The sequence below is a fragment of the Protopterus annectens genome, chromosome 3.part1 (assembly GCF_019279795.1).
Source record: "Protopterus annectens isolate FY-2018-M chromosome 3.part1, PAN1.0, whole genome shotgun sequence".
NCBI lineage: Eukaryota > Metazoa > Chordata > Ceratodontiformes > Protopteridae > Protopterus > Protopterus annectens.
Window position 1 is genome coordinate 1,233,570,997 of NC_056732.1, and position 72,089 is coordinate 1,233,643,085.

The 72,089-nt window shown below is 37.4% G+C and overlaps 1 protein-coding gene across 1 annotated transcript; it reads right to left on the bottom strand.

Moving 5' to 3' along the window:
* Positions 1-11,068: 11,068 nt before the first annotated feature.
* On the bottom strand, positions 11,069-34,579 carry LOC122798880 (spexin-like). Its single transcript, XM_044067985.1, has 5 exons — positions 33,987-34,579; positions 33,783-33,860; positions 33,602-33,659; positions 14,165-14,242; positions 11,069-11,802 (listed from the first exon to the last, which is right to left on the bottom strand). Exons 1-5 carry the CDS (start codon positions 33,987-33,989, stop codon positions 11,723-11,725), a joined length of 297 nt encoding a protein of 98 aa, XP_043923920.1. The 5' UTR covers positions 33,990-34,579; the 3' UTR covers positions 11,069-11,722.
* Positions 34,580-72,089: the final 37,510 nt, after the last annotated feature.

A 72,089-nucleotide genomic window follows, 5' to 3' on the forward strand; every position in this document is an offset into this window, starting at 1 on the left:
TGCTTTCTTTTTGATTGCAAATACCAGGATGGCTTCAGAAAGAGTGCAAAATGTGTCTAATACTTTGCAACACAAATATAAAGTACATATAGGAACAGGTCTGTTTTGATGATGTGTGTGCAATAAACAACTAGTAACAGGCTTCAAATGTGCACTTACCATTCTAGAACTACATAAAATACTCAGTCACTGCTTACACATTAAATGCATGACACTTTTGAAGACGTTGTGGAAAACACATTACCGAGGCCCACCGAAAGCTGCATGGGAAAGTTACGGTGCATTTCTCACAGCTTTACACTTTGTAATTTAAGAATGGAAGATAAAATGAAAAAGAGTGACCCCAAACATGGCCAGCATTAAAATATTGTTTTTCGGTTAGTTTCTGGAAATATTAAACCTGACTTTTACTTCTGAAGAGTGAGAAATCTGTATAGTCTATTCCATAGTTTAGTAAACACGGTGGTGTGGTGTATTACTCATTTTAAGATAAATAACTAAAATTTTGAAGGAAAATAAGGGGTAAACCACTTGTCAAAAAGCATGCTTGTTGCACACCATACACCTCTGATTTGTAGAAATGAATTGCTTACCGACAGTTACCAAACCACCACACACACACACACACACACACGTACGTTTGTAGCCTCCGTTAAGTAAAAATTTAAAATAAAAGACGCTGCTGTTATGTAAAAGTACTCACATGAAAGTTAAGCTAAGCCCACAGCTATTAAGGAAGTAAATAAATAAAATAGCCTGCTGACTGTTTATCTTGTAGGTTTAGTTTATATTTTTTTACCTGGTGGAGGAGGAGCCAAGCCAGAAAAGAAAAATGTGCCAGGTACACACACACAGACCGGTCTGCAGAAGCTGACATCATGCATGCCCTGCATGTGATGACATCAGGAGTAAATAAAAAAAAAATAGGAAATTCAGAAATTAAAGGGGCCATGCGGGAATTCATGGCACCCCAATATTTTGCCCTCAAAATCGGTATTTACTGAGGAATTTGGTACAGTTGAGAGGTATGTATGTATGCCATCAAAAGCAGTGAGATAAGATATAAAGAATATTATGTGAGATATTACAGCTTTTCATCAAGGATGTTTGTCACTAGTTGGAGAAGAAACACTATATAAAATAAGGAAGATGTCTCTGGAGGACCAAGATATCATAGGATACTGTCTGAGGGCCGATACACAGAGAAATGCATGCATCTATTTGGGTTTATTTAAGTAATGATTGGCACAGCAGTTAGCACTCTTGCCTTAGGTACTGGAAGAAAAGAAGTCTGTGGGTTGTATTCCCACTTCAGATGATTGAATTGCTGACACTCCAGTGCAGAATTAGGTGATGCTTCACTCTTGAATATGTCATCTTTTGAATGAGATGTTGAAAAAAGGTTAGGGTGGGAGGTTGGTATAATGGTTAAGGTATTTACCTTGCAAACACAAGGTGCAGGATTTGATTCTCACATGGGGTAATTGGCTATGCTTAAAATGGCCCACAAGGGCAGTTATCCTAGTACTATTCTATGAACCTTTGAACCTATCTGCTTGAGTTAGTGGTAGCTCAGGTGAATGTAAAAGATTCCATGGCACCTATCAAAAAGAGTAGTGGAAAGTTCCCCAATACCCTAGCCAAATTGCCCCTAGTAATATAAGTGCCCCTTGGATCTCCCCTATAAAGAAGTCACTAGTCCAATGGGGACTAACCCAGTCCACAAAGGATAAAAAATAACGAGAGTCCAATGGGAAAAACTAATACTGATAAAGCAACAGGATGGTTTGGGACTTCTAGATTTAGAATCATATGTAGTCTATGCAAGTTAGATTAATATATTTAATTCAGGACATGGGATATATGCCCATTTGGAAGTACATGATAATGCCTGACTTGATGATAGGATCACATGTGGGCATTTAGGCAGATCTGTTAAAGGAATATAAATAGCATTATGAAAAGCTTATATGCAAAAATTATTACAAGTCATTATGCTGAAAGAAGTTAGACCTTGGAAAAAAAAGAATAATACCAATAGGTTATACTAGTATAGTAGTAAGAAAGATATTAAAGAAAATGTAATGGATGTTTATAAAAAAAAAAAAAGGAACAAAGAACTGCAATTTTGGGAGTAGATGATAAAAGGAGATTAGGTAATAAAATGTGATGAAACTAGACAAATATTTGGGTTATCAAACTCAGATCAACTTGTATATACAGGTCTCATGTCAGAGTTCAACAGTGATATGTGGAGGTTGGTAGTGATGTAGTTAAACCACAAGTAGTACATTTTATAAATGAGGCCAAAACAGAAAATGAGTAATAGGTACAGCATATAAGGCAAAATTAGATTTGAGGAGAGAATGCAGTATAAAGGCATGAAGTGAACAATTTAAATAAAGGTATTGCAGATGATCAGTGGAGAAAATGTGTCTTAACTCTAGATATGCAACTTAACTGAGGAAAAAATTAATTTTTGCGTGAAAATATTTGGACAGAATACTTCTATACCTCTATGAGACTTGTAAAATATTCCCACAAACAAGTGTTATAAGCTGGAGATGTGATGTTTCAATAAGCGGTTCTTGAGACAATACATTTTGGGAATGTATGGAGTTGCTTCAGTACAAAAATTACTTGAATAATATGTTATGTCTTAAACTTTGAAGATGATTTAACTTTATTATAGAGATGTTTTATTTAGTGGGTATAAAATAACATGTACTAAAGTGGTGAATGTGTTGTTCCCATTAGTGTTGATAATGGCTAAGAAAATGTAATTACAAAATGGAAAACTAAATACAAACAGAGATGAAAGAGATTATTACAGAGATTAAAAATATGGAACTGAGAACTATTAGAGCTCAAAATCAAAATTTCACAATAAAAACATGGCCTGTATGGAATTCTGTAATGGAAATTGAGCTTGAAGAGGATATTGATGTGGAACAAAGTAGTTAATATGTGCATCTATTTAATAAACTAAACTACAAAACAAGATGTGAAGTCACTGCTCCAATTATTAAGATTTGTAATACAGTAAAAATAAAACAATATAGTTACTAGTTAATTTCAGATCCTCGAATTTTATTGTAAATAATTACCATGTGTTTAAATGTTTTTGTTTAAGGAGAAATATTAAATCAAATCTGTGATAAAAGCTAGGGGGAATACTTGATTGTGATATTTGGATTTACATGCTTAATGACAGGTTAACAGGTTTATTTAAGCACTGATTGTCTGATATGAGGCTTATTTATTTATATTGTATAAACATATAACTTTAAACTGGTTGTATGAGGATTGGAAAGTATACAAAAATTTTAAAAAATCCACATGGTTAAAAAAGTTATAACCCTGCAAAGCAATCAGTTAGTTAAAATGGTCAGAGAACCTATTTTAGATTAAAATATACTACAAAATGCATGGTTGCCATATATAAAATACTAAATGTAAAATCTATGTACGTTTGTGTCTACTTCAAAACATCAAAAGCCCACAATATTGAAGACCAAATCATTGAGACAAAATCATCGATACCTAGTTTCAGCGAATGACCAGATCATTGAATCCATTCCCAGGGTAAGTAACCACTCATGCCAAAACCAATGAAAATGAAACTGTACCATTTGCGACTCACCCAGCTGGGGAGGGGCTGCACCCAACCTTCCCCCACTAAATATACCAGCTCAGAGATTGCACTACAGTTGGGAAAAGAGAAAATTCTAACTTGTTGGCCAACAGGCGAATGGATTCGACAATCCAGTCATTCACTTGAAACATCACAGCCCCGATCATCGAATGGCACTTTGCCAAAATGAAAATGGAGAAAACTTAAAAACTCGAATGGCCTACTTTTCCTAGGGTAAGTAAACACTTTCCCTAACTTATATTAAACATGAACCAAAGTAAATAAAACCCACCTAGGTGGAGGGCTATGCCCCCCCACCTCTCCAGATTGTATATACCAACTCTGGGACTGCACTACACTGGAGGAAAGCACATGTTAGGCAAGTGTTTACTTACTCTAGGAAAATATCGCCGTTCGGGTTTTTAAGTTTTTGTGATGTTCGTCTTGAGTAAATGCCATTCAATGATACGATCTGCTATGTTTCAAAGTAAACCCATAGATAGATAGATATATATATATATATATATATATATATATATATATATATATATATATATATATATATATGTAGATGCCCAGTTTATATGTGCAATAAGGCACTTGACGGTGTCTTACAGTCCCTCGGTATATGATATCTGTACCATGCACACCCCTTGATATCTTCAATATGTGTGTTTGTTTGTGTGTGTATGTGTATGTATCTGTGTATATATATCGATCTACTTCTAAAGCTCAAAGTTTCAAAACTTCAAACTTCAAATGGCTGAGACCAGAAGATCAAAGTTTTGGAACTTCGAAAGTTCCCCTGCACCCCCCACACTCCCTGCTAAATAAATATCCCAACTTTGAGATTGCAATTGCACTAGAGTGAGGAAAATGGTAAATATGCTGTTTTGTGCTGTACAGCGATTCCCCATTCAAAACATTTAAAGTTTCAAAACTTCAATCTACTTGTCTTGGCCATTGAAAGTTCGAAATTTTGAAACTTCGAGCTTCTGAAGGGGGATCCGTATGTATGTACACACACATATATATATATATATATATATAGAACTTTGAGTGAAGAAATTTGTGAGACTGGTTTTGCCCCTTTTACTGAGGTGCAGTGACTTCAGGGGTAGTCTGTATAGAAGTAGGGTGTGTGAGTGCTTGTGTGTGTGCATGTCTGCATGTGTGTATATGTGTGCGTGGATGAAGCTACTATCTGGAGGAGTTTGAAAATTACCTTTTTTCAGTTTAATTGGTTAAATTCTGGAGTCCTTGGCATATATGTATGTGTAGATATATATATATATATATATATATATATATATATATATATATATATATAGAGAGAGAGAGAGAAATATATAGATAAAGATATAGAGAGATATATGTAATTTCCAGTCAGTGGATCAAAGACACAGCTCACTGAATGTTTTCAGTTGTGTCCTGATCTGTTGAATGTATCACATGTGGAACGTGTTGCACTACTTGCACAGCTGATCAAAGTGTGCTAGCTGTTACTTAGCCAACATATAGGAACAACAGATGTTAGGAATGTGCTCTTTCCCTGCTATTTTGCAGTTTCAGAGTTGGTGTATATAAGGTGGCAGTGGTATGGAGATGTAGAGTGTTAATCCATTGGAAAAATGGTGGTTTTGGTTTACTTTTTGTGATTATGTTTGTGGTGCAGTGGTGTCTGAGTGAATGAGTGAGTGTGCATGTGTGCGATTGTATTTTTACTGAGTGTGCGTGTGTGTGTGTGTGTGTGTGTGTGTGTGTGTGTCTGTGTGTGTGTACGATAGGTGTAATTAGCGATCATTCTTTTGATTGCCTGCATTGTGGTCATTGTTTGAGTAGATTATTCATTACAGACTTATATAAGTGTACATATCTTTGTAAACAGTCATTTGATGAGAACCTGTGCTTTTTAACAGAACACAGTGGACAGTGGCTGCACTGCATCATGGGAACAGAGTGAAATAGTGGTCAGAGACAAAACAGTCACCCTACATAATGTTTGTGTTTCAGAAATAAGCTTTATAGTTTTTTTTAATGTTGCTTTATTTTGAGTCAGTACAGTCTCAAAGCAGTTATAATTCTGACTCACAGAGCATGGTTCTTAGCTGGGTGCCTCCTGCACAGAGTCTCCATGTCCTTCCTTTATTAGCATATAGTTTTGCAAGGTACTCTGGCTTCCTCTTTTATCCCAAAGGCCTGCCATTGGTGAGTTGGCTTTCCTCCAAACTGCCCATAGGTTTGTAAGTGTACGTTGTGTGATAGTGAGTAAAAGTGTGTGTCCTTCAATGGGTTGGTATCCCATTTAGTATTAATTTTTCTGCCTTACAGCCTTTGATTCCTAGGACAGACTCTTGTTGCCCTGCAATCATGAATCATATTAGTGGGTAATAAAATAATTAATGTGTGAATATTGCATTTATTAGGACCCAAGCTGAAAAGATGAGAAGATATTTTGAAGTCCCTAAAACAGTATGTGGTCATAAGTAGAAATCCAAGGTAAGTCTAAGTATTCACAAACTGCTGATCCATTTCTCAACACCATCACTTCTGTCATCATACCTGTCAACAAGTTTCTTGCTCTCTGCTCTGTTAGATGTTTCTGTTTGCACTTATGTAGTGTATAGGATTAAAAGATGACCATCTTGTATTCCTGTGAATGCTGAATTTGCAGTAGCTTCCTTTAAATGATCCCAAGATTTTGGCTGAACTTTACCTGCTGTAGATATAAAACTCTATAGGAGCTGCTTCATATTGGATGGCTATGTAGTAAACAAATGGTTTAGATAACATTAACAAAATAATTGATGCAAGTAAAGGGGGTGACATTGCCAGTCAAAAGTAAGATGTTATTGCCCTGTTACACAGCTACTGAGATGTGGTCTGGAGCCATGTATTAAGTTATGGATTATAAGTTATTATTCATATAAACCTTCAGGCAATTTCAAATGTGGCAGGTGTTCAACTTGTAGGTACCTGTTAAACACTGGAACAAACGTGATAGTAAATAGACACAACATTAAGATCAATCACAACATCAATTGTTTTTCTACTAATGTTGTGTACATTGCAACATGTCAACAATGCGAAGGTTTTTATGTAGGCAAAACTAGCAGGCATTTGAGAGATCGTATTAGAGAGCATTTACTAGATATCAAAAATAAAAAATTAACAAATGCATTAGCTAGACATGTTAATCAATATGCAGAACATAGTTTTAAGTTTTTTGGTGTGTCACACCAACCTTTTGACCCTCAAGGAAAGATAACAAAATATAATTTAGAGGTCCTAGAATTGCGGATGCAAATAATGTTAAATGCTCATCAACACCCTGGTCTCAATGAATTTATTAGTATTAAGCCTATTCTCAGGATGAAAAATATCAAAGGGTGTTGATGTTATATACAATATATATTATTATTATTTATATATATATGCTGTGTGTATATATATATACATATATATATTTTTTATTATCAATTTTGACATATTTAAAATAAGTATTGTCTTTTAACAATATTTATTATTATTGTATATGGTTATTTATTTATTTATTTATCCATGTATTAATATGAGTATGTATTGTTAATAATTTATATATGTACAGAAGTCAAATCAAGTCTAGGCAGTTTTATAATAAGTTTTAAACCAGTTTTTAATATTCATAATATTTATAATATTTATAAATTTCACATATACATATATTTTTTGTAAAGTCTCACACGTATTATATTTAAAAATTAATTACAGGCCTTTTGGGTATGTATTGGGTTTTTAGTGTTCAACAACAACCTGAAAAAATCACCAAGTCCACATATTTTTGATTTCATTATGCATATATATATATATATTTTTTTTAGAATACATACATATACATATATATTCTCAGTACATGTATTTATAATGCATTTGTCATATTCATTATATATATATATATATTATACATTTTTTATTTTTCATATGTATCAACATATATCATTTGTAAATTTAATATTCAAGTAAGGCAAACATTTATAAGTATAGGGTATATGGGCATTGTATCGGATTATGTGCTGCCTCAAATTTGTTTTTTAAAAATTTGTTTTTAAGGTTTTTTAAGTTCATTTAGAGTATGCTTAACAAATTGATGGAATAATAGGCATCAATTAGGGTTGGGCGTTTACGTATATAATGAAGTTTTGCAGTTCAGTAAGTTGTTCTGAAGAAGTTCATTTCATGAACGAAACCTAGGTCGACGTTGTGTATTGTGATTTCAATAAATCGTTTTTGGTATACGTTTATAGACCTTGGATTATTCGTTTGTTGGTGATTTGGCAGCACAGTTTGAGTGTACATCAATCCTTGGCTGGTGACCCTTCTACACTCTATTTTCAATTTCATTGTTAAGTTATGGAGACCTGTGACTTCTTAAAAAGAATGGATTGAAATGGAGACAGCTAATTGAAAAACTGGATTGGGATTTGGCATAATGGTTAAGGTACTTAACTTATAGACACAAGGTACAGAGTTTGATTTTCACCTTTGAAGCAAAATTGGCTAGGCTTAAAAGGGCCCATACCTCTCAACCATATCAAATTCCTCTGAATTTACCGGTTTTAAAGCCAAAATAATGGGGTACCACAAATTTCCAAGTGGCCCGTTCATTTCCCTATTTTTTGTTATTTTAAGTTGTTTTTCAAATTTGAATGGAGTGGTTATTGGTTATTAAGTAAATCCACTCCGGGAGCACTGTGCATATACTAGGAGGAATAACAACCTTCGAAAGCAAAGGATTTCCAACTATGAGATATGCAGCAGTTCCAAAGAACACCTCCATGATTGGCACCAATAATTTGCAATATATTTCTCTCCCATTTCTTTTTGGTCCGCTACCCTTCTTGCATGAACTGCTGAACACAAAAACTTATTCAGCAAGTTGTCAGTCTCCACTCTGCAGTCGGTTTTCCTTATAAATTATTTATATTTGGTCTAGCCCATTAGCTGGTTTTATTTTCCAACCATTTTATTCGGCCATCAAAAGAATAACAGATTAGCTCATCATCGTCCCCCATTGAGAACATGATGCTGCTCGACAGGCTGAACTGTGTACGGGATCTGGTTGTCATTTTTTGGGCTCCCACCAGTGCAAGATTTTACTGTAGACCCTACGGTCCTCTTCTCCTTGAAATGAAATTGGCAAAGGGAGAGAAAGTGAGAAATGGAAGTGGCTGGGTGATCTGTTAATCATGTACTCTGTTACCTTGATGGCAGGTAGCATCTCGTGTGTAGTGACGGCAGCTGCGGCTGCATTACAAATAGACTGGAGGATCTGTTAATCATGTACTCTGTTACCTTGATGGCAGGTAGCATCTCGTGTGTAGTGACGGCAGCTGCGGCTGCATTACAAATAGACTGGATGATCTGTTAATCATGTACTCTGTTACCTTGATGGCAGGTAGCATCTCGTGTGTAGTGACGGCAGCTGCGGCTGCATTACAAATAGACTGGATGATCTGTTAATCATGTACTCTCAGTTACTTTGATGGTAGGTAGCATCTTGTGTGTAGTAACGGCATCTGTGGCTGCATTTCAAATAGCAGCTCTAAGTTGTTCAAATACTATAACATAAAACACAATAGGGAGATGAGGGCTGTCTGATTTGACTGTCTGTGTAACCAGAAACAGTAGTTTGGCGATACGTGGGCAACTTGGGTGAATGCTTATTGACTTTTAATAAGACAATGTAATATATTTAGTACTGGGTATCAAAGGGTTTTAACAGGTTTAATGGGAAAGTCATCAAGCTATAAAGATGTATGTTTATGCTATACAGATTTTGCATCAGTATAACAGAAAGGACAATTAGCCAAGTGCCCAGTGTCCAAAGTCCAGTCACTTAAAAGTGTTTTGTGCTTTTTTTTTTCGCATTGTGGGCTTGCTCCTAGTATGTGCATGTATAGTATGCAGTTGCGCTATCAGCTCGAGGTGCAGAATGCATGGACATTTGTACCTTTGTGTCTGCTGTATTTAAGACATGTACACATGTTTAACTCTCCACTTATTGGTAGTACAGCATTTGGCATGGCATAGGAACATTTGCAAGTATTTGGAGCTTTTCTGGCTACATATAATAGTGCAAAATATGTAATAAGTTTTACTACATTTCAATCTGGATGAAACAGAAGTGGTAGTTTGAGAAAAATTAAACTGAACTAATCGGAGAACTTCACCTGTCTGGATAGTGATACTTTTGATGAATGTTATTTGATTTCCAAGGAACTTGTATATACACCCTCAGCAAACAATACGGGATATCAAACCAACTTATGAAGTTCTCCATCAGTGTAACAAATAAGTACAGAAGAAATACAGGTTTTATGGTGGACTCGGCAGGTACAACTCAGCTTTATAATCATCAAATAAAGATGTCTGTTGGAGAGTATGGCAGACTGAAGGTAATTTTCAAATGTTTTAAATAATATTTTAACAAGAACTAATTAAGTATTGACATTGCTATTACGCTACCTTTCAAACCATCACTTTTGGTCAATATATTCTTGATTTTAGTACTGGTATTTTGAAATTGCCTTTAACCAACAAAGGCAGCAGTTCTAAAAATGTGATAGTCAAAGTAATCGTTAAATGAAAAAAAAAAAAAAGAAGAAGAAATAACAACTTAATAAAATGGTGATGGGCCCTTTCAGCTTTAAATGTAAGTTTTTATACTGCATTTGGAGTATGCATGTTTGTTGACTTGTCATTGTGCAGAAAGTGTATACGTTTTTATAACTGTTTATTTATGAAATCAACCCAAAACAGTGGAGGAAGAAACTATCGGCTTGCGCTTGCATAAATACATTGCTGCAAAATGTTGTATTTTATAGGCTAGAGTCTTGTTTGACAAAAATACTACTACTAGTGTAGGTGATGTGGTGTGGTTTGTTTGTTTATTATATGAGGCTTGCTACAATGAATTGGTATTGGTAATTGGTATAATGTGAATACACATGATGTTGCCAGTGTACTGATAGGCTGTCACCTGTCAGGTAGAAAACATTGAGTAGAACTTGCTTGAGTCAAGTAATTTATACTTTAGTTCACTTTATTATTGATAAAACATATTAGTGATTAGTCAAATCAAATATGTGTGTATTATTTATTTGTACACTCAGTACCATACCTCTACAAAGTCAAAATAATGGTGGGACAAAGGCCCAAAATAGGTACAGATAATGCTCCTGTTAACTCAAGTAGTTGCTAGAATAACAGATTTTGCATTATTATGTGTTTTCTGAGGGACATGAAGTCTGAAATTCAAATATCTGCCAATCTTTTATTATTATTTACTGACTTCAGTCTTCATGCTGGTATCCCACAGTTCCATCGGGGTGGGTGGGGTTACATAATTTAATATGCAAATTTTATGTTAATCAGCATACAGATTTGTACCTATTTTTCATGGGCCTTTGTCCAGATTTTTTTTGTTTCTGGGTTGAGAGGTATGAAAGGGCCTGCAATGGCAGCTAGCTTATGGCTTGTCTATGAACTAATAAAATGATACAGGGCCTATACCAAAACTTAGACAAAGCATACTAAAGGACCTTACTATGGTTATTGTACGTAAAAGAAGAAGAATTGCTCAGTCTGTGAGAAAAAAGAAAACATGCTAGCACTTGCATTGATCAGTGCAGCAACATGCTGTATGTTTCAGAAAAAGCAGGAATTAAGAGCAAGTTATCATACTCTGAATACTGAGAAAAGACACAACTGGGGTTATGTAGGGAAGTATTTTTTCATAGAGCAGTAGATGACTGGTATAACCTACTTATCTAGTAGATGTTTTGACTACAAAATCAATATTTTTAATCAGTATGCAAGGAACAAAACACAAAGCAGTTCTAGTGACAATAGAATGTATTGTATTGCTTATATGGAATTAGCAAAGTATCCAGCAGGCAGTGGCTTGGACATATTAGGTGGGATAAACAATCTTCATTTACAGTCAAGCATGTGGTCTGCACAGCTTACAGGCATTATGATTTTTCTAATGCTGTTTCTCTTCAAGTGCCATGTGCATATTAATGCTTCGACTCTTGGAGATAGAACTCTTCAGTATTCAAAGCATTGCACTCTTTTCGGAATCCTGCTTCTCTTTATTGGAATTTGATGCTTCAGATCCAGGTTCCCACCTAAAACATTTAAGAAAGAATAGCTTATTATGAGCAACAAGTAAATAATTAGTATGGAATATCTGAAGATATCTGTTACAGTAAAAATAAATCTTATAACATCAAATAAAAAAGAATAAATGAGATAAATAGCAAAATATATGAAGAACAAGAAGACTATTGTTTTTTCTATGGCAACTTGACACTTTCTTCCTCAGGATACTCTGAAAGTAAAGGTTTAGCATATTTAAAAAATAAGTATAATGTAGACATATGTGTAATAACAATAAAGTAATCTACAAATTATAATGCTTAATATTTATGTCATATACTTTAGACCTTATTCCTGTTTGGGCACTTAAGATAGGAGTCCTAATACAAGACTGGACATAGCATAAAACATTGGTTAATTTATTAAACCATAATGATAGGAACTTGGGATTAAATCTTATTAACCCCTCAAAAGATGTATCTCATTTGGCTCTAAACAGCCTACCTTACTCCATCTCATTTGAGAAATAAGGACATGTAATGTATTTGAACCAGTTTATCTGTCATTATAGGTGATGTACAACTTATGCAAATATGTCTCCTCTGGGTGTAGCACATCTAGAGCTATATAAACGTGGTACCATTATAGACAAGAAGACATGCATGGATGAGTTTTGAAAGTAGGTGTCCTACTCTGCTTTACAGAAGAAAGTTTGAGTCTGGATGAGAAGGGCCACAGTGGCATTCTGAGCACTTTCATTTTTACAGTGCAATTATGAGGAGCTGTATGTATACCTGGAATAGGCAGCCATTTAGGATGCTTTCTGTTAGGGGTACCATTCTGCTGTTTATTTATTTATTTACCTTTTTTAAATTCAGAGAAATGACAGCAGTCCTGCATGAGAGATGATATATATCTGAGCAATCAGTTTGCAGGCCTTTCTGCTCCTTGCCATCCCATGATGTACCTGACACATGAGATGGGAAAGAGTATCAATCCTGCATGTATTTAGAAGGAAAGTGCTGTCACTGAGTAAAAGAATAACTGATGATATCATGAGATATATTTTTAATCCTGACATGCAAGCAGATATGCGCAAAGGACAGCCTTTCAGGATAACTGAGTGGCCCTTATTTTATTTATATATGTATATGTATATATATATATATATATATATATATATATATATATATATATATATATATATATAATTGCCATATATCTGATGTGCATATACACATCAAAGAATTGCTGGGCTTTCTATAGAAGAAAACAACTGACTGCTGCTGTTTTCTTATTATTTTGGCTTTGTAAGACTAATGTGATTTATGTGAAGTAGCTTGGATTACTTTACTACGTGGGTGCTGCTGTTTGTATGGAACAGAGTTTCTTCATTCAGTAGATTGTGTTACTAGTATCCTGTCAAGTGTGTAGATATTTAATTTTGACTGGGATGGCCTGAAAATTATCTATTTGGATAAATGCTTGTGTGTGTGTGTGTGTGTGTGTGTGTGTGTGTGTGTGTGTGTGTGTGTGTGTGTGTGTGTGTGTGTGTGTGTGTGTGTGTGTGTGCATAGATATATATATATATATATATATATATATATATATATATATATATATATATATATATATATATATATATATATATATCTATATATATCTATATATATCTATATCTATATATATATATATATATATATATATATATATATGGGTTCCCTTCACATGGTCGACATTTCAGAATGTCGACATTCATATGGCCGTAACCATATGATCGACATTTGAAATGTCAACCATGCGGAACCGGCATCTCAATACAGTGCGGAATGGAAAGATTTCCATCTTCCACACTGTAGTGCCATCTTGGAGTTGGTATATTTAAGTTCCAGGGGGTGTAGGGGGTGGAGTAGTGTGAAGGTAAGATTTTTTGTGTTTTTTATTTTTTCTTCTATGGTCGACATTTCGAATGTCGATCATATGGTCTCGACCATATGAATGTAGACACTCTGAAATATTGACTATATGAAGTAGATCCATATATATAAATATATATATATATATACATACATACATACACACACACACACACACCTTTTTTATGTGTTTTAAAACAGAACCAGCCTCTATCAAAGTTACTGAAATAATTGCAATCTTTTCCGAAATTGTGTAGTTATTCTCACATTAGAATTCATTGTGATGTTTATGGCAAAGGCCATGTGCTATAGATCCACTAAAATAAACATTGATCACATAATGCTATTAATTTCTTATACAAGCATTGCTCCTTTTGATTACTTCTTCATTAAGTTTATAAAAAGGACATGAGAACATAGCCTGTTGTATGTTTTACATAGGTAATTGAAATTATTAGACTGAAATGAAACATACTTTTAAGAAAAAAATTCCAGTCTGCCAAGTCAATTTTATAAACTGCGTCATCAGTTTCAGCTGCATATCTTCTGCCATCTGCAAACAAATAAAAAAAAAAAAAGAGAAGAAATTAATTTATTTATTTATTTTGTTAAGCAGCAAGATTTCAGTACAATGCCTTGTTCCAAAGAAATGTACAGTGGTATGTGTTCTAAAGAGAAAGTCTAAATTAAAAGCTAATGCTCAAAATTACTAATTAAAGCTGGTCCACTTTTAATTTCTGCACATTCTAATTGTTATTTTCATTCTTCCTTTCTTTAAAAATACAAAGCTACGGATACAACACTTATTCACAATTTAAAATTAATGGCATCTATTGCACATTAAATGACCATTCCTGTTCAAAAACGTGCACAATGACTGGACAAACCAATCAGCATGCTCATTGTAAATCAAGTGATGTTTTTCATATTGATCACTGCTGCAATGGCCTTAGCTATATGTTTTATATCCAGCCAGACAACTTCAAAAGCTGCAGAGCACCTTCCATGTGTCCAACCCACCATGCACGTCGAGCTGAGTTGACTAAAAGACAAGTCTAGGTGGGAAGCCCTTTAGATCTTTACTGATGCCAAAGAATATGCTTCTCTGAGGCTTTTGAGGATTGATGGTCAGCTTGTGCTTTCCTTAGCTGGGCAGATAAGTTCCTTTGGGGAAAACAAAACTTCCATTTCTTTTAATATTTTTGCTGATGTTTGTGTGGAGTCTGCATGTCCTCCCCATGGTCGAGTGGCATTCGAAAGACATGCGTGAATGGGCGTGCCTTCGCTGAAGGTTGGGCGTTGGGCTGGCAACTCAGCACCATAAAAATCTACTGCCAATCATTAGTGGACCGGAGTTCTGCTATGGTGACCCCTAACCAGGAAAAACCGAAAAGACAAAAAAAAAAAAAAAATGATGTTTTATTACTTTTCTCTTCAGGAAAGTTATTTTAAAGCTAGGAGTGTTGTGTTTTAATCAGTTATCCCAAGACTGTAAAATACTTTTAAACAGAGCACTCATTGTTTCTGTCATTTTAAAAGTAGTGTTATCTAACTGATTGCAATCTGTCTAGGTCCCCCCAAAACTACAAGACCCACACACTTGTCTCCAAGCCTGACTAAGTGTCATTGCATGCACACAATGTACTGTATTATTAAAATCATTCCCTATCAGGACATCTGCAGAATATCCTCAAACACACCTACTTGCTGGCTTCCTTTTCCACCCTCCCAATCAAGGTGAACCCTAGCCAAAGGTATTTGGAATGGGGTCACTCCTAAAGCTCTGACTAAAGTAGACTGTCCAAGCAAGTAGTATTCCTCTTTAACCATTGCAGGCTTCACAGTGGTTAGGTCAGAGGCGGTGTCTCTCTTAGCAGTGGCCTCTTTTCCATCCACTAAGATGGGATATAACCTCTTGTGGTAGTTTGGTACCCTTGTTGTCTGCAGACAACTTACTGCTGGCATTCTGTCATTTCCAGTTACTGGCTCTCCCACATTTTGTTCCCCACTTTGCCTCTATGGATATCTGCATGATACATGGCCCCACTGGTTGCATTTAAAACATTTAACCTTTGGTTCTGGAAGTGTACCTGGCTAGTGGCTTCCCCTGCTGCTTGCAATCTCTGTTGAGGCAGTTTAGGCTGCCCACCACGGGTTCCCTTAGACCCATGAACAGCACTGGGTATTCCTTTCCTATGCAGTGATGCCCTGCTTGTTAGGTATAGGTCGCCTTTCTTCCCCAACACATCTGCAGTATTGCATTGCCTATCAGCTAACCAGATTCTCAAGTCCTCAGGCAAAGTGCTAAGGGCTTATTCCCTCACCAAAAGGTCTGCCAGCCCTTCAAAAGTGGTGACCTGACACCCACTCACCCATCTATGAAAATAAATGCTTAACTGAGCAATATATTCACACACACTTTCATCTGCCTTGCATCTGTGCTCACACTACTTTTTCCTGACCTTTGTTGCTTCTGGGGTTTGATTACTCTCTTCTCCATTACCTCCATGACTGTGCCAAAAAGTCAGCATCTCCTGTTCATGTTGCTTCTGCCACTCATTCTCCTCAGCTTTCAGATGTCACAGTTTCTCATTTTCCTCAGCCTCCAGACATCTCAGTCTCTCTGCTGCTTCTATTTCCAAATGCCTGGCCTCCAGTTCAAGTCTCTTTAACTCCAGATGGATTTTTAAGTCCTCCGTGGAAAGGTTGAACTGTCCATTTTCTGAGAGTTGTACATCTCCAAGGCCAGTCTGGTTGTCCTCCTGATTGCTGGTCTGTGATGCATCTGTGCCCAAGGCTGCAAACATTTCTGCTTTAGTCGGGTTGGCATGCACCAGTCCTTCAGCCTGGCACATCTCAGCCAACTGTCTCCTTGTCAGCTTGCCATACTCCTCTGCTGACATCCTTGCCTGCTCTCTGTGACTAACTAAGCTAACAAAAAAAAATAAAATGAAACAGTTGTGATAGGAAACTCTGAATGTTCACTGTGTGGCTGATTGAGAGTACAAATACCTTCCTTAGTGACCACTGTACAGGCTACAGGAGTTCAACATCCACACCACTGAATACTAGTATGTGGATATCCCACCATTGCCAATCAATTAATATGTGATGTGGATATCTCACTACTGCCCACCAAGTAATATGTGATTGTGGATATATTAATGTGTGATACCCCAGCACTAGCCCAGTAATCAAGGAGCATCAATCCTCACCACTGACAACAGTGGGGAACATACACACTGGGAGGATGACAAGTACATACATAGTAAAGTGCAATTTTCCTTAAGAGCACACAGAGACCATGGTCAGTCTGGGGCTGGTTTCTCCCTCTTTCTTCAGATCCCCAGTAAGGCTCCCAAATGGCACAGCTATAGGATTGAGATCTCAGCTGAGTGTCCAAACCAAGACCTCCAGCACCCTCTCGGTCCAACCAGTGCCTTGTGTCTCTGCCCAAGTAGCTGACACACACACACTTTGAGGTTTGATTTACACACACACACACACACACACACACACACACACACACACACACACACACACACACACACACACACATACACACACACACACACACACACACACACACACACACACACACACACACACACACACACACACACACACACACACACACAGACCTGGGAAAGGCTGGCACAGGTTTACTAGCTATATCCCCTTCTGCCCAAACTATAAGGTAGTTTTCACCGCCATCAGCCACTACTTATCAGCTACTTTAAGGACCTTAGCAAAGGGTGGCCAATCCTACTGTGTAATGTTACTAGTAATCCAAATGGTAGTTTGACCAAGAGCAAGGCTATTAGGAGTGGCCTGCACAGTGTCACCAAATAGATAAGCAAGTATCTAAGAGCTTAAATATGTCTCACAAATATTAGCCACAAAGATATGTTTAAATATATTTAATAATAAATTAAAAAGAAAATTATCAGTAAATCATCACAGTAACTTCAGAGTTCAAAATCACAGGAAATATTTAAAACAACATTGCAGGACCGTCTCAAATAAATACAGACAACATCTAAACTAATATTTACTATATTCCTTACTGAGTCTAGAAGAAATTACTGTACCCTAGTTAACTTACTTACAGACTGATGTGATGAGTGGGTTTTCCCAGCTGATGCTGCCAGATCAAAGACAAAATACAAAATACACAGTCTCTGTCTCAGAGAGTTCTTAATTTAATATCTCAAATATTGTTTCTGGGATATTTGCAGAATGACATCACTTTTGCCATCTGACTATCCTCGATGAAACCCCCCTTTGCTAGAAACTGCCAGCATTTTGCATCTCCCTGTGAAAAATACATATCTAAACATACTGCGCACTAGGAAAACTGGAACAAACCAACCCATCCAAAAGCAAGGTAAAGCAGCTCCACAGCAACAGCCTGTCATAAATTCAAATCTTTATTAAGTGCAAAGAATAAAAAAACATAATATAAGCACTTTCATCTGCCTCTGCAACCTTCATCAGATACAAATGTTACTTCAATAAAAATGCACTTTCTGTTTTTGAAGCGAGAACCTCAACCATTATGCTATTATTTTTCCCATTGGATTTATGTTTATTGTTTGAACTTTAAAAGTTAAAGCCTATTTAAATATTTATTGATTGTGATACCCATTTACATTTTATATTTTTATACTTTGATTTTTATAAGAGTATAAAAATTTAATTAGTAAAGTTTTATTGAAGTAACATGCTAAAAAAGGTGTTTTGAATACATGTATTTTTAGTATTGTTATACATTGTATTTATGTGGTGTGCAGATAAAAGGAAAAAAGGTGTTGGGCCATTTTAAATGATATTAGAAGGGATGGGTGTGTACTAATATATTGATGGGTGTTATTTTTTTAAATTCATTCATTTGATTTTTATCCATTAAGTCTGCAGAGGCATTCAAAAGTGCTTATATTACAATTTTTTAATCTTTGCACTTAATAAAGATTTGTATTTGTGGAAAGCTGTTGCCATAGAGCTGCTTTACCTTGCTTTTGGAAAAATACATATCTCTCAGATCTTTGCAGCTGCTGGAAGACATAAAACAATAAAACACTTACATAACAATGCAGAAGGCTCCCTAGTTTTAGACATCCTGTGTCCTTGCTGCATTGAAATCATTTCTTTTGTTATGTGGTTATAAAACAATTTAATTTCAACTGTTTTCCTGAAGTTTTGCAAGTTAACCTTCTATGTTCAAGTTTCCACTGTTAAAAATATATACATTTACATGGCTACAATAGTGTACATACATTTCTGTTCTCTTCCAGTAGGGTACATTGTGGATACATCTTTTAAGCTCAGTATCATACAAACCCTGTTCAACACACACTTCTGTACCAGCAGTTTAATATACATATAACATACAGTTCTAATACATTTGTAAGACAAGCATAAGAATCATGTTGATATGATTATTTACAAAATTCCAGATGGCTGTGCTGGCAGTATTTCCCTCTGTCAAATTTCTATATAAATCATATTAATATTCACAAATGACATATAATTAGTTTCAAAATTCCAGATAGCTAGGCTGCCAATATTTCCTTTTGTGACAGTGACGTATTTTGAAAGTATGAGGAATGTTTTATGTATAGTTTTTTCTTGTGAAGAAACATCTGATTTTTGGCCCCTCTGTTGCACAGGTGATCAGAAAGTGTGATGAAAAGAGCAAGCTGATGCAGGGAATCTCTAACAGTTTCAGCCCTCCTTTTCCAAATTGTACACAGGATTTTCTTTCTGCTCATCCAATTTCAGCAAAACAAAATAAACAGTCTCAACAGAATTCAGGTAAACATACATTTAAGAAGTAGTAGCAGTAAGAAGGTTCCTAAAAGAAGTCTCAAACCTCCCAAAACCAAGTCTGAATGACTTTTTAAGAGACCATGTGACCCCTTCCACCCTGGCTCTCTTTATCTTCCAGAAAGCCTGAATCTCCATTTTTCTCTTTGTCAACAGATTGTTTCAGACAAATGATTTCTGAAAATCATTCATCAGTGTTACATATGGCTGTGGGAGGAGGAAATTTGTCCTTTCCAGGGGATAATTCTTCATCCTACAACTCAGCCTGCTTTGTCTTAACCTGTTCCTCATCACACACTGTCCCAAGAAGTGATAGAACCAGTTCCTCCTTCCCAGGAGGGAAGGGGGTTTATTCAAGGATGTTCGTATTCCCAAATAAAAAAAAATGCTTGGGTACCAGTTCTGGATCTTTCATTCCTAAACCTGTTTGTGGTAGTACTGATATTCAAAATGATGTCCCTTCACAACCTGTTTCCTCTTCTTCCTCTTTCAAGTTTCCTTATAACATTAGTCTTAAAAGATGCTTATCATGACACTCCTATTCATCCAGACTTCATAGGATCATAGGAGGTTACAAGGCTAATGGCCCTGGGGTCCTTACAAGCCTAGACAAGAGTTTATCCCCAGAAAAGGAACCTTAGTCAGCACCTATCACCCCTATCAATGAGGGACACAGGTGGAACCCCAGGAACAAATTTGTGGTTTCCTATCCACTCATCAAGGTTGCACTTGAAGAGGGTCTGCAAGGTACTCTGATGTGTATGGGAAGTATATTCCAGAGACAGGGCAGCCTCTGGGACACAGACCTGTCTGTCCAGCAGGTTTTGTTGATGTCACAGATTAGATTCAGGCCTTTTGAGCAGATAATGTGCAATGAGTTAGACTTGCAAATATGGAGCATCTCTAGTAGGGCAGGGTCCAAGATTCCCTTGCAGGCAAAACACAGATCACTCCTGAGCAATCTGTACAATACAGAGTAGATTGATAGTGATTTTAGCCTGGCAACATAGGACAGGTGTTGGAGGTCATGGATTCTCTTTGTGAGGTATTTCTGTGGCCTTTCCAGTTTGGTGCAGATTTCTGGAGAGGTACATACCAAACTAGGTGTTATACTCAATTATTGGTCTAATGAGGGAGATGTATAGAGAGGGTAATAACCTCCTTTTTTTCTGGATGCAATCCTTGTACTTATGAGATGAACCAAGGAAAAGGCTTTTCTGACCACTGCCGCTGTATGATGGTCGAATGTGAAATTGTTGTCAACCTGCGTACCCAAGTGTCTCACCACAGGCTGTGTACTTAGGGGGCTGCCGTTGATGTGGTAATTAGTAGGGGCCATGTTTTGCCGAATGGTTTTGATGATACATTTTTTTGCATTTAACTTGAGGCCATGACTTTGGCACCAGTCATTAGTTGCAGTGAGACCCTCTTGCAGTATGTTAACATTATTTGGGGAGTCAATGACAACACCCAACTTACAGCTGTCCACAAACTTGGTCAGCCACAGGCCTTTTGTCCCAACTTTTGTTGGTTTCCCTTTGATTCAGAAGCTAGTTTTGATTCATAATTGGCTGTGGAGGTTTTTCACTAGTGATCTAATTTGCTTGTTGAAGCTAAGGAGGGAGTTTTTCCAATTGTGAATTTGTTCCTTTTTACCTTTGGACAACAGTTTCTTCCTTTTGTTGTAAAGCCTGTTGATAAAGGATGTCCACCAGACAGGTATGTGTTTCCTTGAGGAGCAGGTTTTAGTTCTGTTGGCTGTGGCTGAGTCCATGCAGTTGTACAAGTGCTTGTATACTGCATTGGCGTATTGTTCAGCATAGTTGTCTGCATCCTCTAAGGGGGGTGGTGGCCTGAAGCTGCTGATACCCTCCCTAAGGAGGTTGTAGTCAGCTTTTGAGAAGTTTTTTTAGCCTGATTACGGCTGGGGGGGTTGGGTGAGATAGAAACTTCGAATGAGATAGACCGATGATCTGATCTCACCAGGAAGAACATACTATGGGAGTGGTGCAGCAGTCACCCATTGTGGTGAGAACAAAGTCCAAAATGTTATCTCCCCTTGTGGAGGATGAGACAAGCTGATCTAGTGCATTAGAACTGATGAAGTCAAGGAATCGTTGAGTGAGTGCATTAGAGCAGGAGTAGTTCACCCATCTGTGGTGGGGTAGTTGAAGTCACCAAGGATCAGGGTGATAGGGGATACCTTGATGGAATCAAGTAGATCCAGGTAGGAGGAGTGGGTGTCCTGAGTGATGGAGGGGGGTATATAGCTGGCTATAACTTGGATGGGTGTCTTGCCAACTGTCAGTTGCACCTGGAGTAGTTCCAGTGCATTATGCTGGCAAACCAGTCTGGAGGTGTGCCTGTCCTTAATGAAGATAGAGACTCCAGCACTCTTAGTCTTCCTGACCTCATTTTGGGGTTGGAAATGTGTGGAATGAGGTATAACCTGGTAAGTCAGGGATGCTGTCCACAGTCCTGAACTAAGTTTCCGTGACCACACAGATGTTGGCATCTTCCAGTGTGAGGAGAGCCTCCAGCGAGTGCATTTTCAGGTTAAGGCTCCTAGCATTAAGCAGCATGACCTTCAATTTGCTTTTTGACAGATCTTTATGTTCGAATATTTGTCTTTGGGACATTGCCTAAAAAAAGCACAATGGGGGAGGCAAGAGCCTTGGCCAGGATCTGGAATCCCAGGGGTGACAGGTGGAGGCCATCTCTTGCAAAGCATTAAGGCCTGTCAACCATGTCATCCCAGGCAGACAGATACTGGATCCCCTTGGAATGACACCAGAAACTAAGCCAGTTCTTCAAGTCAATTATTTTTTGTTGGTATTGTGGTATCATTCTTGGTGAAGGTAGGATGCTTCTTAGGGCTAGGGTCATACCTGCCTGGGACACATACTCTGAGAGCTCAATCATGTCTCTCTTCATATGGTCCAGGGAGGTACATCTCATGTCATTCACACCAACATGGACAATGACAGAGTCATACTTGTATTTGTTGTGGAGAGACTTAAGTGCATGTATGATGTTGCAGATTCTGCACCAGACAGACAACTGACTGTGACTTTCTCCTTGTCGTGTCTGGTTTGGGAGACATCGGTGTGTCTCACAACTGAGTCGCCAATGACTAGTATGTTTGGTTTATTGTTATGCCTTGTGGACTGTGTTGGTTTGTTGTTTTGCCTTATGGGCTGTGTTTGTGAGACACTGGTGTGGTTCCTGTTGTATGTGATGTGTTTGGTGTTGTGTGTGGAATGTTTGTGAGTGTGTTTTGGAGGTTTCTGCTGTTTAGGCAAGTTTTTATTGAGGACCTCAGCATAGGTGGGTATGTGTTGTGCTAGGCTGTGTGATGTTATGGTTTGCTGTGTCCGGATCACATTACCAGTTCTCTACCTTACCCTTAGCCTATCCACTTCACCAAAATTGTTCAAAAAGTGTCTATCTCCTGTTATAGCTCATTGCAGGCTACAGGGTATCCACATTTTTTTTGTATTTAGACCATTTGCTTATATTTGCAGAGTCTTTTTCAAAATGTCAGGAATCTGTCTTCGGGGAGAAATCTCTTGCACAAGTTGGGATTCCAAGAGAACATTCAAAAATTTCTCTTGACTCCCTTACACACAATTGTATTCCTAGGGTGTCAGCTAGACACCTCAGTTCAAAGACCTTTTATTCCATAGAAAAAAATAAATCTTTATTTAGATCTATTTCTAAGGTTTTGTACATAGACTAGAGTTACTGCGAAGGAATATTTCAGGATTTTGTGTCGAATGAATCTATGATTCTCATGATACCCCTGGCAAGAATCCACATTGAGAAAGATACAGTGGTGTCTTAAATTTCTTTGGTCCCAGCATTAGTCCCCTTTATCTTATCATATCCCAATATTGGGATTTGTCAGAAGAGAAATCACTTGGTGGAGGCAACAGATATCTTTAAATCAAGGTCTCCCCTTCTCCATTCCTGCTCCAAAGCAGTACGTCACCACAGATGCTAGAGGAGCAGTTTCAGAAGGGTAAAAGTGCAGGGAGTGTGGGACACCAAGGAGAGATGCTAGTACATAAATATTCAGGAGATGCTCGCTCTGATCAAGACACTCAATTCTCTGAACCATCTTTGGCCCCTAGGACCTCTTCAAGTGTTTACAGACAATAACAGAGTGATGTGGTACATCATCAAGTAAGGGGAGCCAGGTTGTGCCTCCTTTGCAGACTAGCCACACTGGCTTGAGATATAGCTTCACAGCACAGTCTCACTTTAGAGGCATCCTACATTCTGCCAGAGCAAAAATGTGTGGCAGACAAACTGATCAGGACCATGGCAGACCCTCACAAATGGAAACTCAATCCGGGGGTCTTCCAAGATTTGATCTATATATGGGGAGTTCCTCAAGTAGACCACTTTGCCTTATCTCTGAACAATCAACTGGCAAAATTCTGCTGCAGGACTCCATGCAAGAAGGCCTGGAAGACAGATGCCTTTTCTTTTCTTTTATTTGAACAGAAATGTTCCTGTATGCCCTTCCACCTTTTCCACTAATATCCATGGTATTTCTGAAGATTCAGAAGGAAATCTGCAAGATCATTGTGGTGACTCCCTTCTCACCAATGCAACCGTGGTTCTCCCTTCTTTTGGAAATGACCAGGGGCAATTACCACAAGCTTCCTCATGGTATGGATCTACTCACACAAGAACAAGGATGTTTGATACATCCTGACATCAGTCATCTGCTTGGATGATAGGGTCCTAATTCCTTTTAGGCACCTGTTTTCTGTGGGTGTGCAGCAGGTACTAATGGATGCAAGAAAGTCCGCTACTGGAAAATCATATATTTGCAAATGGAAAAGGTTTTCTAGTTGGTGACAGCAAAATAACTAGCACCCATTCAGGGCTAGTTGTTCTCTGGTTTTACAATATTTGTGTAAGTTACTATCCTGTGGCTTTTCTTATTCCTCTGTCAAGGTTCATTTATTGGCAATTTTAGCTTGCCTGCCCATGGATCCTCTGCTTTCAATTCAGTCACATGTCAAAATGTTCTTGAAATGGGTTTTGCATAAGACGTCTCCAAGTAAACTGGTGGCCCCTCCTTGGTATCTTAATTTTGTGTTATTGAACTAACACTTGCTCCATTTCATCCAGCTAATCTGACTGGTTCTTAGCAAAGAAAACAGTTTTATTGATTGCTTTGACCTCTGCAAGAAGGGTATCTGAGTCACAAGCTGTTCTGGTGAGTCAATCCTACCTCATGTTCCAAAAGGACAGGGTTTCTTTGATAATTAATCCTTCTTTTATGCCTAAAGTTGTATAAGAGTTCATGCTAAGTCAACCTGTCCATCTCCCTGTTACCTTTACTTAAAAATGAGGGATAAAGGATACTTAATACCTTGGACATCCACAGACAACCCACGTATTATCTTGGCAGAACTAAATCTTTCAGATCATTGGATCAATTGTTCATTTCTTCTGAAGGTAACAATAAGGGACACCAGTGTCAAAACAGACTATTTCCAAATGGTTGTCTACGGCTATTACATTTTGTTATGCTCACCATAACAGATGTATTCCAGCCAGGGTCAAGGCTCACTTTTCAAGGACCTTGGCATCTTCTAGGGCTTTTTGGAAAGGGTTGGATTTTAGAAGTATTCTAGAAGCAGCTACTTGGTCATCTGCACATACTTTTACAAAGCACTATAACCTGAATTCCTTCTCTTGGTCTAGATCATGCTTTGCTAGTGCAGTTCTCCATGGGGCCTTGGACCCTTCTCCTTACACCTCCCAAATATAGTTGTTATGGTAATCTGCCCATATAGGTAAGGCTACTGCAGCAGTGATCAATATGAAGAACATAGTACAGTTGTGTAAGCTGAACTTACTGCAAGAGTAGATGTTCAAAGTATCACTGGTACAGTAGCCACTCTCCCCCTTCATTCCCCCTTTTTTGGTGTGTTTTTTATGCGAGGGTGTTGACATTTTTATAGAATCATAGGTTCGTAGTTTAGTACTAAGCAAACTGCCCTTGCGAGCCATTTTAAGCTAGCCAATTATCCTTTGTGAGACTCAAACCCTGCACCTTGTGTTTGTAAGGCAAACACCTTAACCATTAAGCCACCCTCCCAACCCTTTGTTATTCCTAGCCTTGTCCTTTTAGGGCTCATCCTCCTTTCTTTCTGCTGGCAAGAAAGCTTTGAAGGGCTTTTTGCTAATACTTGTCTTTTAGTCAGCTCAGCTCAAGCTGCTTGATGGTTTGGGCATGTGAAAAGTACCCTGAAGCTTTGGAAATTGGCTAGCTGTTATATCCTTGGCAAGATATAAACCATAAAGCTAAACCTACTGCAGCAGTGATCATCTGAGCATCTACTTTTATGCTAAGTTCATCTTACACAACTGTACTTTCTACACAGGAGCAAGTTCCGACAATTTATTTTCTTTGTGCCACTAAATGGAGATTTTAAAATGGAAAATGCTCTTTTTAACACACTTACAGTTTCCATAAGCAACAGAAAGGTGAACTGCTAAATGATTGTGTTCTAAAACCTTGATTTTAACACAGAATGTTTATTAAGTATCTCATAAAATGGTATAATGGTGCAAATAAATACAGTTAAAACTCATTTGCTAACACATAGATATCTTGGATGTAAAGGGAAAATAACAAAAAAAAAAAAAAAAAAAAAAAAACATTTCCCTCACTAGTAAACTGCTCCATGAGCAGAATAATACAGTGTATTTAAAAAGAAAGCAAACAGATTGTGTTGCCAGTGGTGCTCATCTGCATACCTCTTATTCAAATAAATGAGAAGTTTCTTATTTTTTTAATAATTTCATTCCAGAAATATACGTCAGAGATATACCAGAAAAAACACAGCTTTTGCAAAGAATAGACCAAGTATATATCACTCTGCCAAAATCTAAGATACTTAGTAAAATGACAGAGATAACAGTATATTGAGCAGCCCCAGAGCACAGAGTACCAGAAGCCAGTGGAAGTCCTTTTATACAATGACATTATTTAGAAAAAATAAGACCTTTTCCTAAAATAATTTTATTGTGTAATAGCAATAATCCAGTCATTTAAGTGGGTAATGATTTTCCCTCATGATCAAACCATGCCAACAGTGGGAAAATCATGTGTTACCCAAACAAATTCATGGATTATTGCTAAAATATACCCCAGCTAACTAAACTATTTTCTCCCTTTAGTATTTCTGATGTGTTTAGCATGATGTAATATATCATGAGAGGGTGCCTGAGAAGAAGGGAATGTTCTGCTACCTTTTAGATGAACTGTGAAGATGTACTATGAAAGTATTCCAGTGAATCACAAAAAAAAAAAAAAGGGTCAGCTAATTTCAGCAAGAAGAAATGACAGCATTCTCTTGCCATTCTCTTGCCAAAGTTACATTTGAAACTCAGTCCAAAAAGATGCGTGACTTTCCAATGAGCAATAAAATGAAAGTAGAAATTCAAACAAATAAATCCATGTAAGTTAGCAAATTGTTTATTCCAGACTCTTTACACAAACTAAAACTTTGAACATCACTTTTAAAACCAACAAAAGCTTGTGATAGGATCTCTATAATCACATGTTTCCTTCATTTAAAAATACAGTAACCCATTAAACTCAGTTCCATGAATGTTACCTTGTTCAGCTAAGAAAAATACTGGTATATTAAAAGTAAGAACTGAATAGTTCAAAATAAACATACATAAAAAAACATACATAAAAAAACATACATGAGTTTTGGATTTGTGCATAAAGTTACATTTGAACTCTGAAATCAGTACAGCTACAAATATCACTTTTCTTTAGAATTATGTCTAGTTTGGAGATAGTAAAATAAGTTCACAGAGATGTTAGGAGTAAAGCCCTTTCATGAAGGGTACAAGAAATAGCCACAGCATAGTTTCAGGTGGTAATCCACAACTGGGTGTTGATATCTCAGGATTTACCTTCACTTTGTGTGGTTGATCACAAGTGCAGATCCTCCTCCACCCAGCAGTAGATTATTGCTATTATGCGGCATTACTTAAGAAGAAAATTGCTTACCTTTATTAAATAATGTCATTGTATAACACTTTAGTATTCTTCCACTTCCTGGTCTGCATGCTGATATATTGCACATGCATACCTAAGTCCATACATTTGCACAGCACATCAGTGCAGTTCAAGGGAAGAATGGATTCTCTTTCTCCCTCTCTCTCTCTCTCCCTGTTTTGCTGTCTGTATTTCATTTGTTTTTTTCTTTCAAAATATTACCACTTATATGTGGGCTGCTTTTTGTAAACCAATAAATAAATAAATAGACAAATGGAGGCATGAATGTGCAGTTTTCCAACTAGTGGAAATATGAAACTCCAATGTCTAGTATTATTGACTAAAAAATCATCAATACTTCACCAGAAAGTGAAGATTTTTACGTGGGACAGGACATAAATACAAGGAAACTTGGGGGACGTTCTTTAAAAGTCTTCTCAGTTTAGAGGTATGATTACTAGCAGTATTAATGATTGTATGGTTGGTGATCGTAAGTGAATTGTCCAAACATTTACAGAATGTCTCTTATATGCCTCATATTTTTGCTCTGTTTCATGTAAAGATTTTCATTGCCAAATTAAACTAGCATATTCTAATTGAAAGTCGACTACTCCAGAAGAGTTGAGCAGACATACTTCTTTGTATTGGGATATGGTCAATTTACAATATGTTAATTGGCTATCTAATCAGCGTGTTCTGAATACTAATGGCAATTTGTTGTATAATAATATATTTTCTACTCACCCAACTGAATCAGAAAGATGTTACAACTCATGAACACACACCATTACATCTTGTGAACTGGACTTATTCTGAGAGTTCTACAGTAATTTATTTGTACTCATAGATATATCAGGGAATATTGCCATTCTCAGCATAATATCACTTGTTATGTGTTCTCTCTGAAACGGTTAGCCATTTGTTTGTCTACAAAGGATTGTTGCCCTACTGAAAAAATAAATAAGTAATGAAGATGGATAGAAATGTATTTATAGAATAAAATCTGCCCATCCCTTTGTGATAACTTTGTTTATCCTTTTGAGGGTTGTGGGAATCCCATAGCTTATCCTGTTAACCAAGGGGCACAGGGCACTAAAGCCATTTCTGGACAGGGTGTCAGGTATATAAAACAAAAATATTAAGATAACTTTCTGACTTTCATTGCTACACCAAATCAGTTGTCTAAGAAACAGCAGTAATTTAGAAGACAGACTGTGTTACTGGGAAAAAAAAGCAATAAAATATGCTAAAGATGTTGATCCGAAAAAACATAAAAATAGTACGCATCATTCAGACAAGGAAGTCAGTGGTAAGCGATGGAAGCTATATTGAAAGAACTAATCAACAACAGTGGCTGTGCAAACACCCACACTAAGGCTTAAATCTACATCAATAAATAAACACAACTAACTTGGGGGGAATAGGTTCCTAACGCAATGCATTTCTAGCAGTGTCACCACTACAGGTCAAACAAAGTACTACTTTGGCTACCTTTAAGGCGACTTGACGACTGGATGGGTCAACAGAAATTTACAACAGAGTTATCATGCACTGCCCTTCTTGATCTAGAAGATGAGCACAATTTAGTGCTTGAAAATGGTGGCAAGAACTTCTAAGTCCTTCTGCTTAAAGGTGTATATGGCTTGGCATCTTATGGTACCTACGATCACTTGACCAGTATATTCCTATGATCCTAAACATTACATGTTTGTGCACAATGTTTGTACTAATGCTGCAATGCCAGTTCAAAAATTGATCAGACCTACTTGAAAGATATTCAGCTGTTAAAGTCAAGGTGAAGTTCAGTTTTCTAAATCAATATATACTGAAAGTGATTCTCTGACATGTTTTTATTTTTAGAAATGCCTTATAATGCCGGAGGGATAGATTCCTGTCCCAGAGACTTCCCATACTCTGGAATAAACTACCTGTCTATATCAAACAAAGCTCCTCATTAGCACTCTTCAAGAAAAATCTTGATGATTGGATGGGAAATAGGAAATTCACCCCGGGGATCACCTCTGTGGCTCTGCTCGACAGTGGCACAGGAAAATAATTTTATTGGGTGGCAAAAGCCAGGGTACCTTTTTGGCTGGGCTTGTATAGGCTCCAGGGCTGATAGCCTAGTACCTACCTATGAACCTATAAGGAATAAATGTATGCTTGTGGGTGTTGGAGGTCAACAACATCAACTGCATGCATTGTTCCCTAATCACTACATCTGATTTTGGGACTGCTTAACTTTATGTAAAAATGAAAACAATGTGGAGCTAATTGTCTGCTGTGATTCATGAAGGCTGTTTTAATGTAAACAACCTGTGTGAGTACATTTTAGCACTGAGGTTTTGAGGAAATCACAGGTTGGTGAGTCACAGATTATCTAATAGTACCATTTCCACAAAGTCATCAGACTAGATAAATAGTAACTATCACTGTATAGCCACCTTTGGTCTACACTATCCAAAAGGATACATGTATCAAAGACAACAATATTTTAGAAAATATAAGAGCACAAAAGCGTAAAAGATTCTGTCAGGTTATTGTACCTTAAACATTAAGCAATAGATTAATTTTCCTGCAAAATTAATTTAGTCTACTAAAGATATTCATTTTGAATCCAATGGATTTGGTTTCGTTTTTAAAATCAATCAATTAATTTGAATGAAATGCACTTGATTTAATTTTTAAATTAATCTACTGAGGTGAAAAACACTGAGCAGGCATGAAAAGTCCAGAAATATTAATATGTTTGCATTAAAGTGATTATTTTGTGAACTAAAATGACATAAGAAAATTTACCCATGTGTGTTTTCCATAAAAGAAGCATGCCACACTAGTCAGAATATTTTTTAAGCAAGAAAGTCTGATGTAAATAAAATTATATATGGCCTGGTACATTTTTGTGCAAATTTCTGTGTGTAATAAAAAGGTCAGGATTAAAGAATCTCAGAACAAGTTTCTGAAATATTTGCTTTTTGGCAGACAAACCCCTTCCATTAATTCTTTGTAGGAGGTTCACCCCTAAACCCCTACTAACTTATGCAACCTACTTTTGAGATCACCATGTAGTGGATTAAAGGGAAATACATGTGCATTTGCATAACTCAGGTATTCATCCTTCTCTACTGTATAGCAAATTCTATGTGGGATGTTCATGTTTCAGAACACAATTCTTATACAGACTGGCTCAAGATCTTTTAATTCTGTAAAGTGTACCTGTCTTCCTTTGGTCAAGAACAGTGTTTCTAAAACAGCCTTCCATGCAATGAAATTGTACCCCCCCCCCACACACACACACACACACATATATGAACAAGAATTAATTTACAAGGCTGCCACACAAAAAAGAAAAAGGAAATACTTTGGGTTTGGCATAAATTATGTTTCTTTTTCTTATTCTTCTTTTCTCATTTGTGTAGCAAATTGAGAATGGGAAGACAGCATTTTCAAAACATCATTCAAAACTGTCTTTATTCAAACACTTACATCTTGGTAAAATGTCACATCACCTGAGCCTTACTACATCATTTTTGCTGTTTTATGATGATTTGTGCATTATGCATCATTTGAATGAACTGATTCTTCATAACTGTGCGAATAGCTAACTTATTTAATGTAATAGGAAACATTAAAGTCCTTTGATGTGTAGTAAGTTTTAATACTTAAAGATAACTCAAGTAAAGAAAATAGATTTTAACTGAAATGTGGAGATAGCAAGTCACTTCTTATGATTAGTTTCAATCTGAAAATGATAGAAGGAATGCTGCAATATGGTTGGCCAAGACCATATTCATCAGAACCGTTATAAAAATGTAGTGGACCGGCTGAATTAATTTACTTTTTCAGGTTGCAAATTTCATTAAAGAATTCCTAATATCATAATTGCAGTAAAGCATTTCAACGATTCTTTTACAATAGGATTTAAACTCTGCAGGAAATGCAAATCTATAGATATATCAGGCTGTGAAACACCTTAAACTGTACACCACAGTGTCATAAATCCTGACTTCCTTATTGTTTAAGTTGTTTAAAAAGAACTGCTCAAAAGTTCAGTAGCACAACCTTTTAATAAAGTGCATGGCCTAACCTAAATAAACTTGCAGTCTTTGGTGCAAACTTGTGCTAAATGATGAATTTTTACTGTTTTTTTTTTTTTACTTCATACATGAAATACAATGTAGTCTGTTTACTAATGTATTGAGATTTCATTAGGTGATGAGTTATGTGTCAAAAACTGCATATATATAAACTAAATAATTTTTGTTAAAAAGTAAAAACATTTTTGACAGACTGCCCTGGATTATATACATATTTCCATCAAATCTGGAATTGCGTTTCCTACATAATATGGGTTATATTTTCTTATTTAAATTAAAACATTTGAGTGTTTATTTAAGCATGTGTGACTGCTTCCATTTCATTCACTGGATTCAGTTAATAGGTAGGTACCTAGCTAATCATTTAGTTATTGGACTCATTTAAATAATGTAAGGTAAACATGTCCATTTTCATCATTCACAATAATTACTTATAATATGACAGTTGATAAAGTAACAGAAGTATAAGTGTCATAGCAAATAATGAACTGTGGCCATGGAAACAAAATGTGGCATTTGTTAAAAAAAAATCATAAATTATCACTTTTTATACTACAGGCATTTCACTATATAGGAACTGGCAAAGCTCTACCAAGTCTTTAATTATTAAAATGATATTATCACTTTAACACAAACTGTGCAAAACTATACATTTTATTAACCTTTGTTTTATATAGTGGATCTTTGTGAATCTGTATATTTTATTTAATTCTAATACTCTAACTTTGAGACTACCATTAACTGCAAATCTAGATAGCTTATGAGCTAAATAATTCCTTATTCACTGGCTTTTACATTTCCATTATTAATTTTCATAAAAGCACTGTATTTTTTCAAACATTTATGAATGGAATCAACTTTTATAACAACAGAATATTAAAGATTTGGCAGTACATTTTCTAAATGTTATACGCTCCATTAATAGTTATAAATATACTGCTATATGTAAGCTCTAAATTTTTAATCTATAACTTTAAAGATTATATTAGCTTAGTAGTAGTCACTTTGTTTTCTGCAGTTTTCTTGTATTATTTCTCATAAAATTATAACTGATTAAACTGAATTACAATAATATTCTTTTATATATGGCTACAGTCATACATATAAATTCTTACTGGATTGTACAGACTGAAAAAATAATCTTTAAAACTACAATAGTTAAATCATGATAAGAATAGTTCAATGTAATTTATGTCAAGTGCAATATATACCACTTAACTTTTATTTTGAAATATAATCTGTATCCTACCATTCAGATCACATTAATAATAATGCTTTATCTTATTTATTCAGCAGATATTTGGAACAGTTAAATGGCACTCATTATCTATAGTAAAAATACCGGAGAATAAATAGAAATGTGCAATCCAATATAAAAATACCATGACAAATTTATTTTGCACACACACACATACACACACACACATACACTTCTAGAAATGGTATCACAAATACTAAAATAATATAAATATATGCTAATAAATACATACTAATGTTGTAATTATATTACTTTTGACATATAGATTAATGTTAAAGTGGAATAAAAGTAGAACTATATTATGTTCTTAGCTCAGAAAAATATAACTAAAAAAGTATGTTTCCACAAGCTTATATTGCAAATATTGTGAATCTCTGTACAAAACAGTAGCAATGGTTAGACCTGTCATATATGATACTTTAATACAGCAGGCTTTGGCTTTACTCTGTACAGTGAAACCACCATTGATGAGATTGTTAAAAAGACTGTGTTTTAAAGCTATTGTGCGTAAATTGCTTTATTATGCACTAAACACATTGGTATGCAACTCTGACAAACAAGAGTTTAAAATATTTTCTGTCAGTCAGACTGACTGAAATTATTGCTTAAATTATTATGTTTAATTAGATATTTCTTTATTCATGTTAGTAAAGTTCTGCAATACATTAAAATAAACAGGTTGTAACTTACATTTTCCTTTGAGGTAGAGCATTGATTGTGGGCCCCAATTCCTCACTAGAACCTTACTCTAAGAGAAAAACATTGCATACATTTAAAAACTGCATTTGACAAAATGTTAATATTAATCTTATTAGTACTGCTACTAGCACTAGCACTACTGTTGTTATTAATTTTAAAACACATTTTTTACCTTTGGTGCAGCCCAGGATTCCACTGTAAGAAGGATTATGAAAACAGCCCAAGTATAAGAAAGAGCTGGTTTAGTTTTCTAGGAGAGAAACAGAAAAAAAAATCATAAATACCTTTAAAATTGTTTCTGTGCATTTCTCCATTTAGACACCATTGCCAAATAGTTTATTTTCTGTATTCATTGGAGGGTATCAGGCATCCTTACCATCTTAGAAAGGTACGGTCTGTAATTCCCGTGTTTCTTCTCTTTTCAGAATGAACCTCAAGGACTTTTGTGTCACCCCCTCACTTTCATACAGCTACTTTACTTTCAGTGACTGAAAATAAAAAAACACACTTCATTCCTTGAACTGTTCATTCACTGAGGCTGTCCAGCTCTGTGGTGCAAAAGGTGCCTGCTGTACTTGTGCCAAAGTGCCGCTGTTAGACTCTTAAAATAGTAGATATAAAATACTGAACTTCTGAATGCATTCGCTATTATGTGCAGATTTTTAAAAGCTGCAAAAGTCAGACTTAATTATGTATTCAGTAATATACTTAATTGCTTTAAACCTGATTTGTTTCAGAATAGTTCAACATTCAATTTGTTTGGTTATTTAGGTCCTTTGTTCCTGAAAGGTAGCAGATATTATCCTGAAGAAGAAAGCACAGTGCAGTAAGAAAACACTTATATTACAAACAACTGACACTAGAACGTGTAACATTTCTAACAAAACTACCCTAGGGAGCTTTCAGCAAGGTTCTTTCTTAACCGTGCTGGCATAACTAGGTACATGTAACTAAATGTATCTAACCTATAGAAACAACTAATACCCGATCAGGCAGTGTGCTATATATTTGAGTTTCTAAACAGCCACATATTTTATGCTTAATTTTATTACGTTTCTGTTTACTACGTAAGGTACCCTAGGCAGAATCTTGTCTATTTTTAACAAAATTTATGTAGAAGAAAATGCAGTTTATATTACGGAAGAAACTACAGAATGCCCATGGAAACAGCTTAAAAACACTGACGTCAGTAAATACATCAAAGCTTAATGCGAAATAATCACGAAGGTCGAAATGTAATTACAGAATAGCACGAAGGGTTCCAGTTTCATAAGATATCACATAAGCAGCAAAGAACACAAGCAGATACTGAAGCAAGCATGATGCGTCATTGCATCATTACACAGAATAAAGAAATAAGTCAAATGGTACTAAACTAGAACTGTAGCAGCACTACTGTACTAGAACAGAAAAACTGTTTTTCCATAGTTCCCTATCACAGCCTAAGTCCCTAAAATCTGCCATGCAGACATTCCAGTGCCTTCATATTCCTCTTCTCTTTTGTTAAGGTAATGATTGCACCTAATTTAACTAATTAAGCTAATAGTGTGCTCTAGTGACCTTTTTAGTTGATACACAAAATGGTAAGAATACATGCACTACCATACTGAAACAGTTTCCATATTTCCTTATATAACAGTGTGATATTAATTTATGTAGAAGCAAACTTTTCATTTTATTCCATGCACTCCTTCAAACAGCCATTTAGCTAGTCAGTCAGGTTGATATTATTAGATTGAGGTAAGTAAGCTTGCCAGATGCATCATCTTAGATGCAAGGCAAGCTGTAATGAAAACAGCACACTGGACTTGTTAAGTCTTTGTAGCAACATTAAATATCAGTATATGTGCAGGAGGGGCTGTGTAGACTGTCCAGTTGTAATGATAATTAAAAATAGTTTTGTCATTCCTTTACATTGTAAATGTTTCGGTAGTTGTAAATGACAGAGTGTGCATCAGTCTACAGTACTATACCCCGAAAGTGTTTCATATAGTACTTCAGAAGAGGTATTTATTTTATTTGGCATTTGTTTACTGGGGTAGTCTGACTGGCATGCCAAGCATATACTTTTTCAGCAGTGGTCCAGGGAGAAACTGCACAGAGAATTAGTAAACTAAGCAAAGCTTTATGGAAAGGTAAAAGTTATAGAAGAGAAAGGCAGAATAACATTTGCGACATGGCAAAGTTTATAAACAATACATTAATGGAATAACAATACGTTGATATAGAACAATTAAAATACCCATATATTATCAATTAATGTGTTGCAAAGTAGATGGTTTAGATGGTTTACATTAAATATTGTTGGGATAAAGTGTATTATGGCTAATGGGGGGAGCAAGTAAGGAAAGGCAAAAGCAGGAGTTAGTTGAAAAATAATGGTAAACATAAGAGGATTGTTGTTCCAAAGGTATGTTAGGGTTAGTCAGGAGCATAGCCAAATTTAGAAGAGATGTTTTTGATAAGAAATTTGAAGTTAGATAAGTTAGAAGTAAGCCTTAGGTAGGAGGGTGGAATTACATAACTGAGCAATGAAGTTAGAATAAAGTGAATCATCCACAGAGTTTTTAGATTTGGTAGTTGTGAGGAGAGATTGAGAGCTTGTAAACTGTCTTGCTAGTCAGTAGGTTCATAGAGTGGTTTAGAGTGATGTGTAGTTTTCTGTTGATACAGTAGGCTATGAGCTGTGACTAGCTGGGAATGTCAGAAGAGTGGGTAATTCTAACACATTAAATTTTTTAGTGAAAGACAATGATGGGAGTAGGACGAAAGGTTAGATGCAAATTTTGCAATTTTATTGTAACAAGAGCTTTGCTAGTACTAGGTTAGCTTTAAGGTTAGTAAGAATGGGGGAAACATACAATACTATTTGGATGGGGTAGGCAGTTGCAATATTGTTCTTGTGTTGTTTGTAAGATAAACATTGCTTCTGTATAGAGTATTTATTTTAATGTTCTTATTTATTTATTTATTTATTACATGAGATATATGTTGATAATACTTCAGGTTGTTTATCATAACACCTAGAAGTTTAGTTTGTGATACTAGTTCTAGGGATGTGTTATCATTAGAAGTGATGTAGGAGGATTGTTTAAAGTCAGTGCTATTTTTAGGGGTGAAAGGCATGAGTTTAGTTTTGCTGGAGTTACGAAGGACTTGACAGTTAACCATGTTTCAATGGAAGAAAATGATTTTTGCATCACTTTTTGTGGGGAGGGGACTGTTGGACTGAGCAGATGAGGGTAGAATCATCTGGATATTGGATTATTGTAGCATCCTTTGGAGGACTTGTATAAGGATATGGTGTAGATGTTGAACAGCAGCTGACCAAAAATAGAACAATGAGTTACCTCTCTAGTTATCAGAAGGAAGGATGACTGCCTGTTGTATGTCTGAGAGGTAATTGTGGAACCATGATATTCTTTGTTGAGAGAGGTGTAATCAGGAGAGTTTAGTTAATCATTTTTAATGAGGTACAGTGTCAAAAACTTTGGATACATTTAAAAAGATAGAAGAAACAAAGTGACCTTTATTCCTATTTCTGCTGATATTGTTTGAAAAGATCAGGAGAGCTGTTGTGGTGCTATGTTTAGGTCTGAAGCCATGTTGCATATCTGTGATGATAGTATTAAGGGTTAGGAAATGTATAATTTAGGCATGTATACATCTTTCAAGGATCGTGGGCAATGGAGAAAATAGCAATTGGTTGATAATTAGATAAAATAGCAATTGATTGATAATTAGACAAATTTGTGGAAGCACTTCCTTTGTGTAAAGAAATAATGTAAGATGTTTTCCAAATGTTAGGGATTTTTAAGGAATGATTGATTAAGATAGCTGTGGTCGTATGCCAGTGCATTTGATGCAATAGCAATGTATTCTGATGGAAGCTTATCTGATGCTATAGTTGAGGGATTTAGTTTTTGTAGGTGCTTTTTAATGGCACATGTAGGGATTGGCTGAGAGGAAATGGGGTGTCATTATTTCATTGATTAAAATGAGGGTAAAACTAGTATCACTACTTTCAAGTAGTTTCAGGACATTTTTGATGAAAAGATAGTTGAATTGGTTAGCAGTTAAATCAGGGCTATTATTGTTTTAAAAGTATTGGTGTAGTGGATGCCCCTGTTTTTAGTAACTAATTAATGGAGTTCCAGAAAACTTTGAGAGTCTTATGGTGTCTTCACTGTGGGTCAGAGTAGTAGTTTTGTTTGTCCTTTTTTAATTGATGCTTAGTGAGGTTTCTAAATTGTCGGAATTTTTCAAGAGCTAATTGGACTTTTTTTTAGCCATGTTTCAATGATCTGTTCCTTTGAAGCATGAAGTGCTTTGTATTTTTGTAAGTCGTGTGGCAGGGTTAGATTGAATTCTTTTTGACCTGATGGGGGCTTGGTGATTGAGAACATTAAAGAAAGTAGTAATATAGAAAGAAACTGCGTCATTTAGTGGCAAGGTTTTTAGCAGTGACTAGTTGCATTTTTGTAGGGTCTCACTTAAAATTTCTTGACTAAAGAAAGCTACATATTTTGTTGCAAGTACTTTGTCATAGCTGTTGTGTTGTTTAATGACAAAAATGATCAGATGATCACTTATAATGTCTGGCAAGCAGTCAGTGAACTGGATATTATTATGATTAGAGGTGCATATCTTTCAATCAATTATTAACTGTATCCCACTTCTACTATCTATTCTGGTGGAAGTATGTATGACTTAAGAGTTGAAGTTGCATGTTTTCCAATCAGTTTTTATGTATATTAGTATAACAGTTTTATAAGGACTGTTGTTGTTAAACCAGCTTAGCATATCTTCTACTACTGTTTTATTATTGGCAGGTAGAGTATAAATGGCAGTAATACATAATGCTTTCTGGTTGTAGATTTTAAGTAAGGATATAAGAAGTTCAGCATTGTTGAAGCAGGGACTCTTGTTGGAATAAAGAGAGCTATTTGATATATTCTTAAATATTATTGCAACACCTCCTCCTTTCTTTTTGTCAAGTCTGATGATATTACAGCCTGGTGGTGACAACTGTTCATTTGCTACTTCTTTTTAACTAAGTATCAGTGGTAGTGAATATTTCTGGGGAGTACTATATGATGCATGCATGGAGGTCAGTAATTTCATTGTTAAGACTTCTGACATTTGCATTAAGCAGTAGAATTCTGGTGCTTCTGTTTATGAGGGGAGGGAGAAGGAGATTTGGGTTAGTTACTACAGTACTATTGGAGTGGTATAGATTTGTTAGACCAGGGTTTGGGTGTATGTCTCCCCTGACTGATATCAATTTCAATTTTTGATAGAAGGAGGATATCTATTTATTCAAATATTTCTGTATAGATTGTGTAGTATATTTAAGGGAATTAATTAGAATAATTTTAAGTGAGATGTTTGATTTATTACAGTAGTATAGATATATATAAGTAAAGAGACTATATGGAGGTGGGAGTTCTTGTGAGATGCTAGTGAAGAAAAATAAGTGTGACTATTGCATATTATTGGAAATTGTATGAGAGATTTGGTGGCATGAGAGAAAATCATTTGTGTTAATACAGCAAAAAGACATAGAGACAGAACAGTGAGAATGTTGCAGACTATCATTATGGAGTGATTGTGTGGATTTGAAAGAGGATGATGATGTAGTCAGCATACTGGATGTGTAATTTTGGGACATGGTCAAGAGCAAGAGAGGTGATAGGTTGATAGTAGAGGATAGGAGGAGTTTAGGAGAGAGAAGTGATTGGTTGATAGCACAGGGTAGGTAGAGTAAGAGGAGAAAGGAGATCGGTTGATGGCAAGGGGTGGGTAAGTCAGTATGATTATAAATATAGTTGCAGTGGAGGTGTGCAGGAATTAGGGATAGGGGAGTGAAGTGAGCTGAGTGTAGCATGTGTCAGCTGAAAAGAAATGAGAATCTGGGTAAGTTGAGTTAATAGACCACAGACTCAATATTTTTCCTATAGGGACAATAAGTACCAAGGAGGGGGAAACACTTTCATAGGGAGTTATTCAGTAGTCAGTTGTTTTGGTCAAATTGGAATGTTCAAAATTTAGGGTAACAGGAATTTTGCCTTGAATTAGATGAAAATAAAATTAAACACAGCTAGGGATGAATAGAAAGGCATCCTACCAGCTACTGAGTAAATTTATGCCTATCAACTAATGCGAACAGTAAAGTTACAAGTAAGTTACTTATATAACTCGGATCATACCAGATAATTTGAGGGGATCCATGCATGAGGTATTTAGGAGCTGCCTCTGTCTATTGGTAGTACAGGGAGCAGTCCTGGGGAAAATGTTCTGTTTCTCATCCATAGATCCAACTTGTACTTAAATATGGATAAGGATAAACTTTGTTTTATGTGGACAGGAAGTCTGTTCCCGAGCAGCGGTATCTTCTGTGAGATATACTTGTCCTTTCAAACCATACTGTTGATGCTGTTGAAGATCTTTAGCTCACTAGACTGAGTATGCCATTTGAATTGCTAATGTGCAGTAAATCCATAGCCGGCCTTAGGCATAGGCCAACTAGGCGGCCACCTAGGGCGCCGCTTTAACAGGGGCACTTTTCCAGTATTTATTTGGTGTAGGTAGACCAGGACAGGGGCACCAAGTGATGTGGTGGGGGCGCCGTGGAGCCCTTTTGCCTAGGGCACCAGTTGACCTAGAGCCGCTCCTGAGTAAATCCATCAGTATTGGGTCAGAAAATGCCTTGTATGACAGAGACAGGTCACCTCTTAGCAGTTTGTAGGATATTGAGTATAGTGACAGGGCTTTGAAACAGTCCATGTAGGGCATTTTGTTTAGGCCTTGTGTCCTTTCAGTAAGGTGTCTATGTGGGCATTCCAGTTGTTGCATATATCTGGACAGAAATATGAAATGCCAGCTAGTTGTACACAAGTGATCACACAAACGAGTGTCAGTCACTAGTGCTTCGAAAACAAGCTAGGTTACTCTAAATTGTCAGTTTGCAGTTTAATTAAAGCTAGTGATTTGGCAACATCTTGTATTGAGCAGTTTTACACAATAATTATTATTTTTTATAGGGGTCAAACCTTTTGAACTCCACAGCCTCTTACTTTAACATTCCAGGATATGAAGCTGCAAATTGTTAGAGAAGATGTCAAATTTTTGCCCCCCACAATACAGCTTATTCCATTGTAAAAAGGATGAATCCAAGATATTATGAACTCTGTTGATTCATTTTGGTGAACTATTTTTCAGCAGTTCAGAGTTTATGTTAGTCAGGATGCATCACGTGGCATGTTGCATCAAGATGACTTAGGAGTTGTTCTGTGTTTGATAGAATTGATGAGTTCTTGGAAACTGCTTCAAGGAGGAAAACTGAAACTAAGGTACAGGACAATTTAGAACAGTTTGTAATTCTTTAAATAATAGGGCCAGGATTTGTAGATGGTTAGTGCATTATGCTGCTCACATTTGCATGGGAAGAAACTATGTACATGAATTTGGACAGTTCTGAGATACAGTGTGGCTGCAGTAGTCAAAATAGTATGGTATGCAGCAGATGCTAATGAGTACATCATTACATGTAAATGAGAAAGCCCATGCAAATGAGTTCAATGATTTATACAAATGATGAACCACTTCAGAAATGTATAAAATGGTGGTGCTGTCCTGCTGTGCATACCCATTTAGAATACTGAAATTCATGGTGTACAACCTTAGATTGGATTCTAGTCACGGACCCCTATAAATACACCACTTCAGGCACCATGCCCAACTCCATTAGCAATCATCTCCCAGCCTACACCATCCGTGCCTACTCTTCCATTAATAAAGTTCACAACATCAAAATTGTTCAAAATCTTTCAAAATGTAGCCCTACCACTTTCAACAACATCCTAAAAAGTATTAACTGGAATAGTCTCAAAAACACTCCCTTTAGATGAGGCTTTTCATCATTTTAATGACACCTTTCTAAATATCTTGCAGTCTTGCTCCCTCTAGAAGTAAAAGAACTAAAATAAACCATGCCCTTTGGTTAACAAGAACTAACAAAAACTAATGACCCTTAGAAATAAAGTCTGGAAAACATGGCTTAAATCTAAAAATCCTTCATATCTCATCTACTGTAAACAGCTCTGAAATCAAGCCAAAAAGTCATTGCTAAAGACAAACAGCAGTATTTCTATGCCCAGCAATCATATAGGAAGAATAACCTCAAAATGTTTTGGTCATCCATAAACACTTTCCTAAACCCAGGCACTAAACATAACTCCTGCCCACACCATGATATATCTCCAGAACAAATTCCCAGAATTTTTAACACCTACTTTATAGACACCATTGCCAACATTACTGCTTCCTTCTCCACACCCCTCTCTAACATTGCTACTCCTACAACTGAATCATCCCATTCCCCTTCACAACATTCCACTAATCCCACTAATAACTCTCAGACCTTAGATCATACCTCTCCAAGCAAAAATATCCCAACTTCAACTTTCCAACAACAGTTTCCACACTGTCAGCTTAACTTCTCTCCTATCTCCACTTCCTTCATTATAAACCTTCTATCAAAATTAAAACCTGGTTCAAACTCTGCCAATGATATTCCTGCCAAGTTCTTAAAAATCGCTGCTGATGCTGTGGCCTACCCCATTAGTATTCTGATCAATAGATCAGTTCTTGAGTCTTGTGTTCCTTCTCTTTGGAAAAAAGCCATCATCATCCCACTTCATAAAGGAGATCCCTCAACTGACATTTCCAACTTTCATCCTATCACTATACTCTCCCCTATTTCCAAAATCCTTGAAAAAGGTGTACAAAAACAACTTCTAGACTATCTCCTTAAAACCAACATCCTCTCTTCAACACAGCATGGCTTCTGTCCTGGTCACAGGACATCCACTGCACTGATTTCATTTCTAGATATAGTTAACAAAGCTAGGGACTCAGAACACATCATATCAGCCCTTTTTTTAGATCTATCAAAAGCATTTGACACCATCTCTTACTCTCTCCTCTTATCACAGCTATCACATATAGGAATATCTCCCCATGCCGTCAACTGGTTCCACAGCTACCTCTCTAACAGAGAACATGCTGTCAGGTGGCACAACTCCATTTCCCCCTTTTTTCTCAACCCTACAGGAGTCCATCAGGGCGTCATCTTAGGTCCTTTGCTTTTTAATATTTTTATCAGTAATCTCCATTTGGCCATCCCACACAGCTCCCCTCATCTAATATGCAGACAACTCACCCATAGTCCACTCTGCAACCAATGAAACTCTCCTTTATCAAAACACTCAAGCAGCCTTTTCCTCTGTGGAGACGTGGTTCCACACCAACCATCTCTCTCTCCCAATCCTAATAAAAATAAACTTATGATTTTCACACCCAAGAAACAATACTATATAAATAAACCCAACCTCAGCATTTACTCACTCAATGCTACTAAAATTGAGCTAGTGGCCCACACCAAATTGCTAGGAATAATAATAGATGAAAACCTCAAATTCGATTTGCATATACAAAACAGCATCTCCAAGACCCACAAGAAACTAGGGTTGCTGTATAGGAATAGTAAGTTGGAATAGTAAGTTTCTCACCCCCATAGGAATAGTAAGTCCCCCCCCCCATCTAAACTATCTCTAGCATAAGCATACCTGCTCCCTTCTCTAACCTACGGCACTCCACTAATAACCAATCTCCAGTCATCCCTACAGTCAAAATTAGAAATGTGCTATAACAAAATTACTAAATTCGTTACAAACACCTCCCACTCTACTCATCACTGCATTGACCTAAAAAAAGTTACAATGGCCTGAGTTTCTCCATTACTTACTATCCTTCCAACTTAATATTACTCACAAACTCATTTATAAACCACAACTCGGCCCTGCACTAAACTCACTACTCACCCTCTATAACCCCACTAGACCACTACGATCCAAACAGCAGCAGCTTCTTCAAGTCCATAAACCCAGGTTACCTGTAGGACAGCTACTTTGCTCATGGACCATGGCCAAAAAATGGAATTCTTTGCATACAGCCATCCGCTTACTACACAATCCTTGCAACTTTAAAACTGCCCTTCAAACCACTTCCTCTCTAACTGGATCTGTAACTGCTCTGTTTCCTCCTCTGCCATTACTTAATCTGTTCTACTGAACTTAGCCATTCCTTTTCTATGCCCAGCCTATACTCTTTTTATTTCTCATCTTCTGCACTAATTTAATCCTATCAGCTACCACACTCCTTCCTTAAAGCTACATCTACACTCCCCTCCTATCTCTCCTAGACTACTACTACCTTCTATCTACTCTTCATTAACATCTAGCACATTCATGTTATAGTCCATTTGTTCCTGTATCTGACTATATTGCTCAAACCAATTTTCCATTGCTGTAAATATTGTACCTATTCTCCACTAATTAAAATCCTTCTGCACCTGTTTGTTTACTCTGTATAAATTTCAAGCAAATGTATTTTATGCAACTATTTATTGCCTTAAAATCTATTATGTTTTGCTTATGTACACCTTGGAGCTTTTCTCCCTGGGCCTCCACTGAAAATGAGCTCTCCATGGCCCAGTGGACTTTCCTGGTAATCAAATGCCAATAAATAAATAAATAAATAAAAGTGGCACAGCTGCATATGTTGGAAGTCCTTGTCAGAGACAGTGCCTGGAATGTTGCATGTTGTGGCTGACTGCTCCAGCAGAGAAAGTAGAGGCAGCACCAGAGATGCCAACAGCTCTCAGACAAACAGACTGTGGACAGGTTCTGAGTGGACAGGAATACTGGAAAGGACTTAGATGATCTGTGTTATTCTCATGCAAACTTCAGAGAGTTGTATTATATTATCATTCCTGTGGATATAAAGATATAAAGGTGTGTGTAGGCTTAACCATCTTAACTACAGGGACCTCTGGGGCACACATTAAGTATATCACAGCTTTAATCCTTGCAAATCCTAAACTAGTTCCCTAGCACTATGCTATGTGGAATGGGTATTGGAATAGGATGTGGAAAGGCATATCTGATTACCCAAGACAGGGGAGAACAGAATCTATGTCATGCAGGTCTTTCTGTGAAAAAGCCAATTTGTCTGAGGTCCTCAGAGCCATAGATTGCATATGTGTTTCTATCAAGACCCTAGCTGATCTAAACAGTCTGTAATTCATTAAAATGAAGGGCTTCCTGTCCTTGGACTGCCAGGTAGTCTGTAATGCCCAGTGCATTATTTATAACCTTTCTGTGCTCCACCCTGGCGGTTCATATGATTCATACATTTGTCCCACATCTGACCTATACCTTCATTTCCTGTGAGGGAGCTTTCTTCATGGTTGGTAGTAGCACACGCATGGTAGACTGACACACCCTAAATACAAGCATCATGCAAGCATGGAGTAGACCATATATGTTGAGGGTTGATATAATGGTTAATGTGTTTATCCCATAAGGACAAGGTACAGGGTTTGATTCTCACCTTTGAGGCAATTTGGCTAGGCTTAAAATATCCCACAAGAGCAGCTAACCTACTACTTATCTATAAAGCTATGAAACAAACCTTTGTTTTGTGAGGTTGGCATAATGGTTGTGATTATTACTTCACATACACAAAGTGGGTGGGAGGTTGGCATAATGGTTAAGGTGGAGGTTGGCATAATGGTTAAGGTGCTTACCTTAGAAACACAAGGTGCAGGGTTTGATTCTGACATGGGGCAATTGGCTAGGCTTAAAATGGCTCATAAGGGCAGTTAGGCTAGTACTAACCTATGCAGGGTTTGATTCTCACCATTGTGGGGGGAGGGGTTGTTATAATGGTTAAGGTGTTTACCTTACAGGCACAAGGTTCAGAGTTTGATTTTCACCTTTGAAAGGGAAATTGGCTAAGCTTAAAATGGCCCACAAGGGCAGCTAGCTTAGTACCTATCTATGAACCTATATAATATGTTGCTTGTTGTGTGTTGCAGGTGATGCTGGTTATGGCCTAGAACCATTGTTGATGACATGATACACAACTCTCAGACATACAGGAAATGACCTTATTTACAGAGCCCATGTAAAAATATGGAGCATAGTGATGCATGTGTTCATATTACTGAAAAATCACTACTGATGTTTGTTATATTTATCACTGCTGCAGTAGCCTAAGCTATATGGGTTATATCCTGCAAGGACATAATAACCAGCAAGTTTCCAAAGCTTCAGGGCACCTTCCATGGATCCAAACCTTTAGTCAGCTCTAGCTGAGATAACAAAAAAAAGATTTGGGCTCCAAGCCTTTTGGAGCTTTCCTGCTACTGAAGACTTTGTACCTTTTATGCTTTTGAGGATCGACAGCTTGTGCTGTTTCTTTGCTGGGCAGATAAGCTCTCTTCAGGGAATAAAAAATTTCCCTTTTTAGAAAAAGCTGTTTGATAACACTTTCCTGATCAGGGAACCATTTTAAAGCTAGGAGCTTGAGTTTTAATGGACTGTCATGAGATTGTATTGTACTTTTTTCCTGTCAGTTTAGAAGTTGTTCAAAGTATTCAAAAACTTTTTCTGTGGAGAAATTATATTTACTTTACTTTTGGGGGATGAAAAAGTAATTTAAAGTGTTTTTTACTTTGCTTTTTTTTCTGAGAAAAAAAGTGACTTTTAAAGACTTTAAATTCTTAATAGCTTTTTTCTGATTGTTTTCCCTAGGAAAGAGGGACAATTTTCATCTTGGCCATGGAACCCATGGTCCCAATGTCAGCCCTTCTTCCACCCACAAAAAGAAAAAGTTAAGCGAACAGCCTTTGCCACCACAGCAGGTTAGAAATTTGCTTCAGTCACAGGTAGATGACTCCGCTATGGCCATTAGTTGTAACTCATACCATTCATCTTTTACCCTTGATTCCTCTGGATATCCACATTTTTCCATACTTAGATGACTTGCTTATCACTGCAGAGTCTTTTTTCAAAGTAGCAGGAATGTCTCACTTATGTTAAAGATCTCTTACTCAAGCTGGAATTCCAATGGAACATTCAAAAGTCTTTTTTTGACCGCTGCACACAGGATTGTGTTCCTGGGGTGCCAGATAGACACATCAGTTCAAAGAGCCTTTCTTCCACAGGAAAAAAATGGATCTGTATCCAGGGAAGTAAATATTGCAGGAAGAAGTATTCAGGGAATTGTTATGGCTAGGCTTGTATAGGCCCTAGGTCCGATAGCCTAGTACCAACTTATGAACCTATATCTATATCTATATCAATATCTATAGCTATTTCTTTTTTAACACTTTTATTAAATAATCACTTAAGACATAGGCAAACATACAGTAATATAAATGAAATGAAAATAAACCATATTAGTATGTTTCCAGTTACATATATTATACATCACATATATATTTTTTTATTATTGTCATCAGTTTAACATTACATAAATTGCTCAATTCCTGTCTTCCCTTAAACCTCACTCTTCCTCCTGCTGGATATTATTCTGCATATATTGTTCCCAAATGCCTATTTATTTCTATGTAATTTGCTCCTTCCCTTTTTAAAAGGTCACACTTCCAGTTCTTTTACCTCTGTCACAATATTCAGTACTTCCAATACTACTGGTTTAGACTTTGATTTCTATTTTCAAGTAATTGTTTTTTTTGGCAACCATCAGAATTAAACTTAAAAAGCCCTAACCAAGTCAATGCAAATCAGATTCTGTGTCCCTGCTCTAAAGAATTATTTCCTTTAGGCAAATCAGATTCTGTGTCCCAGCTCAAAATGATAATTTCCTTAGTTACATCCATTTGCTCACCCAATATTTCTGACAGAGTACTCTATAGGGAATTTATAAAGTCTGCCAGCTCATTATACTCACATAATGTATGTTCACAGTTACTTTTTCTTCCCCAGTAACATTTGCCATCTACCTGAGGAAGAATTCTGCTTGGGGTATAAAAATAGATAAGCAAACACTTCCAAGCAAAAATCCTAAACTGTCTAGACTTTGTTGCATATTTGGATGGCATAAGTATGTCCTCCCATTGCTGTGTTTTAAATTGCTTATCCAAGCTCTCTTCCCAATCTTTTCTAACCTCCTCTGATTGGCCTTTATACTGACCATGCAGTTTATTATATGCCCTACTAATGATCCTTTTTTAACTGCAGCTCCTCTTGTAGATTCATCTAAAACCTCTACCAGAGCAGGTCTTTTACTTAGGATTCCCTGGTAAAGAAGACATTCTCTAGCCTGCAGTCCAAATGTCTTCTTCACCTCATCCCATTCAGTTACCTTTCCCCCTCTAGTTATTTGCTCCCAATACTGTGGTTCCTTTGCAATTTTTCTCCAGTAAATTCCAGCTCCTTATGGCCTATTCTCTATATGCCTATTTACAGTTACCACTTTCTGCAAACTCTCCTTTCACCATTCTCATGTTGGCCGAGTTCTCAGAATACTTTCTGCTACTTTATGACTATAATATTTTGTATGGCTGTTGGTATTCTTCTAAAGGATGTGCATCCAAAATCCCACAATCTTTCCTTATTTCTTGAATTAACCCCATTCTTCATCATCATCCATTTCCACTTTGAATTATAACTTTCTGCTTGTTTTATGTATATGAGCCTTAATTATGTAGCTTTAAAATATCCCTTCAGATCAGGTAATCCTAAACTACCTTGTTTCATTGTGCTTTGTCCGTGGCTCTAAATATAACACAGATAACAAGGGGAAAGAGGCCACCCCTGTCTGGTTCCTTTTTTCATACCCAACGTATCAGAGAAGAACCCTTCCACTTCAGTTCTTGCCTCTGATCCCTCATATACCCTCATAATTAAACTTATTATTGTATCAAGGAATGCAAATACTTCCATTGCCCTACTCATGAAATCCCAGGTTACTCTTGTCAAATGCAGTCTCTGCATCAAGACTCACTAACAATAGTAGTATTTTCTTACATTCTATTCTATATTTTCCCTTCTAGGTCCCCCGGATACATCCTCACTGCTGCAAATCAAGTTCCTGTCCCCAGCTGTAAGTAAAATTTTCTTAAGCTCCATAATAGCAGTTTTAAGTGGAACATTAATACATTCCAAAGTAATACTTCTCACTTGCCATTTGCCCCTTACTACCACAAATCTACCCTTATTATTGTTTCTATCACTATTGAAGCTGCTCTGTTAGTATAATTATTTCCCTTTTTCCTTTGTCCCTGATATTCTGTTGCATATCCATCTTGAAATCCTTTTTTTATCAAATCCTATGCTGATTCTTTCCAAATATGTCTACTCCAGCCTTGCTATTTATAGTCTGCATTTCTTAATAAAATTCAGTACCTTAACTTTTTGTCAGTTGTGTAAGCAACTTCTTTCTGACTGCAAACTAATGATTTGCAAATGAAAACTGTAAACTTTGATATGGTGTACTCTGTATCATCTAGTCCAGCAATGCATTTATGTCTTGGATATACTTACTCGGTAATTATCTTGCGATAAAAGGTACTGTCATTGCGCATGTTCTCTCAATACCTATGGCGTTTAGGTTAATGACAATTATTTCATGATGGAGTTATTGCAATCAGTAATAAGGAAGTTGTATGAATATGACTCAAAGTAGTCTTTATACTCTAAGATCAATATTAACAGACTATCTTTGGAAAGATTGTACATGAATTGGATCCATGACACTAGAAACAGCAGGTACAAATGTAGACATAAATGTCTAAATCTTTATAGGTTCATAGGTTCATACTAGGCTATCTGCCCTAGGGCATTTATAAGCCTAGCCAGAGTGTGTTTGGCTTTCGCCACCCATTTTAAATGAATTTTGCTATGCCCTTTTTCGAGGTTAGTATACTGTGCCTCTGTCTAACAGTGACACAGAAGTGATACCCAGGGTAAACCTACATTCTCCCATCCACTCATCAAGATTCCTCTTGAAGAGAGTCAATGAGGGACTCTGCCTAACCTGGACTGGGATTTTATTCCAGAGTGAAGGGAGCCTCTGGGTTATGAATCTGTCCCTCCAGCATGTCCTATTTATTTCAGTGCTGAGGTTCAAGTCTCTCGAGCGCGTAGCTCGATGGGATTTGGATTTTCTGAGGTGCAGCATGTCCATTAATTCCAGGTTGGACATGGCTTTATACGTCAGTCACAGATTGCCTCTGAGCAGGCGGTATGCCACTGAGTAGAGCTGGAGTTTCTTTACCCGGGCAGCATATGGCATCTGTTTGAGCCCTTTGATCCTCTTGGTGAGGTACTTTTGGGGTCTTTCCAGCTGCTGCAGGTGTCTGGTAAGGTACATCCCAAAAGGGGCATTGTACTCAGTTATGGGCCTGATGAGGGATGAGTAAAGAGGCACGATGACCTCCCCTGATCTAGATGTGAATCCCTTCATGATTGGGTGGGTTATATAAAATGTTTTTCTAACCACTTTGGCCACGTGGTTTTCAAATGAGAGATTGCTATCAACTTGGGTCCCCAGGTCCCTAATTACTTCTTCCGTACTTAATGGATTACAACCTATGTGGTAATTTGTGGGCACTTTGTTTTTGCCAAAGGGGATGACTATACACTTTTTGGCATTTAGCTTGAGGCCATGGCTCTGGCACCAGTTGTCTGTTTCTATGAGGCCCTTTTGTAGGAGGCTTGTGTCGGCTGGAGAGTCGATTATGGTGCCTAGTTTGCAGTCATCTGCGAACTTGGTCAGCCACAGACTTTCCATGTTGGCCTGTACCTCCGAGAAATATATACCGAACAAGAGAGGTCCCAGGACTGAGCCTTGTGGGATGCCACTTGTAACTGGTTTGGAGTCTGACATGGCTCCAGCAATTCTAACTATGTGGGTTCTGTCCTTGAGCCAGTTTGCAACCCATCTAGTGACATAGGGGTTTATATTTAAGCTGGTGAGCTTATCTATAATGCCCGAGTGGGGTATTGTATCGAAGGCTTTTGCGAGGTCCAGGTAGGCTGTGTGGACCACCTTCCCCTCGTCAATGGCCTTGGTGACTGTTTCAAAGAAATCGACCAGGTTTAAGAGGCAGGATATGCCCTTAACAAAGCCGAACTGGGTAGGATCCAATGTCTGTAGGTCCCCATTATCTTTATTTATGAGGTCCATGATGATCCTTTCCATAGCTTTGCAGACCAAGCTAGTCAGGCTTATGTGGCGATAGTTTCCAGGATCCGTTGAGGCACCACCTTTGTGGAGAGGGACCACTGTTGCTGTATGCCACTCTTTGGGTACATATCCTGTAGTAAGGCTGAGATTGAACAGTAGTTTTATGTTTGAGTTTAGCTCTTCTTGGAGTTCATGTAGGACGCAGCCCGGGACACCGTCTGGTCCCATTGATGCTGTGTTTTTTGCTTTGGAGAGGGCGGCTCTTACCTGAGCATCTGAGATGTCAGGGGGGTAGCACTCTGCTAGGATAGATATTTGCCCTTTTGGTGGGGAGGGGGGGAGAAGTTTGCGCTGAACCTGTCAGCTAGGATGTTGGCAATGTCTGTGGGTTCGGTGTATTTGTTGTCATTTTGGACTAATTCTGAGCATATCTGGGAATTCTCACCCAGGTTCCTAACATAACTAAAGAAAGCCTTGTGATTATCCTTAGTGTCCTGTGCAATTTTTCTCTTGAAGCTGGCCTTAGACGATTTTATGAGTGCCCGTAGTTTTTTGCTAATACTGATCAAAGATGCCTTCCCTTTTTGGGATTTTGCTCTATCATGTAGTAGCTTCCTCCTTCTATTGTATAGTTTATTTATGGCTGGGGTCCACCAGACAGGACGCCTGCCTTTGGATGATTGGGTCTTGGTTTTATTTGGGATTGCATGATCCATGCATTCCTGAAGGTGTTCATAGAATGCGTTTATAAAGGATTCTGCGGTCTGGGCCGTATTTTCCATAGGCCCGGGGGCTTTGAAGGATTCCACCTCGGTTTTGAGGAGTGTGAAATTTTCTTTAGAGAAGTTTTTCACTGTGGTTTTCTGGGCAGGGGGTGGGGTCGGGATGTGAATATCCAGTGAGATTAGTTTATGGTCTGATCTTACCAGTGAGGGATACACTTCTGGTCTGGAGCATAGAGCCCCCATGTTGGTGATGATCAGGTCCAGTATGTTTTCCCCTCTTGTGGGAGTGGTAACAAGTTGTTCCATAGCATTTGAGTTTATAAATTCTAGGAACCTTTGGGCTAGGTTGTTGGAGCTAGAGTAATGCTCCCAGTCTATGTTTGGGTAGTTGACGTCACCCAATATAATGGTGTTTGGAGAGACCTTCATATTTTCCAGTGTTCTCAGGAAGGCCGAGTTGTGTTCCTGGGTTTGGGAGGGTGGTCTGTAGCAGGCTATAAACTGGAAGGCAGTTTTATACACTGTTAGTTGCACATAGATAGTCTCTGATGCTTCGTGCTGTGCCACCAACCTGGAGGTGTGGGTATCTTTGACGAATATTGATACTCCCCCTCCTTTTGTGGTTCGGTCAAAGTATTGGGGCCGAAAAGCATGGTATGAGGTATAACCTGGTAGTGCTGGGGTGCCCTCGGGAGCCTTGAACCAGGTTTCTGTTACTGCACAGATATTGATGTTCTCCATGCTAAGAAGAGTTTCGAGTGTGTGCATCTTGAGGTTTAGACTTCTGGCATTGAGTAGCATTACTCTTAGTTTCTTATCCCTTGTGATACCTATGGAGGTGGGTTTGTCTTTTGAGCCTTGCCTAAAAAGGCTCTATGGGGGTGGCAAGAGCCTTTGCCAATATCCAAAAGCCCAGGGGTGACAGGTGCAAGCCGTCCCTAGCGAAGCATCGTGGCTTGTCGAGCATGTCATCCCAGGTTGACAGGCATTGGATCCCCTTTGAATGACACCAATACTTAAGCCAATTGTTGAAATTGATCATCTTGTCTTCATATTGTGGCATCATTCTTGGTGAGGGTAAGATGCTACTCAAGGTCAGGGTCATACCGGCCTGGGCTACATGCTCAGAGAGCTCCTCTATGTCTCTTTTCATGTAGTCCAGGGAGGTACGTCTCAGGTCATTCACACCAGCATGGACAATGACTGAGTCATATTTTTACTTGCCTTGGAGTGACCTGAGTGCTTGTGTTATGTGGCGGATCCTAGCGCCCGACAGGCAGCTCACTGTGACCTTCTCCTTGTTCAGCCTGGTGAGCGGGACGTCAGTGTGCCTGACGATAGAGTCACCTATTACAAGTGTATCAGGTGTGTTGTTTAGCCTTAAGGGCTGTGACTGTTCAGCACACTGGCTTTGTGAGCTATGTGTTGCAAGTGATTTGTTTTGGGGTAGCGGTTGCTTGGGTGTCTGCTTTGGAGGTCTCTGCTGCTTAGGCAGATTTTTATTTAGAGCCTCCAAGTATGTTTTTGTGTGTTTATGTGTTTGGTTTGCTGTCGTGGTAGGTCTATGTGAGACTGGAATTGTAGTGAGTGTGGTTTCCTTCTTCTCCTGACTGCTTACGTCAGTACTGAGTTGAAAGAGCTTAGCCTCCAGTTTGGCTATATGGTTGCATCTCTCACATGTGTTGGAATTTGTTGGGAGGAGGAGAGGGTTGTCTGTGTACATGAGGCAGTTGTAACATTGCCTCAAGATTCCCAGATTCACCAGCTGGACCAGAGAGGAGATTGACAACTGACCTTTGGACATGCTAGAATAGTACTGGGAATTCCTTTATAATTGAAAAAAAGGGCCAATGGGGAACAAGGTACTCAAGGGGAGTTTGTGAGGGTGTAGTGCTTTTAATTTTATTGCTGACTTATATAATTGCTTTAGTGAGCAAGTGCCAGGCTTTAGAGTAGGAATAGGGTGTTTATTATGAGAACTAGATCAGTTCTAAGGGAAAAAGTAAAGAGCAGACTTTGTGGAGCCGAGAATGGTTTAAACCCAATTAAGCGGAGCTGCCCGATGCTGCACTATGCGCAAAATCGCGCAAAGCCGCACCAAAGCGGGTTTTTTACAGGGGGACTTGAAAGAGCTAGAAATTGGCCCAAAACGGCCAATAGACTACCAGATTCTTGTGCTGGGAACACTTCTCCAGGGATAGATAGGCTGCTCTAAGCTCCCCACTGCCACTGGTGAACAAAGAAGCCTCCCTTTATCCAAGAAAGGAAATGGGCAACACAGGAACTTTCCAAAAGTCCAGAAAACAGCAAAGCCTGTATTTGGACTACTCTAGGTCAGGAAAGATGGGAAACAAGGATATTTTTTTTTTCTTTCTTTTTTGCAACAAACAGCAGGAAAATGTAATAAATATGTAACACAGGCTAGCGCACTTGAGTATGCAGCCTCAACAGGTATATGCAACAAACAGGACAAACTTTAAAAGTGCAGGTGCAAAAGCAACTTTAAACAGTTTAATACAGTTCAAGAAGCAGAAATACTTGCAGTTTAGCTAGATCGGACAGTCACCCAGGTAGTAGCAGGAAAAAAAACACTTTTATCAGGTTAGCAGTCACTCTTTTAGCCTCTCTGCTGCTAGCACCACTCTGCAGGACCACGAGGAGCTTGGCTGAGTAGTAACAAGCACAAAAACCGCGCCAAAGCGGGTTTTATACAGGGGGACTTGAAGGAGCTAGAAATTGGCCCAAAACGGCCAATAGACTACCAGATTCTTGTGCTGGGAACACTTCTCCGGGGATAGATAGGCTGCTCTAAGCTCCCCACTGCCACTGGTGAACAAAGAAGCCTCCCTTTATCCAAGAAAGGAAATGGGCAACACAGGAACTTTCCAAAAGTCCAGAATACAGCAAAGCCTGTATTTGGACTACTCTAGGTCAGGAAAGATGGGAAACAAGGATAATTTTTTTGTTTTATTTCTTTTTTGCAATAAACAGCAGGAAAATGCAATAAATATGTAAACCAGGCTAGCGCACTTGAGTGTGTAGCCTCAACAGGTAAATGCAACAAACAGGACAAACTTTAAAAGTGCAGGTGCAAAAACAACTTTAAACAGTTTAAAACAGTTCAAGAAGCAGAAATACTTGCAGTTTAGCTAGATCGGACAGTCGCCCAGGTAGTAGCAGGAAAAAAAAAACACTTTTATCAGGTTAGCAGTCACTCTTTTAGCCTCTCTGCTGCTATCACCACTCTGCAGGACCACGAGGAGCTTGGCTGAGTAGTAACAAGCGCAAAAACCCCACCAAAGCGGGTTTTATACAGGGGGACTTGAAAGAGCTAGAAATTGGCCCAAAACGACCAATAGACTACCAGATTCTTGTGCTGGGAACATTTCTCCAGGGATAGATAGGCTGCTCTAAGCTCCCCACTGCCACTGGTGAACAAAGAAGCCTCCCTTTATCCAAGAAAGGAAATGGGCAACACAGGAACTTTCCAAAAGTCCAGAATACAGCAAAGCCTGTATTTGGACTACTCTAGGTCAGGAAAGACGGGAAACAAGGATAATTTTTTTGTTTTTTTCTTTTTTGCAACAAACAGCAGGAAAATGCAATAAATATGTAACACAGGCTAGCGCACTTGATTATGTAGCCTCAACAGGTATATGCAACAAACAGGACAAACTTTAAAAGTGCAGGTGCAAAAACAACTTTAAACAGTTTAAAACAGTTCAGGAAGCAGAAATACTTGCAGTTTAGCTAGATCGGACAGTCGCCCAGGTAGTAGCAGGAAAGAAAACTCTTTTATCAGGTTAGCAGTCGCTCTTTTAGCCTCTCTGCTGCTATTTGAGAGCTTGTTCAGTTCATTTTTTTCTGTATTTGAATATCTTTTCATACCATACACATAAATAACTATTCATATATTTTTCAGAAATTTATTCATAGCAACTCATAGTGCTACACGTTTTTCTCACTCTGATGAACTCTTCACAAGGGAGTAGCATATTTGGTAATAATTCTGAAATAAATGTTTCAGATTGAGTTAATCTAAACTTCATGGATTTTAGATCAGTTAAGCAAGTGAAACAGAACCCACATCTGTGTTAACAAATTCACTGTATGTGTGTGTGTGTGTGTGTGTGTGTGTGTGTGTGTGTGTGTGTGTGTGTGTGTGTGTGTGTGTGTGTGTGTGCCACCCAGAGTACATCCCACACCAGATTTTCTGTCCTTTCTCCCCATCATCAGCTGTACCTTTCTACGTGTCCCATATAGCTGATTACTCCAGCTTATGCAGGCTTAGCTCTGCCTTTGGTAAGGTCCCCATAGTGCATATCATTGCATTGAGAAGGATCTTTTCCAGTCCTTAGACTACCACCTATTATGCCTATAATGTCACCACAGCAGCATGAGCATATCTCCATCCTCAGGCCTGCCAAATGAACCCCTGCATGCAATGAAGGCTACACTTATGGGCTCCTGCTTCACTGTTTACCCCAAGCCCCTGGAGATCCTCTGAACCTTCTGAGATAAAACAGGAGAAAGTCACTGGCCACCTCATATTTTCTTTCCATGTGCTCCCTAACGGTTGCCCTGGTGATCTAATACTACTGGATCACTGGCAGTATAATCCAGCTTATCACCTGTAGACTGTGAGTTAGCCATGTTTGCTGACTAATTCTAACATTTTATTTCTATTTTTCTTTTGCCCCTCTGTCTGCCAACCATCAAAGTTGCCACTACTAGACTTCAGCACATTTTTTATCCCATGGTGGGGGTCCCAAGAATGATGGAGATGCCAACAGTATGAATGGGCTATCATTCTGGCAGTCATGGAAATTACTTGTACAATTTGCCAGTATCCCATCTATGAAGCCATTTTTGCAATGGCCTGAACCCTGTGCCTGATTAGAGGGACAAGCAATCTGGATCAGTGTGGGGGACCAACATACTTCCCTTCCAGGTGCATGCTTCAGTGCATTTATGGTTATTAGCTGAATACCTGCTGCTGAATGTGTATTTGCATCACTACCCCTCCTCCAGGGATACATGGCAGTGCATGGCTACATCTGCTCCTGCTTTCCCTTAAGATGGGAATGTTCATCGTGCCCTGCCAACACTGTCAAGCTCAAAAGCCAGTAGTCAATTTCAGGTCACCTGGGCTATACTCAGGGCTTGATCCCTTTAGTCTACAAGAGCTGTCAATGTTGTTATAAAATTGTGTTAGTAGTTATTAAAGTTACCCTCTTCAAGGCTGGCTAGCTGATGTTGCAGTTATCTACAATTCTTAAAAAAAAGATGAAAAGACAGCCCAGTCTACCCAATCCCTTATGTTTTTCTTTTCTATTAAAATAACTTCAGCTAAGCAATAACCAAGCACTTATAGTCATCCATGAGAAGCAATATATCACAAGACTTTTGTAATATAATGCTTCCACTATTTTGTGTAGGAATGAATCTCAACCTGCATAGCATATGTTAATCTCTAGTCCAGACTAAGTTCTCGAAAGCTGGTGGAAGCATATAAAGACAGGTCTCAGAACTGTGAACCATCAATCACATAAACTGAAAATGGCAGTTTGGGGAATGAGAGACAACTTTACACCTTAGCAGGGTGCATGGCATTCTACATTAAAAAATGCTATATCTATATCTATATGTATATATGGCTGTACATCATTTTGTCGATCGCACTTTGTGCGATTTATATTTGTGCAAAAATGCCGTTTCACATAACGAAAAAATAAATGCCACAATGTTGAACCTTACAACAGCGAATGCAATACAGCATTCGCAGTTGTAATGTTCAACACTGTGATGCAGATCGCACTATAGTGGGGATCAGGAAATGTACCCTTTTCCTCACTATAATGCGATCCAGGAGTTTGTATATTTAAGTAGCAGGGAGTGTGGGGGGGCACACGTTTTTTACTGTGCAAGTCACAGTAATACTGTTTCCGGAAGTGTGGTGAATGTTTGAATTATGTCGAATTCGAACATTCACCACTTCGGAGTTCAACTTTATTTGTGTTCAGCATTATAAATTTCACGTTTTTGTTTTGAATTAGTAGCAATTCACCATTGTTTAATTTGGCAAAATAATAGTAAATATATATATATATATATATATATATACATATATGTGTGTGTGTGTGTGTGTTTGTGTGTGTGTGTATTTCCTGGTCACTAGAGTTGCAGCAGGCACAGCCCTGCAAAGTTCTTACAATCATGCTAGAAGATGGTACTCTGAGCAGTGTAATCATTAGACTGCATAATGTAGACATGTGTACTATGTGAAATGATTCCCATTTTAATTTAAAGGGTCAGACCAAACATACAAATTCACTTACATGTTCTAAACAGGTCCCAAGACTTCCAAAGCTGTGTCTCCAACATGAAGTTAGAAATGTGCATTGCATGGTAAGATAAAATGCACAGAAATCAATTTTTGAGAGTGGTTATAACATAACTAGCTGATCTCTGGTTTATCACTGACACAAAGATAGGAATCTACCAACAAACCTTAATTTCTGACTTTAAATGAGCAAACATAAGTTACTGAGCTGTTTTTTAAAATACCTCATAAATTCATAATAATTGTACATAATTATGAAAAGGTCACACAAGCAAACCATTAAAAACTGCAAGAATAACATAGCCAAACTAGAATTTTCATGTTGTGATACTTTGAATGGCTTTTCTATGTGACATTTACACCCTTTGGTTTGGATGGTAGTTGGGATATTTTGCAGGCACCCTAATATCTGTAGACTTCAGGCATGATTTTAAGCTCTGTGTTTGTAAAGTTTACCCATAAAGACTTAAAAATTGAAAAGTTAAAAGTCATGGGCATTCAGAAGCTATGAAGCTGAAACACTGATTGACACCTTAAGGGTAATTTCAGTATATCCCATGGGCCTCTATTACAGCAGGTTTAATTGGTTACAACTCTAGCTTGGTTGTGTTTTTCTTGCAGTTTTGACTAAATGGTTTGTCTATGTGGCCTTTTTACCCTTCAGTTTATATAGATATATATATATATATATATATATATATATATATATATATATATATATACACACAAATATAATTATATTTAATTTATTTATTGATATTCATATGCTTGTCTTACAAATGTAAGAGAACTATATGTTATGTGTATATTAAACTACTGGTACAGAAGTGTGTGTAGAACAGGATTTGTATAGTACTGAGTTTCAAGGATGTGTGCACAGTGTACCGTACCCTACCGGAAAAAAAACAGAAATGTATATAAACTATATACCTGTGCAAATGTATGTTTTAATAGTAGGAACTGGAACATACAGAGTTAACTTGCAAAACCTCAAGAAAATAAGTTGGAATTAAAGTGTTTTACAATTGTGTTATTTCCCAATTTCAGCTCAGCAACAGACACAATGTTTAGACCTAGAAGTTTTTGTCTTGCCTTGAAACATAAATAATTACTAGGTTTCAAATGTAAAAGCATTTTATTGTTTTACAACTTCCAGTTCTGAGCAAACACCTGAGAGATATACATTTTTCACACAGAAATGTTAAATATTTGTTAAGTTTCTGTTAGCCTGGGAACTGAAGGCAGGTAACAAAGAATGATGTCATCCAAGCTGACCCAGCAGTAATGTTTGACAGTAATTTAAGAACTCTCTCTGAGACAGACTTTGCATTTTGTTTCTTGTCTTGGACCTAGAAACATCCACTCATTAATATCTGCACTTTCCTTGCTAATAGTAAGTAACTAGATTACAATAATTTCTCTTAAATATAGACAGGAATATAGTAAAGATTAGTTTAGATGTTTTTCTGTATTTATTTGAGACTGTCCTGCAATTTTGCTTTAAAATATTTCCTGTGATTCTGAACTCTGTAATTACCGTGTTGTTTGAGTATTGTCTTGTTCTTTTATTATTTATTATTAAATATATTTAAAATCTATCTTGGTTGATATTTGTGAGACATATATAAGCTCTTAGAGTACTTGCATATGTGTTTGGTGACACTGTACAAGCCACTCTTAAATAGCCTTGCATCTTGGTTAGACTACCACTTGGATAGTAGTAACATTGCACAGTAGGATTGGTCACCCTTTCCAAGGGCCTTATAGTAGCCGATGAGTAGTGATTGGTGGCAGTGATAACTACCTTATAGTCCAGGCAGAAGGGGGCATAGCTAATAAACCTGTGTCAGCCTTCCCCAGGAGTGTCTGTGTGTTTGTATTTAAATCAAATCCAAAGAGTGTGTTCAGTAACTTTGGCAGAGGCTGCCTTACTCAAAGTGATCATTAACCTGTCTGGTTCTGTTTTATGACACATAAAAAAGGTGTGTGTTTCAACTACTTGGGCAGGGACATGAAGTACTGGTTGGACAGAGAGGGTGCTGGAGGTTTTGGCTTGACCACTCTGCTGAGATCTTAAACCTATAGCTGTGCCAGTGGGGAGTGTTATTAGGGATCTGGAGAAAGAGGCAGAAACCAGCCCCAGACTGACTGTAATCTATGTCTGCTCTTAAGGGACATTGTACCTTACTGTGTGTGTACTTGTCATCCTCCCATTGTGTACATCATTCACTGTTGCCAGTATTGAGGATTTATGCTCCTTTATTACTGAGCCAGTGCAGGGGCATCACAAGCACATTGTCATTAAAGTTGCTTTTAACCAACATGTTTTCCACAGTTCCACAGTGTACAGTGCTGGGGTTGCCTAAGTGTATCTAACTTTTGCAAATTCTAGTGCTTCTTTGTTCCCTTGGCAATTTACTGATGAATTGCATAAGCAGCTCTTTTTATGACGGGTTTATCTATGCCATGTATGCCCTTGTTCAGCTAAGCAGCTCAGTATATTGAGACTGGGAACATGTAATATTCCTTGCCAGCTTGACTGTTGTTGGAGGCAAAATTTGTTTTCATGCACAACATAAAGCCTCTATTTAATGTCCATTTCATGTAGTGTTAGCTGGTGGTAGCTCATCAGGGTTGGCTGTTATTTAAATGACAACATCTGCAAAGAATGATCACTGCCATAATAATAAGTCATATAATGGAAGCATTTCCCTTTACTAACTGAGCTAAATACTAATTTATGCATGAAGAAAATTAGGAACAGGACTGAAAAGACCAATGAATAAAGTTAAGAAATTCTAAGGAGGAAGGAGAACAAATTTTGGAAGTAAGTTCTTTGCTTCTGTTTTTATAGAAGAGAAGCAGACAGAGATTTTGCACTGTAATGGAGGAGAGAAGCAGAAGAGATGTCCAACCAAATAAAATGTAAAGAAGGAGATAATTGCATTCTGGGTAGTTAAGATGTAGTAACTAAACAGAGTATCTCCAAAGACACTAAAGAAACAGGCTAGAATTCTAACAGCATTTCTTTTGAAATGGTTTAACAAATCATCAGACATTATGTAGATTCCTGAGGAATAGAATTCAGCCTCTGTACTTCCATTTCACAAAGAAGGAGAAGGGGATAAAATTACCTCAGTAGCTTATTAATTAGTGCATCTAAGCTCAGCAATGGGGAAAGCCATAGAAAAATGCTAAAGAAAAAACTAGTCCAATTTTTGAAGGCCATCATAAAGCCAGACAGGCTTGTATTGTTGAAGTGGAGTAAGCACCACTGAGTCATGGAGGTAAACATGTGTGAGAACATACATGTCTCTCTCCAGCAAGGTAGCATTGCAAGTCTACAAGCTACCACTGAGGAGAAGTTAGAGAGGATGTGGTGGAGACCTCTGTGGGCTACTAACTTGGTCTATAATGTCCAACTCTTTCATTACAGAGGAATGAAAGGCTGATATGATTCACCCTCCCAACAGACCTGAGCTAAATGCTTATATAGACCAAAACAGAGCCAGCACAAATCGGTGTGAAAAAATTGTATTATAACTAGAACATAGTGTATTTAAAAATACACAAATGTATCATATTTGCCAAATAAATCAGATCAATTTTGGCAATGCTGCCTTCCTCAGTGAACAAAAACAGTATGACAAAATCTCCTTCCAACAAAACAATATATATATATATATATATATATATATATATATACCAATTAATACTTATACAATTATTTGGGTTGATCATGGTTTCAGAAGTATTCATTCAAGCCAGGTGGAAATAATCCACCAAGCTTGACTATCCACTTCTTTTCTTTCAAATTGAGTATCTCATGCAATCCTGCCTTGTCCTGTGTTTTATATATAATACAGTCAATGATTGTAAATCTAAATATCCCAGTTTTATGTTTACAAATATGTTTATGCAATGCACTAGATAGAAAGAAGAAAGAAGTGGATAGTCAAGCTTGGTGGATTATTTCCACCGGGCTTGAATGAATACTTCTGAAACCCTGATCAATCCAATAATTGTATAAGTGTTAATTGGTATCCATATATATATATATATATATATATATATATATATATATATATATATATTGCTTTGTTGGAGGGAGATTTTGTCATACTGTTTTTGTTCACTAAGGAAGGCAGCATTGCCGAAACCTGTCTGATTTATTTGGTGAATGTGATACATTTCTGTATTTTTAAATACACTATGTTCTAGTTATAATACAATTTTTTCACACCGATTTGTGCTGGCTCTTTTTTGGTCTGTGTAATTTTAGGAGTCTTGGGCCGTTGCACTTGCCGTACCTGCGGGTCCTTCACAGTATCAGTCGGACTAAATGTTTATAACCAAGTCTGAGGATGCCTGCTTCTTTCCTCTGGAAGGATCAAATGAGCTGGTTGTGTACAGGATGGGGAGCTACTGGTCAAGTCCTATAAGAGACTTAAAAAGAAGAATCCTAAGCCTGTTGTCCAGTCGGCATATCACCCCAGGCCCCTTGCTTAAGGTCTTCTGACATATTTGCCACTGTAAAAAAATATTTCAGCATTGCTGTAACATATTTTACACCTATGCAGATAAAGTGCACACATTACTTATTTATGCTTATGTTTACTGTTCTTACTTTTGTTAGTCTTTAATTCTTATTTTATGTGTCTCTCAGATTTGTTTTGGATTCAAGGCATGGCATCAATAACCATAACATCAAGTCTTTAGCCATCCTGTCACCCCTATCCAAAGTACAGAAAAAATGTATCAATTTCCAGTTAAGAGAATATGTGTTGGGTCTTGGATAATAACCCCCCTCCCATATCACAACACTCTCTCTGCTAAACACTGTCAGTAAAAGCAGGAACACTGGTAACTTAGTCTTAGCACTTTTCCTGGACTTGTCTAAGGATTTCAGTACTGTTTCCCCTCAAATACTTCTTCACAAACTGTCTTCCCAAGTCTTGACAGCCCTCATGTACATGGTTTCACTCATATCTCTTTAATAGACTACAGGCAGTAAAGTAGCAAGTCAAATTCTCCTCCCTTCATTCATTTCTTACAGGAATCCCACAGGGTTCCATCCTTGGCCTCCTCCTATTTTAGCATATTCATAAATGACCCACAGTTTGCAAGTAAGCTTACCACCCTAATTCAGTATGCAGATGGTTCCACACTTGTCCACTCTGCCATGAACCAATACAAACTACAACATCTCACTCAGGAATCCCTTAATTCCATTGTAAATTGGCTCTGTATCTCTCAATTACTCTTAAACTCTAAAAATAAGCTAATATTATCCATTCCCAAAAAATTCTCTGAACAAACAAAATACTTTAGCATTACCTCATTAAATAGCAGCAAAATAGTACTGGCAAACAACATCAGACTCTTAGGAGTTGTTATAGATGACAATATGAAATTTGACTATCACATAACCCAAGCCGTGGAAAAAAAATCACTAAAAATGTGGTTACTTGTACCTATCTGATCATCTAATTCCAGCCCTTTTATATGTATCCCCATCTTTACAAAACCTCAAGCTTCTCTGCTGATTAAACTTGAGTGATGTTGTAACAAGATTGCAAAATGTGCCCTTAACCTTCCATTTCAGACAAATTACTCAGCACTCAAGCAGCAAAACTGAATAGAATCATCACATCAACTTATATATTCCTGACTTGTTATTCTACAGAACCTCATATATAAACCTAAAGACTGCCCATCATAACAATTATTCACCATTCTTACTTTCCCTGTAGAACTCTTTGCTACTCAGACAAAGCTCTTCTTCTCATAACTAAATCAAACAATAAGGCATGTGGCTCACTTTACTCTTCATATGTATCCAAAATCCGCAGCTTTACCCCTCTGTCCATGACATGAAATTATACAAAAACAAAAAAACAGGTAGAAAATAAATAAGCAGTACAACAGGTTGTGTTACAGCACATTGTGCAATAAAAAATCCTTTAAAATTCATCTAAAACAATATCTGTTGAACTCTTGGCATTGTTCTTGCTGTTCACCTGGCCAAAGAAAACTATCCCTACCACACCTGGCCGAAGAAAACTATCCCTACCACTCCTTAGTGCAAAACAGACTTTGCTATTACTTAAAACAGATAGCTTCTCTTCTCCTCTTAATGTTCGTTCCTGCAACAGGAACTAGCAGTTAGCCCAAACTAAATCTCATAACTCTGTATAAAAAAAAAAAATTTCTTGTGGGGTCAGGATGTCACATTAATAGTGACAATTATCATGAGCAAATAAATGTTTACACTGTCAGGTGGCTAGCCCTGCATTTTTTTTTTTTTTTTTTACTTACCTGTACATTTCTAGTCCCACACCTGCATTGGTATAATTCCATGAAATATACATTACTGGCTGCTTTAATCCATAGTGTGCTTCTGCACAACCTGCTGTACCCTATGTTATTTATTTTCTATTTTTTTTATTTTGTATAATTTCATGTCATGCATTGTCTCATGCTGTATTTATGTTTAAAGTCTTTTCTTTTTTTACTCTGAAGCTCTCTCCCCAGGCCTCCACTGAAAAGGGGTTTTAACCCAACTGGTCTTTCCCAGGAAATAAATGATAATAAATAAATACGTTAAATAAATAAATAAATGCATATTTGACATGTAAATCTAAAGAAATTGAATCCACCTGCAAGAAAAAAAAACTGACAGTAGGAACAGACTCAGATGAAACCTAAAACAAACATAAAATAAACATAATAGACAACCACAAAAGAAAAAAAATGTTCCATACCAGCGTTTTTAAATAATGGCTATACCCCTATAGCCCAGACACCCCTACACCCTCATTATTTATATACTAATTCCACAGTCATAGAAGCATGGGAAAGACAGCAAGTTTGTAAACTGTGCACTTCACTGATAGCACAGTTCATTTTTGATTTATATCCATGCTTCAGCAAAGAATTACTTTCCATCCCAAAACCTAGACTTCAACCTCCAGAAGTTTGATGCTTTAGGCTTTAAAATTACTGTATGATTATTTTCCCTTATTGTCAAATATTCTGTAAATAAAAAGTGCACTTTTGTCCAGTTAGACTTTGAAAAATTCCTGTTATTGTTAAATACTTTATATTCTAGTCTAACATGGAAGTAAAAAAGGTCCACTCATACATGAATATGTTTCAGGCATAATGTCATTACATGGTCATTTCTTGATATTGTTGTTTTAAATTTCTGACAAATATTATGAGAAAGTTTTCTCATTAAATATTATGGTTATATGCAATTCACTCTATATAATCACATTTTGGACATGAACTTTTATTTGCTGGGTAAGGTTACATATAAATTATGCCGGAACCTTGGTAAAACATATCAATAGCTTTAGATGTATGCAACCAAATGTCAGTGCTATTATGGTTTCCAGTATTTTTTCAGTATTTTGATTTCAGACTTTCATTATCATATTGTCTCAGGAACCTCACTTTTCATATATTCAGATTTTCTTTTCATGTTTGAGGTACCAGTTTCTCCCACTTTCATTTTGTTTTGAGAATATTTCATAAAATGTTCTCTCATAAATATGTAGCAATATAAAAATTATAATTACATTGTACAATTAAGAAAAAGAAAAAAAAACTGTGCTGAACTGCCGTTTTCCATAGCCTGATACCAAATTTGTAATGAGAGTCATTTCTCAGAGTACTTAATAAACATGGCAGCTGTCATGTATTGTATTCAGCTACAGCCAAGATGGCTTCTACTAGACCATGTTTAGATCCTAGATATTAACATTTGATCACTGACCTATTTGGAAGTTTGCTTCTCTCTTTTCAAAATAGTAAAGGTTAGTCATCTAAATTATACTTGAATATCAAAGAACATTTTAATCATTGAAATGTATTGCTTTTTTTCTCAAGTTCATTCATCTAAATTAGATCGTAATTATCTCTTTGTATATTTGAGCAGTCATTATGTGATTTCAGTACTGTAATTATATTATAACAAATGGGCATTAAACAAGAAGATTTGTGGTATACTTGGTACTTTTAAGTTATTAACTAGATAAATGCATGACTGACTAACACGAGTGAACAAGATGTGTGTGGTATGTGCTCTGAGAGTTTAGTTTATCAAAAGAGTAGATATATTTTATATAACATGATTGCTTAGCTCAAGTGGCCTTCAATGAAAAAATACTGATTAGGAAAATGTGACACTTTATGAGATGTGTGGAACATATCAGTGTATTTTTTGAGAAAGGATTGGAACTGCTTGAGCTCCTTACGAAATAAGCAACTGCAGAAATTAATATAGTGTAACACTATATTTCCAGAAGCTTTTGTGTCCTGTTTGCTTATTATGTGCAGCTCTATTCCCATGTATCATATGTGTGGTCTTTGAGTAATCATGTAAATAATATCTATTATCTTCCAAATCCATATTTCTTGCTTTTTTGTTATTGTATGAAAATTCAACATTATTCATTTTATTTGTATTATACTTCTTTTCTTACTTTTCTTTAGTTTATCTGTTTAATACAGTTTTATATTTAATTGAGATAGAAAAATGTTATGTTTGTTTAAGTTATTTAAACATATTCAAATCATAAACCCTTTGTTTATTTTTAAAGTTCTGCAAAGATGCTAAGTTTATAAATTCTATAGGCAAAACACTGTCAAAAGCTAAGTAATGGATAATGCAACTGGAAATGCTACCTCTGGAATATTCACAAGGGTGCCACATATCAAGACCAATTAAATGGTATTAGGAAAACAAGTCTCTGAATATATTAGCAGAGGGCCCAACCGAAAAATATCTGACAACAAAAACCTATATATGTTGCAAAAATATTTACAAGCATTCACACACACACACACACACACACACACACACACACACACACACACACACACACACACACACACATATATACACAACCCATCTAGAAAGATTCCTGATAAGTGTGTGTACAAAAACATACATGTATCAAACCAGAGATTTGTCCGAAGGGCATTAATTGAACTACTGACTCTGTACAGGAGTGATAGAGATAGTATTCTATCAATGAGCACAGCTTCAGTACTGATAAGTGAAATAGTGATAGTTCAACCTAACTTGTGAGTCACAGTACTGACAACTCAAATACTGATAGTTCAACCTAATTGTGAGTCACTTCTACCTAGTTTGTGAGTTACAGTACTGACAACTGAAATACTGATAGTTCAACCTAACTTGTGAGTCACAGTACTGACAACTGAAATACTGATAGTTCAACCTAACTTGTGAGTCATTTTGTGATTAGTAAGTCTGAGAGTTTTAAAAAGTCTGCTGCTTCTCTGATATATCTTTCAAAGGTTCATATGTGTATACTAGGTTAATGACCATGTGGTCTTTGTAATCTAGCCATGCAACCCAAATGCCTCACATAAGTTATTGTGCTTTAGAGGTTATTTTAAGGAGATATATTTTAGTTAAGGTATGTTTTAACTATTGCCTCTGTCCATCAAAGACATAGGTGCCAGACCAGGGATGAATTTCCGGTTTCCCATCCACTGGTCCAGGTTAAGCTTGAATAGGATTAGGGAAGAGTTTTGCTTCACATGGATGGGAACTCTGTTTCAGAAAATGGGAGTTCTCTGAGACACGTACCTGTCCCTCCAACATGTCCTGTTTATATCATAAGCAAAATTTAAGTTCTTAGCTCTAATACTTTTACTGCCTTTCATTTTGTAGATATGCAAATGGGGTCTATGCCTTGTATGCCAGGCATAGATTGCCTCTCAACAGTCTCTACAAAACAGAGTACAGAGATAGGGCTTTGAGGCAATCTGCATAGGCCATTGTGTTTACGTTTTGTATTCCTTTCAGGATGAATCTCTGTGGACATTCCATTTGTTGCATATGTCTGGTCAGGTATATACAGAAGAGGGAGTTGTACTCAATGATGGGTCTGATGAGGGATGAATAAAGTGACACAATGACCTCCCTGGACCTGGATTCCCTGCCCTTACGTATAAGTTGAGTGACATAGAATGAGTTTCTTACTACCTTAGACAAATGCTGATTGAATGCCAGGTTATTATCGTTCCATAGTGAGGCACACAGATGCCCCCCTCACCAGGCTGGATAAGGAGAAGATCACGGTCAGCTGCCTGTCAGGTTCCAGGATCCATCAGATCATGCATGCACTCAAGTCTGTCAACAACAAGTACTGTTATGACTCTATCATAGTCCATGTTGGAGTGAATGACTTGAAACATGCCTCACTAGAGTATGTGAAGAGAGACATGACTGAGCTCTCAGATGATGTGTCCTAGGCAGGTATGTCCCTCATCCTAAGCAGCATTCTACCTTCACTCAGGATGATGCCTCAATATAAATAAAAAAAATGATTGACTTTAACAATTGTCTTAGCTTCTCGTGTCAATCCAGGGGGATCCAGTATCTGTCAACCTGGGGAGATATGGTTGACAGACCACACTGTTTTGCCAGAGATGGTCTTCAGCTGTCATCTCTTGGCTTTCAGTTACTGGGAAAGGTACTTCCCTCCCCCATAGCGCCTTTTTAGGCAATGCCATAATAACATTCCCAATGTAAAAAATCCACTAGAGACAAACTCAAGGTTATGCTGCTTAATGCTAGGAAACTGCACTCACTGTAAGCACTCCTTACCTTGAAAGATGTCAATATCTGTGCAGTCACAGAGACATGGTTCAAGGCCACAGACAGCACCCTGGCCATGCAAGGCTACAATGCCTTCCACACGTTCACATCTCAAAACAAGCATGAAAGAACCAAAAGCAGAGGTGTATCCATCTTCATTACAGACAAATACATCTCAGGACTGGTCAAACATTATGACTTCTTAGAGCTACTCCAAGTCCAACTAACTGTAGGTAAAACCCCCCTCCATATAATTGTTAGCTAAAACTCCCCCACCATGAACCATTAGAACCACTCTACCTATGTGGACCTACTTGAGTCACTCACTATACAGCCAAACACCTTGCTCATGGGTGATTTCAACTATCCTTCCATCAACTGGGAGCCATATTTGTTCACAAACACACTCACTGTAAGGTTCCTGGACACTGTTTATATAAATGTTCTGGAACAAATAGTCTGCATCTCCACAAGTGGCTCAAATGTCCTAAACTTAGTACTCAGCAGCATAGGGGATCTCTGCACTACCCCGTGTGTGTTGCCATCCCTAGTAAGGTCAGATCATAAGTCAGTCTCATTCAAAGTAACAATCATACCTGACCCCCCCCCCCCCAAGAGCAAAAAGGATGAAAACTTTTTCCAAAGTAGACTATAACATCCTAAGCAATGGCATAAATCGTTTCAAACCCTCTGCTACCACTGTCAGCAATGACTCCTATACAGAGGTGTACAAAAATGCCATGTATAAACACCTATACAAATGTATAGACTAGGCTGTACCTGAACAGATCAAAACAAGGTCCTCGCAAAAAAAGAAGTCACTCTGGTGGACATCAAGCATAAATAGGTTATATGACAAGAAGAAGAAACTAATGTCTAAGAACAAGAGAGAACTGACTCAGCAGAGAAAGGACATTCTCCACAGTGTGAACAAGCAAATTAGATATCTTGTCAAGTCCTTTAGAGCCAATTATGAAGCTAAACTAGCATCCCTAGCTAAGGATAATCACAAGGAATTATTTAGCTACATCAGAAATTTAAAATGGAAGGTTCAGCTTGTGCCAAACTAGTAGTAAACACTACCACTCGTACTGTACTGTACTGACTTTGCCCCAGCAGAGTAAAACAGCTACAGTAATTCCCTTGCACAAAGGGGGTCCATCAACTGACCCTGGGAACTATAGACCCATAAGCCTAACCAGCCTTATTTGCAAGGCCATGGAGAGAATCATCATTGACCTTATCAACAAAGACATAGATGACCTTCAAACTCTTCAGATGACCCCATTTGGCTTTGTTAACCTGGTGGACCTCTTTGAGAATGTCACCAAAGCCATGGATGAAGACAAAACAGTACATACAGCCTATCTTTATTTACCCAAGGCTTTTGACACACTCCCCCACTCAGGCGTCATTGAGAAATTCACCCAGCTGGAAATTAAATCATATATCACTAGATGGGTAGTCAACTGTCTCAACAACAGAACACATACAGTCAATGTTGAGGATTCCACCTCTACAAGCAGACTAGTTACCATTGGTGTACCACAAGGATCTGTGCTTGGCCCCCCACTGTTTGGAGTCTACTTCTCAGAAGTCCAGTTGAAAATAGATGGCCTGTGGCTTACCAATTTAACCAGTGACTGCACACTAATGCAACCATTGAGCCTCCCAGTGATGTTGACATACTACAAAAAGGGCTTACACAGACAAATGATTAGTGCCAAAGCCACAGACTTAAACTAAACACAAAAAATGTGTTATCCTCTCTTTCTGAAGTCCCTGCAAATTACAATATTAACAATACTAATACTATATACTATAATACAATACTATTAACAAAGCAATAACAATATTAACATTACCCCCCCCCCCCTTAGTTCAAACCCTGTGGTGAGAGATTTGGGAACACAGGTTGATAGCAACCTTAACTATGGTCACCATGTTACACAGTGGTAAGGAAGGCCTTCTATGTTGCACATCTCATAAATAAGGGCATTGCATCCAGAACTCAGGATGTTATAACTCCCCTGTACTCATCCCTCATCAGACCAGTAATAGAGTACAATGCTACCTTCTGTATGTACCTCACCAGACACCTGCAGCAGCTGGAGAGACCCCAGAAGCTTCTCACCAAGAAAATTCAGGGCCTTCAACACATAACCTACATGGACAGACTGAAGGCCTTGTCACTGTACTCTGTATTTTGTAGGCTGATGAGAGGCAACTTGTGCCTGGCTTACAGAGCAGTCTTGGACCCTGCCCTAATATTAATACTACACATCACAAGTCAAATGGGACAAGATTCACTCACTCTAGGGATCTTAACCTAGCCTGTGCCATTAACAGGACATGCTGGAGAGACAGATACGTCTCCCAGAGATTCTCACTCCTCTGGAACAAACTCCCAATTCATGTAAAACAGAGTTCCTCAATGACCCTATTTAAGTGTAACTTGGACAACTGGATGGGAGACCGCAAATTTATCCTGGGGGTGTCACCTATGTCCCTCTTGGGTAAGGGCAGTCGGTGCTGATCATAGATTCACTCTGCAAATATAGACCATACAACTTGGTCAATAAGGGAACAAGGGTGTAACATGGCTATGCTTATAAAGGCCCTAGGGCCAATAGACTAGTAACATCCTATAAACCTAAAAGTGACTCAAGAGGCCCTTATAAGTCATATTTCTGACTATTTAGGTGGCATCAGGGATATTATCTGGGCCCATCGAGGCTGTCCTTTTGGCCTTAGAGAGAACATTTTGGACCTGCTCTCTCTTGATAGTTGGTGAGGTTATGTTTGATGGTATTTATTTGGAAGGTGGTTGGGGGGGAGGTGGGGGTGAAGCTGAAGCTGAAGCTGAATTTGTCTGCCTTTAGATTTGATACATCTTCTGACTCCATGAATATGGCTCCGTTTACAACCAGTCCAGCAAACTGCTGTGTGTTTCCATTAAGGATTCTGACATAGCTAAAGAAGGCCTTATGGTTGCCCACAGTCTGGGAAGCTGTTATAACATCAAAACTGGCTTTATTTTCTCATAATTTGCCCTCTTAGTTGTCTGTTCAGCTTTTTGGGAGAGTTTTTATCTTTTTGAGTGTTTACTTCCTAAGTTCTGCTATGAAGTGCAAAGTGCAATTCTTACCTTTAAGTATTTTTGTTTTGATATATATCTCAATTGTTGAAAATTGAAATATGTACCTGTAAGCACTTTTCTTTAGATGTATAGTTAATATCATTCAGCCCTAGGTACAAAATGGTGGGCTAAAATGCTTATCTTGTTAGACTGTCCAACTTTGTAGTGTGGAGATGGTTTTATATCCAGCCATGTTGTAACCAAGTAAGTATTAAAGCTTTTGCAGGAGTTATGTCATTGCTTCTTGTGCAAGTCCAGGAGTCCGGTAATTATATTTTAAAATATATTATCTGGCCAATCTCAAATTGTAAGGAACATCTGTAAGACCAGCCCAGCCTAATTTTAATTATACAGTATAGAGAACAACATACAAAAGTGTAAGCAAGATTTTTGGAATTGTATGTCATGTTCCCAAATGTAGCTTAAATACACCCCAAATTATTTAACTTAGGAACACTCAAAAATTTGCAATGATTCCTTCATAGTGTACTTGTTTTTCTAATAAACACCCTTTATTTCTGCTTTTGCAGCACATATCCCCATTTGCTCCTGTTCTCTTATGATCATATATTCAT

Excerpts from the sequence above, each read along its gene's own strand:
- LOC122798880 (XM_044067985.1), bottom strand. Across the intron at positions 33,660-33,782 it reads AATCCTGGGCTGCACCAAAG|AGTAAGGTTCTAGTGAGGAA; the intron begins GTAAAAAATGTG and ends TTTTTCTCTTAG. Across the intron at positions 14,243-33,601 it reads GCTCTACCTCAAAGGAAAAT|ATGGCAGAAGATATGCAGCT; the intron begins GTAAGTTACAAC and ends ATTTGTTTGCAG.